The sequence below is a fragment of the Mixophyes fleayi genome, chromosome 2 (assembly GCF_038048845.1).
Source record: "Mixophyes fleayi isolate aMixFle1 chromosome 2, aMixFle1.hap1, whole genome shotgun sequence".
NCBI classification, from domain to species: domain Eukaryota; kingdom Metazoa; phylum Chordata; class Amphibia; order Anura; family Limnodynastidae; genus Mixophyes; species Mixophyes fleayi.
Window position 1 is genome coordinate 366,205,706 of NC_134403.1, and position 72,089 is coordinate 366,277,794.

At 41.1% G+C, this 72,089-nt stretch overlaps 1 protein-coding gene across 1 annotated transcript; it reads right to left on the reverse strand.

Annotated features, from left to right (window-relative positions):
- Nucleotides 1-2,082: 2,082 nt before the first annotated feature.
- On the reverse strand, nucleotides 2,083-35,984 carry LOC142140533 (apovitellenin-1-like). The gene is made up of 4 exons (XM_075198251.1): nucleotides 35,896-35,984; nucleotides 33,837-33,904; nucleotides 5,597-5,765; nucleotides 2,083-2,451 (listed from the first exon to the last, which is right to left on the reverse strand). The coding sequence occupies exons 2-4, from the start codon at nucleotides 33,886-33,888 to the stop codon at nucleotides 2,367-2,369; spliced, it is 306 nt and encodes a 101-aa protein (XP_075054352.1). The 5' UTR covers nucleotides 33,889-33,904; nucleotides 35,896-35,984; the 3' UTR covers nucleotides 2,083-2,366.
- Nucleotides 35,985-72,089: the final 36,105 nt, after the last annotated feature.

The window sequence follows — 72,089 nt, forward strand, 5'->3', positions numbered from 1 at the left end:
AGGGTGTAATGGGTTCTGGCAATATTTTGGTACACAGGGTCATTTTCATACTTGCACTATCTGACTTGGTGCTATGAACAGATCAGCTACTGCCCAGAAGATATGTTATGTCTGTTCATATGTGTCCCTGTATCCGGAACAGTGTCCAGGGCACCTAACTACATGTTCTTCTGTCTATACCAGTACACCAGTATACCTGCATAGTTGTAAATGGACATGGCATCACCGGCACCATAATTTGTCTGTTCCAGAAGATGAAGCAGAGAGCCATAAATCTCAACCTCCTATGGAGAACAGGGTAATCACAATGCTAAATGCCTGTTCTGGCACCCAGTACACTTAATATGTTGTTTTGTCTGTTCCAGCACTTGAAACAGGTCACAAAAAGTAGCAAGAACAGTACAGTTCCATCATTAAGTTGTCAATCTGGCATATAAAATTGTGTATCCAGTGCACTTCTCTTGTTTTCTGTCTACTCCACCAACTGGAACTGGTCACCCATAGAACCAAGTGACTTTTCTGGCACCAGAAAACGGACAACTCTAATGGAAACAATGCAAAACCTTATCCACTTGCGCACTATTCACCCATTAGAGCATCCAGTAATTAGCATGCACAGTTTAATAGTTCTCCTTACTGGTCTTGCTGAGCAATAAACAGGACAGGTAGAAGTCAAAGAACAGACTGTACCTAGCAGTTAAATCATCACACCTGTCATTGTGTGTGACTGACCCTGAACTGTGCACTGGTGGAAACTTTTTTCAATACATTTATGTTTATGTATAATTTTAAAAATTCCCATTCCTGCGGCTATGAGTTCTCTTAATGGAACTAGTACCAGGTGCACTTTGAATGCTTTCGGTCTGTCTAGCAGATGGAACAGATCATCCACAATGCCCAGAGCTCATTCCAGTATCAGAAACAAAACATTCAGTGCACCACGTGTTTTTCAATACTTCCAGCATTGTAGGATTGTGAGTTGACCTGAAGTTGTACATGGTTGAAAGTGTTAAAAATTCACTTCAAAGTCCAGCTACTATCTCCTAATAGATCCTCTATATCACCATATAAAGGCTCCTCTATATCAACACATACTGGCCCCTCTACTATCACCACATACAGGCTCCTCTATATCACCACATATGGACCCCTCTACTATCACCACATACAAGCTCCTCTATATCACCACATATGGACCCCTCTACTGTTACCACATACAGGCTCCTCTATATCACCACATACAGGCTCCTCTATATCACCACATAAGGGCCCCTCTATTGTTACCACATACAGGGTAATCTACTATCACCACATACAGGCTCTTCTATATCACCACATATAGGCTCTTCTATATTACTACATACAGGCTCCTCTACTATCACTACATACAGGCCCCTCTACTATCACTACATACAGGCTCCTCCATATTACCACATACAGGCTCTTCTATATCACCACATAAGGGCTCCTCTATATCAACACATGCGGGCCCCTCTACTATCACTACATAGAGGCTCCTCTATATCACCACATACAGGCTCCTCTATATCACCACTTACGGGCCCCTCTATTGTTACCACATACAGGCTCCTCTACTATCACCACATACAGGCTCCTCTACTATCACTACATATGGGCCCCTCTATTATTACCACATACAGGATTTTCTACTATAGGCTATAGCAGGTGCGTGAAAGGGTGGGGTTATCCTAAAAGGAACAAACACACAGAGATCCCCCCAGCACACTGCTATAGCCAGCAACAGATCTGCTATTTCTACTGTAGATAAAAATGCAAAAGTCTTAGTTACACACATTTGCAAATGTATGTTAAAGCCACCCACCACTCCACGGCGCTTTTGCTAATAGGGTGGTCCTACTCTAAACAATGAGAGTCCCCAATATAGTGCCCAAATGCATAAAAGGCCATTTGTTTTGCAGGGGGTTTTTTCGTAGTGTTTTGGGTGAGAGTGAATACTTCCCATTGTAGAATATGTTTTCCTTTTGGCAAAATTGTGCACAATAAACACAAGGAATAATAATATGATTATAATAATAATAATAATAATAATAATAATAATAATAATAATCATCATCATTTTATTAGTCTGAAAAGATTGTTGCACAAATTCAAAAAGCACATGGTTCCCCATCAACAAAAATAACAGTTGTTTTGTTTCTAAAATAAGCAGCTACTAAATGAGTTTGGTGATTTGTAATGAGGCCTGGGACATATTGGTAATACCTGTGTGCCCCACATTTCCATTTTGACTGATCTGTTTCCATCATTAGTTGTTTAATATTTTGAATTTATTGTAATAATTTATTTTAAACAATCATTTTTGATCAGTGAATTGAACAGGTCCATTATATCTTCAGAAATTCTGTGATTTGCTTGTACGCTTCTTCTGCTTTTAAGGTTAGTGCAGATGTCTTTTCTACAAGGAAACTTCTGTTAAAGACAAATAATTATTGATATCATAAAACAATGGAATTCATCCCATTAAAATATCTAAACATCACGACATCAAAATAGCAAATCACTGACAAATACATTATGAACCTCACTTAAGGTTAGGGGCAAAGATAAAAAGGAGCAAATTTGCAACCCTGTTGCACTGCAGATAGGGAGGGTTGATTGAAAATAAAATTTAGAGATGGGAGGGGTGTGTCCTAATTCAACTCCAGGGGGTAAATGTATCAAGCTGAGAGTTTTCCGGTGGGTTTGAAAAACCAATCAGATTCTAGCTATCATTTATTTAGTACATTCTACTAAATGATAGCTAGAAACTGATTGGTTGCTATAGGCAACATCTCCACTTTTCAAACTAGCCAGAAAACTCTCAGCTTGATACATTTACCCCCAAATGACAGTGTAAAAATAAGGCTTTCAGCAATAGTACCCAGTATTTTACCTGTGTGCAAAAATAAATAAATAATTGTACCCCTTGCTTTGCAACATGGTTTGCCCAGGAGCAAATTTGCACCTTTTTTTGTGGTGTTTGTGCTGTGGGCACAGTGTCTGCATCCCTGATAAAGTCTGGTGTTTTCAGATGAAGCGCGTTGGTACTTACACACAAACAGTTGCACAAAGGTGTCTGACGGGGGAAGCTGTGCACCTGTGAAATCCTGGAGAGAAAGTGAAGCTAGGTATTACAGACACAGTGGCCGCAGTACAAACACCAAAGTACAGGAGGGGAAACAAGGCACCCCTATCGGGGAGCACCAGCTGTGGATAGGCAGCGCAGCAACCATGCTCGGAAAAGAGATTGTGGGTAAGAATATCCTTGTTACTTACTAGTACAATTTATGGTGAAAGGTCATAAAGATAAGGAAAGCATAAACGCAGCCACAGCAGATAAAAGATTATAAGCTGATAAAAGTAAGACATGTTAATGTTAATAAGACTGAAACGCTGTATATTAAAACATTGCAGGAAACCTAAAATGATGGTGAACTTTAGAATAAACTTTCATTGAAATAGGTGGGGTGGGCCATATTCACCAAGAGACGTAAATGGCGATCTTGTGCGTATAATCCGCAAAATCACTCTGCGCATGCACAGAACCTGACCATAAGCCACAGAACGCAACCACGTTCAATTCATCTTCAAACGTAAAAGGTCATTTACTATAGCCTATGATTTCAGGGAGAGAAGGAGGCGGGGAAGGGGCATTTAACTGTAGTAAATGTACAGTAAGGACGTGCCAATCGCAGCATCATCCAATTAAAATTCTGGGCATCTCTCAGTTACTGGTTTTTCGGCTGCACTCCCCTTGGTCACCTGCTGAATCCCGGAGATCTTGTTCAAGGGTTTGATTTGGTAAATTGTAATTTGAATGATGAATTTATTAACAAGGTGAACCCTCATCACATTCCTGACCTGGTTGTAATCAAGAAGAGTGATGACCGTACCAAGCGGCAGCGGAGGAGGAACTAGAAGCTGAAAGAGTTGCGCTCAGTATGCGTCTGTGACTGGATCCCTTATAAATAACTTATTTGTGGCTGGATCATGTAGAAATAATTTCTTGTAGAAATGTATTTCAACCAGAGGTGCAGGCACCAATGTATAATTTGAAAGGCACTTATCGTGTTACATTGGGATATGTTTTGTATGCAAGTGTCATTGTTTGGGTTTGTAACATTTCTAGAGGACGTCTGTTTGCTGATAGCAGGACATGTTAATTAAGTCTTTATGTGAAGTGACAAAAACCTGTTTACCCTGTATTCCCAGCAGGGGGCCGCTGCCTGGCTGTCTGGCGTGACTGTATCTCAGATAATGCAAGCATCAAGTTTTAGCACATAACAGAGAAGTGTAAATATTGTTCGTTTTGCATTGCACGTAAATCCATGTTTTGGTAAACAAATTGCATCCTGATTAAAAAAAAAAACCAGTGAGGCTGTGTTCAAATCGGTATAAAAAGCCCTGTCTTGTATTGAAAATTGTTCTTATTGCTTCATTTGATCTGCTCCTGGTACCTTCAACCACTGTGAGCAAATAAACATCACTTGCTTCAAAGAAAACTTTTCTATCCCTGTGACCTACAGGTTAGACCCAAAATAATCCAGTCTCGGTTGTTTCTGAGGTTTGGACCCAGCTTTTCCAGTACCACCGCTCTGCCCGCTACACAGCAGCTCTGGTCAGTGTGATCGGCCAGCGGGGATCCATCCACAGCAACAATGATCTGTAGGAAGAGGTCAGCCCAGGTACACCAGTAAAGGGCTACATTAGCAGCGTCAGTTATCCAGAACAAACCCGGTTCTGGATGCCGGTAAAGGAATCCAGTGGTAGCAGCATGTGTAAGCCCCTTCTACTGCGGTGAGAGGGTGCATTTGGGATAACGAAAGGGAACGGGGGCGAAGTAAGCCCAGCCGGTTCCCAGCAACAGCAGACAGTGTGGCATAGGCGGTCCATCCTGTCACAGATTTCTACCGTCTGCAATTGCTGGGAACCAGCTAGGCTTAATGACAGCTGTAACGTAAGGATCAACCGCAATACCAGCTACAGACGAGAGTGTACTGCCAATATTCTATGACCACACAGGTGGCAGCGACCTCTAGCCCCCAGACTTGAGGTAGTCCTGCCATCACCGGTCCCGAACTAAAGATACGCCCTGGAGGTCCTTGGTCGTGTAGAAGCATATATTGACCCAATACTAATAGAGAGGGGGGGATTTTTGATTATAAAACAACCACATACCTCTCATCATTTTGGACTGGAGAACTGGGACACACATATCATGCACCCATTTCTGTGGAGGCCACACACTTTTCCCACGAGGCTACACCCTTTTGAGACATCATAAATTGGGACAGGAGTGCAAGCACAGTAACCTAGATATTTTTTTTTATTTAATTCATTAAGTTTATTTAATCATGTATATACTGAATAGATGAAACGTGTTTAACAATGTTAGGTAGTGATTTGTGACATTATTAGATTATATTAGTGACACTAGTAACTTTATATCGTGCACATTGTTGATTATTCGATCTTTGTTCTCAGCAAGGGATAAAATCAGTTATGTACAACATTGTTCAAGTAGGATATATAATTTATCTCTGTAAAATAAGTAAATGAATTCAATTTAAAGTACCGTATTTTCTGCACTAGCGACGATTCAAATATATCCACAAGAACCTTCCCGGATTCTGGAGAAACGTTGTTGACAGCCGTATAGACATAGAAGGTCAATGTGTCGGGTATGATCAGCCAGTCTCGACGTACATGTCGTTTGGTGATTGCTTTTCCTTCAACTTTAACAGCTGTGAGACAGGAGGAAAATATGTAAAGATCTGTTAAATAGTAAACATTGAATGGTTATATTTGTCAAGGTACCGGTCACAGGCAGGCTTACGTTGTAGCTGAGGATACTGGGTACCCCCCTGGGTTCATAAGCACTTAGGAGGACAAATGGCAAAGTATAAGAGTACTTTATTATATATATGAAAATAGATATATTTACAGATCCCACATGAGCACATGCAATTAACAAACAGCCAGGGTGTTCACCGCACATGGAAGCTAACTGGCCAATCCTATCCTAATAGGGCCTCAGAGTTCTCTGGAGTGATGATCCTGATCCTCTGGAGCACTGTCTGAACCACAAGACCACACTATTGACTCCACCACCAGCTGGGCAGAGACCAAGTCTAATGTACTCCTGCTTTTGGCAGATACACAAGGTAACAAGGTCCATGTGGCTTGAAGATCCACACACTGACATGATTCTGGACCAGCCATAACTCCTAGTCAGCCTGCCCTGCAGTAGAACAGGAACATCTCCAGTGAGCTTCCCCTTTAAAGCCTGCCCTGGTTCCTATGGTGGTGTGACCTTGATGAAGCTGGTTCCATATAAGACTTGCTTACTGGATTGGTTAATCTGTTATCGGAGGGTGGCTCAAGAGCCTTTCCGAATGTCCTTTGGTTGTAACAGGTGCCAGGTGACTGGTTGCCCTGGTAAACTCCAGTGGCAACAGCTATCTTAAGGGACATATTGGGGACCACACATGACCTAAGAGACCCCATCTGGTAACATTTAAGACCAAGACCAAGTAAAACAACTTAGAATAACACCATCACCATACAGTAATATGCAATCACAGTTACATTACCGATTGAGATCATCATCATCATTGTCGTCGTCAACATTTATCTATATAGTGCCAGCAAATTCCGTAGCGCTTTACAATTGGGGACAAACACAGTAAACAATACTGGATAATACAGACAAAGAGGTGAGAAGGTCCTGCTCGCAGGCACCCCTACTGTAACTTTTTATGGATGTGCAAGGACTTATAATATATACTGGAAGGATGTTGATGATAAAAGATGATGTAACTAACCCTTCAACCAGACATTATTTACTGGAGTTTATACATATATTAAGCATCACTTGTGTATTATATTACAAATACACCATGTCTGATACAGTCCTAAACGATCTACCAGGAGGTCAAGAATTCACACGGGGGAAGTAGTTTGTTTTTGCCTATTTTTACTGTGTTTCATTTTTTTTTAAACTATTTTATAGGACATGATGAACAAAATAGGGATTTTACTTATTTAAATTTTTAAGTGTTAAATGTAATTAAAAAAAACCCCATTAATTAGGATACTGAAGGATTGCTTCATCTATTAGGAAAGTTATGTGAAATGCAGGAAGTAAAAGGTTACAGACTACATAGGGATTACATTTCTGCAACCACTTTTATACTGCCACCACGGCAATATCCTGGGTACATGAACCCGGGATATTGCCACGGGACAGAGCCTCCCACCCTATCAAATACCCGCGTAGACCTTGTTCACACTGAACACAGGTCCGCCCGGGTCTCCATGGCAACATCACAAGAGGAGCTCTGATTGGCTCCTCTTGTGAAGTGTTTTTTTTTGTTTAACTTTTAAATTGGTGTCGGTTGAAAAACCCGGGTCACACTGTTCACACTTGCATCTATCTGGATCGGACCCAGGAATAAACTTCCAGAAGACCCGGGTTCAATTCCTGGGTCATCCGACCCGGGTAGATACAGAGACCCCCTTTCACACTAAGCCTTGACACGGGTCGTTGGGTTTCTCCACGGCAAAAGCCTCTTTTAGGCAATGTGAAAGGGGTATTATTGATATGATGACGGTGTAAACTAAGACATTTCAGTGGACCTCATTCATGATGTGCCCTGCAAATCACATTGGTTTCAGACCATTTCTCCTAGATGATCCACCCACTGCGCATCAAGGTCCATGGCTGCTCTCAACTTTCAGTAGACACCTCCACAAACTAGAAGTAACTTAGGCTTAACTTTTCAGGTTTTCCTCCTAAAATACTGTCTGGTTTAGCCTCATTAAGGCTAAATCAGACAGTATATATCTGACAGGACAAAACACCCTACATGCACACTCATGCCACGATTTGGAGAGACCGCCCCAGAGAAGTTGGATGTTGACTCTTACCAGCATTGGCCAGTATCGCTGGGAAAGCAGCCTCTGCAAAATGTTTTTCTTACATTGCAATGACAAGGGATTTTTATTGCTTCAAATAAGCTACAATAAAAAAAGCAGAGTTAATTACGCAGTTGGCGACATTTTAAAAAAAATGTGCCCTTTATAGATTAAAAACATTTTCAGAGTGAGGGGACGCTGGATCTGACTTTATTACATGTGATACTCTTGTGTTCAAAACTTTTTTAATTCTATCTTAAATTGCACTGCTGAGGAGGCTATCAGAAATTGGTTCTCATCCTATGTTTTTGATGTGATCCGGTTGGCAGAGAAGCCCATTTTCAGACACAATTTGAGTAATACACATCACACACAAAGTCGACAGCTTGAAACTGGTCACCTGGTCTCCCTCAGTCCTGAGTTAGTATTTTATTATTATTATTATTATTAATTTTTATTTATAAGGCGCCACAAGGCATCCGCAGCACCGTACAGAGACAAACAAATTACAATACAATGGGAGACAGCACAGTACAGTAAACAGTAAGCACAGCAACTCAGTAAGCTCAATGCACAGCTAGAGAGGGCGGGGAAGGGGGAAGGAGGATCTGGAGGAAGGAGGGCCCAAGAAGGAGGGCGCGGAAGACAGGGAGACCCCCAGGGGGGAGGAGGGAGCGAGAGTGGACGTGGGGTGGAGGACCCTCGAGGAGTAGGGCTAAGTAGCTGGAGAGCAGAGTTAGAAGTGGTGGAAACAGGAGAAGAGATGGCCCTGCTCAAAAAAGCGTACAATCTAAGGGTATGTAATAAAGTATGACAATAAAGTGTTTTATCGGGATGAAAATAGCAAGAAAAATCCCTTTACTTCATCTCATTTCAATAATCTCGCTACACATAAATATTGAATGTTTGTTTTTGCACCTCTGCCTTATACTAAGCACATGGTGCAGATACTCCACACTTTTCAGGGAACACACTGCGCCTCAGCCATTTTCACACCAGAATTGACTCCTTGTGTGTTTTCATGGAATGTTTTAAAATATGGAGCTTGAAAGATGGCTAAACAGAACAATTTAGTGAATTCCAGCATAGGTGCCGTACATTAAGGTGCTCACATAGAGTTGGATACATATCTGCCTCTTGTGCGTTCCAGAAATGCGTGACCATACGTCCTTATGCAGAATCTGTCGCATCTCACACTCCTTATGCATGGAGATGCGGAACTGGAGAGTGAAGGAGCAGGTGAGCGGAGTTCGAATACAGTAATGGCAATTTCATGTAAGTGCTACTGATGTAAGTAGAGCTAGACGCAGATGAGAGGCAATGATTGATAATAATGGCGATCAGCAACACTAGCTAGACACTTCTGATAGCGGGTTGACCCCTCCCACTGATACTACTTAATTCATTATTGTGCTTCTATATTATATAAAATCACTGCCATCTACTCGCATTTCTGAATTGATATTTACTTTTGGACTGCAGTAAGGCAGAAGACTCAAATTAGATCTTTAAAGAGGAAAACAATAGATGTTTGTCTTTAATTGAATTTAAGTTAGTTTGATATGTATTTTTAGTTAATTATATTTTATATGGTAGATCAGAATTTCGTATTTACTACTAAGACTATGAATCCACATCTCTACACTGTCCCTACTCTATACTATGCCTTGAAATCAGTATATACACTTGTTACTACTGTTGCACATGTTAGTGATGTACAGCTGGATGCATCTGACCAAACTTATGCAAGTAAATGCGCTTTTTGCATGCATCTTTCCTGCTTATGTTAAATGCACAAATGCCTCTAACTCTGCACAAGTCCCTAAATATTGTGCAGGTAGAAGTGAGAGGGGTAAGTACTGAAGATGTATGAGGAGCCTTGGCGAGCTGCAGAATGGTTAAACTCAATCCATTTAGACAAGTACAAAGAGACTGTTGTAGTTTCACACAACCTCCTAGGAATGTGGATTCTGTAAAATGTTTATTCTACATCATAAAACAGACCACATGGCAGTAATAAGCAGCTATAAGGTTAGTACAAAGCTCTTACACATATTTACCGGTATAGCCACATAAAAATAAAGCACGGTGGCCTTTAGCTTAGATTATTACAGTCCCAACCATAATTGGCAACACTTAAAATTATTTTTACTGGCAATTTTACCACACATTTCTACTGACGTATTTGTATTCAAGTCATATGAACATTTCTCAAATAAAAAAAAAATTTGGATCTTGAGGCTAATGTGACTTAGATACTCGAAATAAGGATTTAACAACCCATCTATGGTGCAATACACTGGTTTGATACACATGAAGATATTTGATTATTTATGATTAACAGTAAATTTATTGATAGTTGAGAACCGTGTTTCTCTGCTCATCTGATTTAGTGCATGTGTAACTTCCATTCCAGACTAGACCTGGTCACCTACTTGGACCTGCAACTTGACTCACTTGCTAAACAACCACAACTCACATTTACCTGCCACCTGCCACCTATGCATTATCTCACTGCATCAGTGAGTAAGTCAATAGGAAAAGTTGACCTGTGGTGAACTAGATCTGTTCCCTCTAACAAAGCACTTTTTTTCCATTGCCACACACTAGAGGCCATTTACTAACTGTAAACCGGCTGATATACAGTGAAACAAACTCTTTGCTGGCACTTTGCATCTCAATTGGTGCAGGTGATCTTAGATGTAAACCAAAGTCCATGGGATTGTTAAGCCAGTTGGTGGCATCTGTGGACAAACCGAAGTTTGAAGGAGGAGTTGGGCAAAGATAGGACGCTCCTTGCCAAGTACGGAGTATGCCAGGGTTTGCGGAACAGTGAAACAGTGAAAATATTAGTTTTAATCTTGTTAGGACCGGTTATTCAAATAAGATAAACAGGTAGACAGGGCACATGAATGGAGAGCAAAGGATGGGCTCCATTCATAGGGCCAATTCCGTGTCTTACAAATTATCTGCATCAGTGTTGGGTAATCAGGAGTTGCACCTGCGTGGTGCTGGTAAAAGGCTGCAAGGCAGCTCAATCAGTCTCTCAGACCTGTGGAGTAGGTTGGATCACTCCTGAGAGACACTGCAACTGGTGACCAATAAGCTCTGTATTTTGTATGTGTGTGGGACACAAGGTCCTTCACATTAGAGAGGGTGTTCCTGAGTGTTAAGATAGAAGCCGGACAGGCTAAGAATTTTGTTGCTGTTTGTCTCTTTTTATGCCAGGAGAATAAAACTAGCTGAGGCAAGCTGAATCAAAACACCGGACTGGTGTGTTTTATCTGGCTGAAGTGTGTGCATATAATATATATATATAATATATATATATATATATATATATATATATATATATATATATATATGTGTGTATGTGTGGGCCTAAGTAATTAAGGCCAGCAAAGCAAAGAAAGGAGTAACTTTGCACCTTGGCAACACTATGTTACATTGGCAGGGGAGGTAAATTTAAAATGTGGGGACAGATTTATATTTGGGGTAGGGCATGTCCTAAATCAATAAACTAATTTGCACCCCTTGCATTGTAACATGATTTGTCCAGGATCAAATTTACTCCTTTTTTGACTTGCTCTCCTTAATTACTCAGGCCCCTATATGTTTAACCCATTTTCTCAGCCTGCCACCGCTAGCTCCTGCTCTGTCCCTCGCTCTTATTTACCCTCCCCCTCTTCTTTCCCCTCACAAAATGTTTTGCTAACACTACCATACTTTCTAAGTTACCAACTTACCTACGTTACCCACCTTAAACACCCTCGTCAGCCAACTATTCTCACCATAATAAACCTCTCACTCACATCCTGCTCCTCACCTCAATTCTTCTCATTGCTGCTCCAAAGAGCTCTCCTAGCCCTGAGCCCTAACTCATCCTCATTCTCTGCCCCCACTTTCTTTCCCAGATCTTGCTCCTCCTTGTGTATCTACAATCCTGCTAGCCTTATATCCTACATTTTCTCTCTTTCTCCTGTGCTCCCTGGAATCCCAGATCTGTTTGCAATAACCTGGCATTTATGATTTCTTCAGCTCCAACTGGCTTAACCTCCTTGCCATCCACTAAACCTGGCTCTCCTCCTCTGACACCTCTTCTCCTGTAGTTCTCTCTTATGGGGTCTCTCCTCCTCCCACACCCCCAGACCCGGAGGCTGACAAGCAGTGGGTATCCTACTCTCTGCACACTGCATCTTCCACTCCATTTGTCTCTTCTATCCAAAACATCTTCATCTTATGATAAACTACCTTTCCTCCCTTAACCTAGTTGACATCAATATCCCTATTGATAAACCCACAAACTCTGCCTCCATCAATCTTCTCTCTCTCTCTTCTTCCGTTTGCATCTTCCAGTCTATGTACTCTTCCACCCACTGTAATGGTCCCTCCGTTGATCTTGTCTTCACCTACCTCAGTTTTATTGCCAACTTTTACTATTCACCCTTCCAGTTCTCTGACCACATTTTTTGTTCTTCACTCTCTCCCCTCCTCCTGCGCCATTCTCATTACTCTAAGCCACATACACCCAGTGTCATCTTAAATCTTTTGACCTTGTCATCCTTTCCTCCACACTTAAACCACTCCTCCCTCCTATCAACACTGTCATGCCTCAATCTAGCTGTCTTCCTTTATAACCACAATCTCACCTCAGACTCCGACCCAGACACGCTTGCTACCACTCACACTCTTTGACGGTCTAAACTCCAGTGGTGGCACTCAAAGCAAACTTGTTACTTGTGAAAATGCTCCAGAACTGCTGGAAGAAATTTAGCTCTTATGCTGACTTCCTCCACTTCAAAATATTTTTTTTGTCTTACAGCTCCACCTACTCTCTCTACTTTAAAGCTCTTATTTCCACCCAGTCTTCCAACCCCAATTGCTATTTTGCCAACTTCAGCTTCCTCCTCTGCCCACAATTTCTATTTCCCCACCACACCCTCTACCTTCCAGACCACCATCAGTTATTTTGCCACTGTATCTGGGGACAATATCCATTCTCTTCTGTCATATTCTCTACCCTGCCCCTGGATCCTATCCCCTCTCACTTCTCCACTACCTCTCTCTCAAAGCCTGTTAGCACCTTGCCCACCTCTTCAAATTATATCACCTTAACCTTATAAACATTTTATCACCTTAACCTTTAAAAACACTTTGGTCTCACTCATCCTCAAAACAATCTTTCTTGACCCTGCCTCTCTTTCTAACTACGATCCAATTCCTTTCCTTCTATTTGCTTCCAAATTACTAGAGAGTGCCTATAACTGCCTCACACACTTCATCTCCTCTCACTCTCTATTCAATCCACTCCAATCTGGCTTCCATTCCTTTCATTGGACAGAGATTGCACACACCAAAGTTACCAATGATATTCTCTCTGCCACGTATAAGGGTTAATTCATCTACATCAACACAGTGGACCAACTCTCTTCTTCAACCTTTCTCTCCTGGTTCATGGCATAGAAAGGCTGGTGCAGCCTTTTTATGCCCACATTCTCATCATGTCTCAGCCTAGCCCCTCCCCATTAGGTTCTAAGCCCTCATGAGTAGGGCCTTCCCTCTTCCTGTCTTGTTATCTGCTCCCACCTTGTTCGCCTCTGTGTCTTGGTATTTTGCATCCTGCACAATCTTCACACCACTTTGTGTATATCTTGCCTATTATGGACCTGATGCATAGTTGAATGAAATTTGAGTGTAATTTATGGCCCACAAGCAAAAATAACGTATTTCATCCCATATAATGAGCGGAACGCAATTGCTATTAGGCTTCATATGATAAAGAGTAACAAAAAAAAAAAAGAGTTGTAAATACACACACAAAATCCTATAATATATGCACAATCAATGAAGAAAGTGCCCAGGAGCTGCAGAGGTGAAACTGCAATGCAACCAATCACAAGTGGTCTGCTAGCGCTGGCGATCAGCATCATCATTACGTGTTAGCGTGTATTTGTACCAGTCCCTAGGCTATAAAAGACGTATCTTCATCTGCGTTCAGGTCTGCATCAGCTTGCAATTCCACAAACTGTACTCAGCCTACTTTAGAACGGTCCTTGTGTGACGATTATATAGTATATCTAATGACTGACTGTTTTATTCTGTTGAATTCATGTATGACAATGTATATTGTATGTAACCTTGTAATGTAATCTTACTGTGTGCTTTGCTAGTTAACATGAGACTGAACCTATGCAAGTGTCAATAATCTTTTGAAACTAGCCAGGCCCGGAATAGATAAGGAGCTTGGAGGAGTTTGAAGCCCCAAAGTTGTAAACCACCAAGCCACTCAAGCAGAGCAGAGGTGAGAGATTTCTGAGGTGCTCAAACATATATCTTAGTGATAGATAATTTACTTTGGAAAGCTCTGTGTCATTTTGGGAATCAATCTGACTTAATTAAAAATGTAATTCCTAAGGCAGGGGTGAAGAACCTGTAAGAGGGGTTTAAAATCTTCTGCTTTAGACATTACATTGTGCATTATCACGAGGGGGGTCTATCAAGACTGAAATGTCCCATATTTCTCAATTGTGTTCCCTCACACACCAGGGGGTAAATGTATCAAGCTGAGAGTTTTCCGGCGGGTTTGAAAAGTGGAGATGTTGCCTATAGCAACTAATCAGATTATAGCTATCATTTTGTAGAATGTACTAAATAAATGATAGCTAGAATCTGATTAGCTTTTCAAACCAGCCGGAAAACTCTCAGCTTGATACATTTACCCCCAGGTCTTAACTAGTAAGTAGTGACTCTTATTTTATTTCCTATTTTATTTTCTGAAACTTATTTGTGCAACATATTGCATGCCCTGTTATTAATTTTTGTAACTAAGCCTTGGAAGCATTTTCAGATTAAATAAATTTATTCTAGTGTGTTCTCCGTGATTCTTTGTGAACTTAAGAAGTCCAGAAAGACTCATGCTACATGTGTATATGATTTAAGTTTGAAACATTAATAAGTGGTTCTGCTGAACGTAAGGACACCATAATAAATCCTTTGGGGTGGCAGAAAAGGTGTATTCATTGCTAAGTGACTAAGGTAATGCCAGTCACGGCCAGCTGCTCAGATTGCTGTATCTGGGACAGACCTGGAGTTCATGACACCTCGCCATACTTCTTCAGATCCAGGCCCACGTGATCATGTGTGCTACTCTGCATAAGTGTAGGAACTTGCAGTTTTTTTTGTGGGCGTACGCAAAGTGAAAGCATGCAATTTACGCTACGCAAACAGGTGTACATTCAACTCTGCATCAGGCCCTATATCTCATCTACTGTATTATGCTTCTTGAATGTCCAAAACTCCGCCGGGTGTCCTCTGTCTTACCTAGATGGTATCTGTCATAATATGCTCCGGTTGCCCACTGTGCTGACTTTTGTGATGCCTTATAAATAAATAATAATAATAACAACAGCTTGTAGTGGGAGGCATTTTACATCTTCCATATGCATATATTTAGAGGGGCTTCTACCAGTGTAATAAAAATCTTTGAATGCATTAGAGACAAATGTGATAAAGGCAATCCCTAAGTCCCCTCGTGAATAATTGAAGCTACAAATAAAGTAACACAGAGCAGTATTTTAGTAGAGAAACTGAATATTTTCATTTCATAAATGACTAAAATAGAACGGCTTAGGTACGGATGACCGATGAGGAAAAATCCGACATCAACAAGTCCTACAAATAAAATACGAATTTCTGCAAAACCGATTGGAAAATAAACAGACTTACCTTGAAGCCGACTCTGGAGAGCTCCGATTCGATCACCATGCTGACAGCAAGTTATTCCGATTGGAGAAGTGTTCGGCACTGCAGCTTGACGTCATTGCGACATCTGTCAATAAAAAATTTGGGGGGATCCCTAAGATTAATTGTTTAAACACTTAACCCGACATTGCCGCTTTAAAATTCTATTGACAGATGTCGCTATGACGTCAAACTGCAGTGCCAAACACTTCTCCAATCGGAATAACTTGATGTCAGCATGGTGATCCAATCGGAGATCTCCAGCGTCGGGTTCAAGGTAAGTCTGTTTATTTTCCAATCGGTTTTCAGAAGTTCGGATTTTCTTTGTAGGGCTCGTCGATTTAGGATTAGTGGTAATCGTGACACGATTACCACCGGATAGAACTAAATAAAATCACACAGAAAGTCTTATTTCAGCCAGGTGGTGTGAGTGGCTCGTTTAACCAGAAATATAGCTAAACCAAACTATAAACTAAGCTGTTACTTTATTATCTGAGACTGCTAGAGGTAAACTACAATCTGAAATATATTTTCCTGTTTCCTCTCTACACACTTAACACAAAGTAGAATATATTGGTTCTCATTTAGAGTTGTACAAAGGTCCAAATCTGTGTCACGCTCATGTGACACTCATGTTTTAAAACATTTGGTCAAAAATTGAAAATCAGGTTCACTTTTATGTATTAATGCAATATTTTATTTGGGCCTTGACATTCAATATTCTATCATCATATCAGATTTATGCTCTCATCCTGACAGATTCTGTCATCTAATAGAACATTTTTCTCAGCAACAATTGATCTTGTACTGACAGACATCAATTTAGTCAATTACAAAGTGCAAGACTGCAGCACAAATGCAGATTTGGCGGCTGATGGGATCCTCTGTTTCAGCAAGAAAACCTAGATTTCTGCTGGGGCACATAGGTTTGGAGGGGAAAATGGGACACTAGAGAAATTTCACCTGGATTCCAAATTTGTAACTCCAAAAAAAATAACCACATACACAGCTGCTTCACCCCCTGCTACCATGGTAGTTCAGCCCTGGGACATGGGCAAATAGAGTGAGGAATTTCATAACAGGTGTGACTGACACACAATTATACTTCATTCAAAGACAAGCCAGGGATTAGAGTATATATATATATAAATAAAGGAGCAATCCAGGAGGAACGAGCCATTCATTACTTGAAAGTCTGCAATGTTCTCAAGTTATTAGTCCCGATAGGCTTTTCTCAATTTAAATTCAAATTTGCCACATTTGTACAAATTATTAGGGCAATAGATTTACCACCCTTCAGGTATGTAGAGGTACCAAGTGGTGCAGAGGCTACACTTAGATGCTCCATCCCAGAGATGACTCTTGGTCGGGGGGACCTTAGGAATATATTTTGCTCGGTGGTAGTGCAGCTTTAAGTCTTACTACAGAAGCTGAGTTCATAATAATCCAATTACCATTAAGGCTCATCAAAGGAGTTCTGTGTTTGATATTGCTTAGGGATTGTTCAAATATAATTGCTACAGAGACTGAGCTAATTAGTGGGATACTTACATCTTTGACTCCAAATAAACAGGCTCAAGGATTGACTGAAACAAGAGACAGATTGTTAACATTCTAACCTGGCAAACCCGGGCTATAGACTAAACCAACATATGCCGCTGTTGTCATGCTGCTGGTTGCTCCCAAGAGAGAACCAAAGAACAGAGACACACCTCAGCCAGCCAAGCGGCTTAGTCCTGAGAGGATAGACTGTGAGCTGCAAAGCTGACATTAATGGGTTGTAGAATTGTTATTATTATTATCCTTTATTTGTTGGGCGCCACAAGGTTTCCGCAGCGCCGTACACAGTACAAACAGTAGTACAAAACAGGGTGACAAAGTACAGAACAATAAACACAAAGTACCAATGCTTCAAGAACTCCAGGGAAGACATATGGAGTAAAGACAGAGCACAAGAACCGGTATGGAGACAGGAGGGGAGGGGGGCCCTGCTCATAAGAGCTTACATCCTAAGGGAGGGTGAAACAAAAACAGGCACGAAAGGGAACCAAAAGCAGGGGAGAGAAGAAAGGTACCAGGGGAGAAAGGGAGAATGAAAAGAGTGGATGAGGGTTAGGTGGCTGGTTGGTAGGCTTTAAGGAACAGGTGGGTTTTAAGTGCCCGTTTGAAGTAGCACAGGATGGGAGAGAGACGGATGGAACGAGGGAGATCATTCCAGTGTAAGGGTGCGGCTCGGGAGAAGTCCTGGATTCTAGAGTGGGAAGAGGTGATCAGAGTGGAGGAGAGGCGACGGTCATTGGCCGAGTGCAGGGAGCGGACCGGAGTGTAGGTGGTGAGGAGGTTAGAGATATAGGGGGCAGTAGACTGGGAGAGAGCTTTGTTAGTGGTGGTGAGGAGTTTGAACAAGATCCTATAGGGGAAGGGTAGCCAGTGAAGGGCGTGGTAGAGAGGGGAGGTCGAGGAGGAGCGGCGTGAGAGAAAGATGAGTCGAGCAGCCGCATTGAGAACGGAGCAGATGGGGGCAAGTTGGGAGAGGGGGAGGCCAGTGAGGAGAAGGTTGCAGTAATCGAGGCGGGAGATGATGAGAGAGTGGATGATTGTTTTGGTGGCATCTTGAGAGAGGAAGGGCCGGATGCGGGCGATGTTGCGCAGTTGGAAGCGACAGGCTTGGGCAAGGGATTGGATGTGGGGGGCGAAGGAGAGAGAGGAGTCAAGAGTGACACCTAGGCATCGGAGTTGGGTGACAGAGGAGATGGTAGTGTTATTGACAACGATAGAGAGGTTGTGCTGGGAGGGGAGTCTGGCGGGAGGGAAGACAATAAGTTCAGTTTTAGAGATATTGATGTTAAGAAAGCGCGAGGACATCCAGGAGGAGATTGCGGAGAGGCAGTCAGATACACGAGAGAGGAGAGTGGAAGAGAGATCAGGAGAAGAAATGTAGAGTTGGATGTCGTCAGCATAAAGGTGATACTGAAGACCAAAGGAGGTGATAAGAGCACCGAGGGAGGAAGTGTAGAGAGAAAAGAGAAGGGGGCCGAGAACAGAGCCCTGGGGGACGCCAACCGGGAGAGGGGAGGGGGTAGAAGAGGAGCCAGACATGGAGACAGAGAAGGTGCGGTTAGCGAGGTAAGAGCAGAACCAGGCATGGACTGAGCCAGAGAGGCCGAGAGATAGAAGAGTTTGCAGAAGGAGAGGGTGATCAACGGCCGCGGAGAGGTCAAGGAGGATGAGTATGGAGAAGTGACCCTTGGATTTGGCTAATAGGAGGTCATTGGTAACTTTGGCCAGGGCAGTTTCAGTGGAGTGGAGGGGGCGGTAACCAGATTGGAGAGGGTCAAGGAGGGAATGGTCAGAGAGGTATTTGGTGAGACGACAGCAGACTAAGCGCTCAAGTAATTTGGAGGCGTAGGGGAGAAGTGAGATGGGGCGATAATTGGCAAGGGAGGTGGGGTCAAGATTGGGTTTTTTGAGGATAGGAGAGATAAGAGCGTGTTTAAAGGTGGAGGGTACTACACCAGAGGAGAGTGATAGGTTGAAAAGGTGAGCAAGGTAGGAGCACGCAGTGGGAGAGAGAGAGCGAAGGAGGTTAGAGGTGATAGGATCGAGAGGACAGGTAGAGGGTGGGGAGGAGAGAATGAGGCTTCGAACTTCTTTGCCAGAAGTAGGACAGAAGGAGCACCAGAGTTGTTTGTTGGAGGTGGGAGGAGGGATGGGGGCAGTTGGAGAAGGGGTGGAGGTGGAGATGTTGAGTCTGATGGCCCCAATTTTGGAAGAGAAAATAGTGGCGAAGTCTGCAGCGGAGAGGGAAAGTGAGACTGGAGGGGGGGGACAAAGGAGGGAGTTGAAGGTGGCAAAAAGGCGATGGGGATTAGAGGACTGAGAAGAAATAAGGGACTTGAAGAAGGTTTGTTTAGCAAGGGATAGAGCAGAGCAGAATGAGGAGAGGATAAATTTAAAGTGAAGGAAGTCAGCCAGGGAGCGAGATTTCCTCCAGAGGCGTTCCGCCGTGCGAGAGCACTTTTGGAGGAAGCGGGTCAGTTTGGATTGCCAAGGTTGGGGAATGAGGCGACGTTGGCGGATATTAGAGGCAGGGGCGACAGCATCCAAGGCAGTAGTGAGGGAGTGGTTGTAGAGAGAGGCCGCTAGGTTAGGGCAGGCCAGGGAGAGAAAGGGGGAAAGGAGAGAATCAAGAGAGGAGGAGAAAGAGATGGGGTCGATCGCTTCAAGGTCACGTCTGGTGAGGGTAGATTTTGGTGGGGGGGAGCAGGGGAGTAGGACAGAGTGAAGGAGAGGAGATGGTGGTCAGAGAGTGGGAAGGGGGCGATGGAGAAATCAGAGAGATCACAGTGATGGGAGAAGACAAGGTCAAGGGAGTGGCCAAGACGGTGGGTGGGGGAGGAGGTCCACTGGGTGAGGCCTAGGGAGGTGGAGAGGGTGAGAAGTTTGATGGTGGCAGAGTCAGAGCAGTTGTCAACAGGGATGTTGAAGTCGCCAAGTATGATGGAGGGGAGATCAGAGGAGAGATAGTGGGGGAGCCAGGTGGCAAAGTTGTCTAGGAAAAGGGAGATAGGGCCAGGGGGACGGTAAATGACAGAGACACGGAGGTGGATGGGGGAGAAGAGACGGATGGAGTGAACTTCGAAGGAGGAGAAAGAGAGGGAAGGTAAAGTGGGAATGACCCGAAAAGTACAGCAGGGGGATAAGAGGAGGCCCACACCCCCACCAGTCTAGAATGTAGAATCATCAGGGATAAAGCCAAAGTCAATAGACAAACAAACCCAATAAGACTCTTTGAAGCACAAGCAGAACACAATTCCAAGCTTTGTACATGCCAACCTTGATAGGAGTGAGGGCCTTATAACTGACTTAATTTATAACAAAGAGCTGATTGCAGTAAGTGAAAAAGAATGTGCAGTTGTCAGTGATGTTGTACTGCTACCTGTAGCTTGTAGCTGTTATTGCAGCATATTCTCACATACTGAAGTTGTCACTGTTGATTGTAAGAACCAGGAAAAACCAAATGCTTCCATGTGTGATACATTTCCCAGTGACAGCCACAGCAATCTCTCCCATCTATCGATTTTGCAAAAGGTATAGGAGGACTTCCTGGAAAAATTACTTTAAAAAAACGTATATGTTGGGCTGCTTCTTTAACACTTTCTAGGTCTGATTCATTAAGAAATGGAAAGCAAGAAAAATGAGTAACTTTGCACCTTGGCAAAACCATGTTGCATTGGAGAGGGGGAAGGGGGGTAAATTTAAAATGTGATGGAAGATTTATAGTTGGGGTAGGGCATGTCCTAGATCAACTTTAAATTTCAGTGTACAAATAAGCTATCAAGTATTTGTGTGCTACATGAAAAAGCAGCCAGTATTTAACTTATGTGCAAAATAAAAAAAACTAATATGCGCCACTTGCATTGTAATATGGTTTTGTCCAGTAGAACATTTACTCTTTTTTTTTGCTTTACTTTCCTTAATGAATCAGGCCCTCTGTGTCTTGGTGTGTAGCACCGCTTATTATGTTTAAGAGCAGGTGTGTACATTATGTCTGTGGGGAGTATGTTCTCTCAGGTATATAAATAAACATTATTCTGACACTCCATAAAAGAGAACAATGTTGTTAGAAAATAGAGATGGGCGGGTCCGGTTCTCCGAGAACCGAACCCACCCGAACTTTGGGTATCCGAGTACCGAGCTGAGCAGCTCGGTACTCTCCCGCCCATTCCGAATCCAAATCGAGGCCGAACGTCATTGTGACGTCGTCGGATCTCGGGACTCGGTTCTCGCGATACTTCAACTTTATAAATACACGCCTCCACAGCAATCCATCGCCATTTGACAGAGGGAGAGAGCAGGGTGTAGTCATAGGCTAATTAGAGCAGGGACAGAGAATACAATATTGTTCTTGCAATTGCTCTAACCAAAATCGCTAGTGCAGAGAGGAGGATAGAGGTTTATTATTTTTTCTTCATATTTGGCACTCCCCAGCGCTTTTGGGGTGTCCCCCATAATTGTGCATTAATATTTCTGGCTGTCAAAAGTCATATCTGTCAGCAGTATCTACTAAATAATTTGTAGCACACCTCAGTGTTTTTGGGGTGTCCTCCCTAATTGTGCATTAATATTTCTGGCTGTCAAAAGTCATATCTGTCAGCAGTATCTACTCAATAATTTTTAGCACTCCTCAGTGTTTTTGGGGTGTCCTCCCTAATTGTGCATTAATATTTCTGGCTGTCAAAAGTCATATCTGTCAGCAGTATCTACTAAATAATTTTTAGCACTCCTCAGTGTTTTTGGGGTGTCCTCCCTAATTGTGCATTAATATTTCTGGCTGTCAAAAGTCATATCTGTCAGCAGTATCTACTAAATAATTTTTAGCACTCCTCAGTGTTTTTGGGGTGTCCTCCCTAATTGTGCATTAATATTTCTGGCTGTCAAAAGTCATATCTGTCAGCAGTATCTACTCAATAATTTTTAGCACTCCTCAGTGTTTTTGGGGTGTCCTCCCTAATTGTGCATTAATATTTCTGGCTGTCAAAAGTCATATCTGTCAGCAGTATCTACTCAATAATTTTTAGCACTCCTCAGTGTTTTTGGGGTGTCCTCCCTAATTGTGCATTAATATTTCTGGCTGTCAAAAGTCATATCTGTCAGCAGTATCTACTAAATAATTTTTAGCACTCCTCAGTGTTTTTGGGGTGTCCTCCCTAATTGTGCATTAATATTTCTGGCTGTCAAAAGTCATATCTGTCAGCAGTATCTACTCAATAATTTTTAGCACTCCTCAGTGTTTTTGGGATGTCCTCCCTAATTGTGCATTAATATTTCTGGCTGTCAAAAGTCATATCTGTCAGCAGTATCTACTCAATAATTTTTAGCACTCCTCAGTGTTTTTGGGGTGTCCTCCCTAATTGTGCATTAATATTTCTGGCTGTCAAAAGTCATATCTGTCAGCAGTATCTACTCAATAATTTTTAGCACTCCTCAGTGTTTTTGGGGTGTCCTCCCTAATTGTGCATTAATATTTCTGGCTGTCAAAAGTCATATCTGTCAGCAGTATCTACTCAATAATTTTTAGCACTCCTCAGTGCTTTTGGGGTGTCCTCCCTAATTGTGCATTAATATTTCTGGCTGTCAAAAGTCATATCTGTCAGCAGTATCTACTAAATAATTTTTAGCACTCCTCAGTGCTTTTGGAGTGTGCCTCCCTAATTGTGCATTAATATTTCTGGCTGTCAAAAGTCATATCTGTCAGCAGTATCTACTAAATAATTTTTAGCACTCCTCAGTGTTTTTGGGGTGTCCTCCTTAATTGTGCATTAATATTTCTGGCTGTCAAAAGTCATATCTGTCAGCAGTATCTACCAAATAATTTTTAGCACTCCCCAGTGGTTTGCGCTCAGAATGGATTCAAAGCAGTCCACATATGATCTGAATGAGCAACCAGGTTCTGTCACCAGTCCTGATGTTAGTATTCCCAGTACGTCATCTGGCCAAGGCGATGTCAAACAACAGAGTGTTTCCAAATTAGTGCAAAAAACAAAAACCCAAAAAAAATTTACTGTATTGAAGCGAAAAAGAAGTGTAACTGAGCAAAAGTTAAGTGACGATAAAAAAAAAATTGCAAGCATGCCATTCTACACACGCAGTGGCAAAGAGAGAATGAGGCCTTCACCTTTGGCTATTAGTGGCAGATCCCAAAAAGTTACCCAGCCTACAATTGGTGCACAACTACTGTTACGCGTCAAAGCCGAGCTGCAAGATAACAGTGAGGCATTACAGAAGAATATTTGCTCTGATTCACAAATGACAACAATCCCTGTGGAGAGTCCATCCAACAGTGGGATGTCTAATCGTGAGCATTCTGCTAATGTGTGCCTTAATAGCCCGAATGTAGCCGGTGATACCCAAATTGAGGATGCCACTTTGGAATTAGAAGAGGATGAGGGGGAGATTTGTGTAGGCGACGAGGGCGCTATTGATGATGTTGATGATTATGATGCAGACAGATACCAAATTGCCTTTCTCAATTTCTATTTATATTCTAGATTATATAACGGCTGAATAGTTTTCTATTTTACTCCTAGTGGAGAGAGGATCTGATGCAGACAGATACCAAACTGGCTTTCTCCATGTCAATTAATATTGTACAGTCTATAACTGCTGGATTGTTTAGTATTTTATACAAGTGGAGGGGGGCCTAGAGAGACAGAAACCAAACTGGCTTTCTCCATGTCAATTAATATTGTACAGTCTATAACGGCTGGATTTTTTGGTATTTTATACAAGTGGAGGGGGGCCTAGAGAGACAGAAACCAAACTGGCTTTCTCCATGTCAATTAATATTGTACAGTCTATAATGGCTGAATTTTATTTTTTTTTAAAAAAAGTGGAGGGGGGCCTATAGAGACAGAAAGCAAACTGTCTTTTTCCATTTCTTTACATATTTAACTATAAGTGTAGGGTGTAATATACATCCAAAGACGATGGCTGCATTGCCAATATGCATAGATGGAGAGGAAGACAATCTGTTTTGTGTGTAGAATAAATGAAGGCCTACCAACGAAGAATTAAACTGTTTTTTTGGATGATTTATTACCTCAACAATTAGATTACTTATCTCTAAAACAGTTGGAGCACTAAATTGGGTTATTTTAGGCACAAAAACATGTATTTTCCAACAAAATAGCAAAACAAAACCAAACAAAACCAAAACCAAAACCAAAACACGCAATGGCGGTTTTGCAAAACCAAAACCAAAACCAAAACACGACGGTAATCCAGATCCAAAACCGAATCCAAAACCAAAACACGGGGGTCAGTGACCATCTCTATTAGAAAATTGCAGCTGTCACAGTCTAGTGAAGGGAAGCAACATCAGTGTTATTAAACAAGAATAATAATTCACCTTTCAACAGACAATGATAGTTATATATGTGAAAATGCATTACTGTATATATCTAATATATATAAGCCTAGCGGCGTGTGTTAGTGTGTGTGTGTGTGTGTGTGTGTGTGTGTGTGTGTGTGTGGAAAAAACTGTTTTCTCAGAAAGGGCTCATCCAATTGACCTGAAATTTGGTATACTGACATTATTTGACAAAAAAATTATAATAGTGAAGTCAGTTAACTTCCATCATCCCCCTTTCCCCCCGTGGGAGGGGTAGTAAAGGCTAAATTTATGAGCGGAGGGCTCAAACTCTTGACTCCTTCCGGAATGCCAAGGCACAGATTAATATTGAAAGTTGGAAGCATTATTATGCTATTGAGAAATCTGAATGTTAAGAGAGGACTGTGCAATGGCACTCGATTAGTAGTGACAGCACAGAAAACGAATGTGATACAAGCAGAAGTTTTGACTGGCTCTGCTGAAGGAGAGAAGGTGATGATACCTCGGACTGATTTATGTCCATCCGAAACAGGACTGCCGTTTAAGCTAAGACGGCGGCAGTTCCCTTTGAAGGCGCATTTGCTATGACCATTAACAAGTCACAGGGTCAAAAACTTGACCGTGTGGGTATTTATTTACCAGAGCCTGTCTTTGGTCATGGACAATTGTATGTCGCATTTTCACGAGTACGGAGAAGCAGTGATGTGAAAGTGCAGGTTATGAATACTGCCCTTCAAGGAAGACTGATTGAGCACAGCGATAAGGTGTTTAGCAGAAACGTTGTGTATCGAGAGGTTTTAGAACAGTAAGACGATGGAGATTAAGGATGTGGCGATGAAGATGAGGTGATGGAGAAGAATGATGAGGTGGTGACATGTGGACAAAACCACGTTAAAAAAGGGCGCTTACGTCGGGAAGTAACGCTCTTCCCCTGAGGAGGCCTGGCCTAGCCCCAAATGCATGACAAGAACCTTTTTAACACCTTAAGTAGCTTGATTTGACTAGAATGCATGAGTATCATGCACGGGTTAACTTGTATATATATATATATACATATATATATATATATATATATATATATATATATATATATATATTTAGTTTGGCTACATGACACCCCTCGCAGTCAGGAACACAAAGGCTCTAAAAAATTCTCTAGAAACCGCATACACTTAAAGAGACTAAAGGTTATTTTGAATACTGTCTTTCAGTTAGAGCCAAAGTCTGTGGTTCTGTGGTGTGAGCAACTTTCTATTTCGAGATCTATAAAAGATCTCTGTGGGTCTCTGCTCCTACATTGTGCTGTGATGACCTCTGGGTGGGAGGCAGTTCTATACAACAGTAGAAAAAGGTTCATGAATCACCCATTTACCTTTGTCTGTTATTTCTGGGAATTACAGAAATCAAGAGAGAGGCTTTTATTACATTCAGTAATGCAGCAACTCCTATCACAGTGAGCAGTGAATGTTTTCTGACGTGTACATTTTAGATCACGGATTCTCTACCCTGTCTTCATACCTCACAAACCCAGGGGACTTTTTATTAAAATAGGGGTTTTCATGAGCGTTACTCAGTTATCCTGGCGATACTGGGCCAGTCTCCATCATTGTGCATGAGTGAGAGCTTAAAGCATAGACATGGCCTTTCAGTTCAGTTATAGAAAATAATTAAAGTATTAAAAATAAATAAACATACACACATAAACATTACATATAATGTAATGCATTTAATAAACTTTTTTTAAATAAATAAATAAAAATAATTAGAAATTTTTGTATTAAAGGAAAACAGGGTTTGGTGGGAAGCCGCCACCCTGGAAAGATATCAGGTAGGACACCTTATCCCTAAGGGACTAACCATCACCAATTCACCTTCTTTTACCTCTTCATCTGAGGAGTTTAAAAATAGATGGAATACAATTCTCAGAGAATGTTCCCTGTCTTTGATGGGATTAATTATTGGAGAAAGAAAAAAGAATTAGAATATATGGATAAAGAAATCCAAGAATTACAAACTCTAATTAAACCATTTGGAGATTTAGAGGATGTAATAGTAAACATACACAGAATAGAAAGTAAAGTGGAAAAAAATACAAAAGAACTTATATATAAAAAACAAAAGAAGCATAAAAGAGATAAAGAACTATTTGAAAAACATTCTAAAATTTGAAAGAAAGGAAGAAAATAATAGAGCAAAAAGTATTCCTTTAAAAAAGAAAGATACATTTGATGAGGAAATGGATAGTGAGGAAAGTGGAAGTTACAATTTTGAAGTGTGCAATAGACACAAAAACAGAAGAAATAAAGAAAGTAGACAAGATTATAAAGAAAGTTGTATTGATTTTAGATATAACAGAGATAGATATTACAAAGGAGAGAAATGGAATAAGTATAGAGAAAGAGACAATGATCATTCCCCTCCACCAATGAGAGATAGATTCAACAAATATAGAGAAAGAGAAAACGATTATTCCCCTCTACCAGCTAGAGATAGATTTAACAAATGGAACACATATAAAGAACGGGGAAATTTTCAGATTCCAATAAGAAACAGATATCAAGGACTAAGAGAGAAGAGGAAGAAAATCCATCATCTTTTTTAGAAAGAAGACCCCTTCCTACAAGAAGGTGGAAAAAACCATGGACACAGTTCAAACAATATTAATTGGAAAAAAGGAGGAAATAAAGAGGTTAAAAGATTAAAAATTAAAAAATATAAAATCAACTACAAATCTCGAATTAATAAAGTAAGCAATGTTTCAGAGGATAGTGGTAATAAGATTTACAATTTAAGTTCAAGTATATTAACAGAGTGTGAAACATCTCTCTTATCAAAGGGTTTGAAATTTTCCCCTACATATACATCAGATTCTTTTAATATGTATATTGACATACAAAAATACATTTGTAAACTTACTTTAAAATCAAAAAAATCAGAAAGACATCCTAAAGAGGATAATAATATATCTGATGAAGAAGATGGATTTGAAAAATCTAAATTAAAGAAGAAATCAACTTTTTACCCCACATATATAAAGGGTCCATATATTGAGATTTTTAATAAATTGGTCACAGATGATTTGACCAATTTACCATCTTTAATGAAAAAGAATAAATATAATAAAAAATGTAACTTAACTAAGAATGAAAAAGGAGCACTAAAAAATTTACAAAAAGATAAAACCATTTCCATCAGACCCGCAGATAGAGGAGGGGGCATTGTTATTCAAAATAGAGTAGATTATAACAATGAAATAGAGAGGCAACTGTCCGATCAAGGTACATATTTCAAAATAAAACAAGACCCCACTAATTCTATTAAAGAAAAATGTAAGAATTTTGTAAGTAGACATAAAGAAATCCTTACTCAAGAAGAAATCGATTATCTAATAATAGAAGAACCCACTACTCCTCATATTTACATTTTACCCAAAATACACTAAGACATTAATAAACCACCCGGAAGACCCATTATTTCGGGGATAAATAGTATAACTTCTAATGTATCATTTATGATAGACAGACATTTACAACCTATAGTTACTCAGACCTCTACTTACCTTAAAGATACAGGTGATTTTTTTAGAGAAATTATCACAAATTGTATGGGAAGAAAATTATATACTAGCTACAGCAGATGTTACTGCATTATATACAAGCATACAGCATAATGCAGGTATAAAAGCAATAGAATTCTTTCTGAAGAAAGCTCTTTTTCCATGTCCATTGATGAATTTTATTTTAGAAAGCATAAGTTTTATATTAGAAAGCAATTATTTTTATTTTAATGGCGATTGTTATCTCCAGAAAATTGGGACTGCAATGGGCACCAGATGACGACTCGCTGTGTTGCCGGCTCCTGAAAATGACGTCATCCTCAAGCGCGACTTGCCTTTAAGGCGGCGATGGACGGAGCCGCCTGTCATTTATGACATGTAAGTACTATTTTCGGGGTTAGGGTGTTAGGGATATTAGGGTTAGGATTAGGGTTAACCCTAATGATTAACCCTAATATCCCTAACACCCCTAACCCCGAAAATAGTACTTACATGTCATAAAAGACAGGCGGCTCTGTCCATCGCCGCCTTAAAGGCAAGTCGCGCTTGAGGATGACGTCATTTTCGGGAGACGAAAACACAGTGAGTCGTCATCTGAGCACATCTGCATTCCAGTAAGTACTTCTTTTTCCAGGTCGGCCTACTCTTCAGTCGGATTCCTTGTGTCGAGCTGTCAACTGTCGGGGTAGTCAGTACCGTGAAACTGACTACCACCGTCCTCACAGGGTGTATGCAGGCTTCAACCACAGAAGCCTTGGACTGAGGTGGAACATTGCAGAGACAGCAGAGATCTCAGCTTATATTTAATTCCTGTAGAGGTGAGTAAAACGTCTAGGGATAAGATACAATTATTATCTTGCAACATAGAGGTTATAAACTCATGCAGCAAAAGGTCACTGATCATAAGTTATCTGAAGACTTAAACACTGACATACTACTCCTCCAGATGACACATGTTATGGAATCTGAACTGGCTATCACAATATGTAGCATCAAATTCTAATTTCTCTGGAAGTATTAGGGTTTTGATTTGCAAGACAAATATATGCCAGTTTTGTACACAATCTCATGGTTCAAATCAACCCCTCTACAAAGAGATTTTGTTAACTCTCATGCAAAATATATCTAAATTAAATCCTGCTAAAATTATCTTTTTATCTTGATGGGCCTCAGCATTTGATTTCACAGTGACTTGAAGGTTGAAACATTTTGGTGAAAACATCTTGGTGAGAGAACTTGCTCATGTGTTTCAAGAAATGATTTTGCTCTATGTTCTGCAGAGATCCATCCTGCAATTAGCTCTGCCACCTATACCAGGTGGCAGAGCTAATCTGTAGGGGCATTCGTACGTGATCTTGATCATTTAGGCTAGTTACCCACTGGCATTGCATCAAACTTCAGTGACACAGTATGGTTGTCATAATGAGAAGTCACTAGAGAACATTGACCATTTAGATCATTCAGCATACAAAAAAATGATGCTGACACACAAACCTTCCCAATCACAAACACAAACCACTAGGGCCACCATCAGGGGGGTATGGCCGGTACTGTTGTGAGGGGCCCTGACAGACTAGGGGGCCCGGACAGACCTCTCTGTCTGTCTGGGCTCCCTGGACTGTCGGAGACCCTCAGTCTGACAGACCATGCTGCCCCTTCTTTTTACCTTCTCTGCGATGCTGCAGCTCCACCTCCCAGGCTCTGATAGGCTGGGAGCGTGGCGATGTCATCACTGCGCACCGCGCTCCCAGTGTATTAGTGACCATGAGCTGCAGCATCACGGAGGAGAAGGTAAGTTAATTAGCTATTCATTTTTGGGGGGGGAGAGAGGGGGACCTTAACTGTGATGGGGGACATTAACTGTGAGGGGGACCTTAACTGTGATTGGGGGGGAGGGGCGACCTAAACTGTGATTGGGGGGGAGAGGGGAACCTTACCTGTGAAGGGAGGGACTTTAACTGTGGGGGGGGACCTTAAATGTGATTGGGGGGAACATTTACTTTGGGGTTGAGGGGAAGATTTACTGTGATGAGTGAGGATTGGGGGGGGGAATGTACTGTGATGAGGGATAGGGGATGCATGTATGGCGAAGAGGGAGGGGGGCACATGTATGGGAAAGGGTGGGGCCCTGCCAGATTAATTAGTACTGGGCCGCACAGTTTCTGATGGCAGCTCTGCAAACCACAGTGGGTATGGGGTCATTGGAGCCAATCTCTTCCCTTCTAATACCCATTTACAGTTTTTTTCTGGTGTTATAAAGCGATGACAATTAAGTATTTTCATGGGCGTGTGAGATGGCCATCAGAGATCATTAGCAATGCTTGATGTGTTCTGGACAGCGAGGTTTGGGAACTATCAATTATGCAGATTAAGGCCCTGGAAGTCATATCTCAGCAGGCTTTGTTTGTCTTTGAGACATCAACCCTAGTTCCTTGAAATCTGGAGCTGGTACGCATCAAGTCAATACCTACAGATGATTGCATGTATTTTAGTTAGTCATATAGAAAACAATTGAATAGTGATCTATTAAGTTCTGAATCTGGAGCTAAACAGAACTTGATGGCCTTGATAAATAACAAGATCCCAAAATACTGTGTTTTCTCTATTCGGATGTTTTCTTCCATTTTCAGTGTTTATTATCCCTAAGTCTAGCACTGACATGGAGAGATGTGCGTCATTTAGGCTAATATTCCTACTAAATATAATTGCCAAGATTCTGGACAAAGTACTCATTTTGCAATTAAACTCTGTAATCACATCTATTTTTAATCCCTACAATGACAGCTTTATGCGCAGAAAGGCGATCGTATGCAAATCTATTCATTTTGCATTCCAGTTCAGGCTCTAGGTTCATTATATCATTGGATGAAAACAAAGGCATTTGACTTTGTAGCTTGTCCCTGCCTACAATTATGCTTTGCCAGTTTGGGATGCCTGTAATATTCATTACATGGATACAGATATTGTTTGCTGTTCTAATTTATGCATTTATGCTAGCTGTATGTTGTACTGTCTCATCTCCCTTTTACGTTTAGATGTGCACTTGTACTACTCTATATGTCCTAATATCTGTACTTGAAAAATGGAAAGCGAATGTGCTAACATCAACTCCGAACTGAGGGATTATGACCTTCAAACTCTTCCTACATTGATTATTTTTGCCCAGTATCCAACTTAGTTTACTACGTTGTAGATTACTCACCTGTTAGACTACACACAATGTATCTCAGAATTTCAGATCAATGTCCAAAGTGACAAATTTGTGCTGGATCTTTTTTTACATGCTTTGGAAGAAAATAGCTGATGCTGCTCCCATTCCACTTATTTCAGGTTGCATTCATTTTGTGGATTTCGCTCTCTCGCACAATAAGACTTTACTCTAGTCTTCATACACTGAAGCGTTCTCTGAAAACCCACCTCTTCAGGCTAGCTTATTAAATTCCTCAACCATCCTTAATCTCTCTAGATTAACCTATTACCACCATCTACATAGTTCACACAAGACTATTACCCTCAGACGCCCTGACCAATATTGCTGTGTGACTGGATCATATAGCCCAATAAGTACTCCTTACATTTGCAATTTGGCTGGATCAATATGCAATATGTAGCACTTATCCTCATGTTTCATACTCACATTGTCCTATAGGTTGTAAGCTTCCGAGCAGGGCCCTCTTACCTCTTTGTTTGTCTGTATTACCCAGTATTGTTTTATTACTATATGCTCCTAATTATAAAACGCTATAGAATATTGTGGCATTATAGAAATAAATGGTGATGCTGATGATGCTTCATATACATATTATTTTAAACCCAACAGCTGTTGCCCTCAACCATTTGGATGATATTGCATCCACCAGGGCTGATTATGAACTATAGCAGTTTTAATTTTTTTTGCCTAAAGGGGGTAGCACTCCAGAGAGTAGTCATGTGACTATGCTTATAGCAGCGCACAGAGCATCGTTGTGTGACCAAGAGTACAGCATGGCACAGAGTACAGTCATGTGACCATGCTTACAGCAGTGCAATTAGCATGGTTTTAATGGGTGGGGTATGACATATGTATGCTGAGAACCCTGACAAGACTTATCAAGACCTGAGGATTCCGAAGAGCTGCTTCCCGACCTACAATGATGACGACTCCTCTTCACACTGACTTCAGCCAATGACGGTGAAGTAAGAAGGCAGCAGCACTTGATGATGTCATTGACCGCGCCAACGCGATTATCACTGTTGTTAAAGGGGTAATGTAAGTATGCACCCATGTACAATGTAGAAGCCTTGGTAAACAACATTGTACATGGCTGCATACTTACATGACCCCCTTAACAACAGCGATAATCACGTTGGCACAGTCAAAGACGTCATCAAGTGCAGCTGCCTACTTACTTCATCGTCATTGGCTGAAGTCGGTGTAAAGAGAGGAGTCGTCATCAGTGAAGGTCGGGAAGCAGCCCTTCGGAATCCTGAAGTTGGGGTAAGTCTTGTCGGGGTAGTCAGCATTGATATGCTGACTACCACCGGTTTTAATTTTGGTTTAATTTGGAAAATAATCTGGTCACAGGAAGGAAATTTATTATGAAGAATGTTGGGCCCTGGGTGACATTTGTTTGTTCATATCAGCTTTCTCCGAGTGCTCCAGTTTCCTCCCACAGTCCAAAGACATCCTGATAACTTAATTGGCTCCTGACTAAAACTGACCCTGGATTGCGTGTGCCTGTGAGTATGTGGCAGGCAAATTTAATTGTAAGCCCCAAAGGGGCAGGGATTGATGTGTCTGAATAAATGTATCCGATTGTAAAAAGCTTCAAAACTATTGGCTCTATAGAAATTATATTTATGAATACAATATGGAGTAGAAATTATCAAGGTTGCTAAGATCTGATTAATGAAACAGTTATAAAACAAAGCATGTTAGAAAAGGTAACCCCCAAAATATTTAAGATTATTTCATTAAAGATCTTTATGGAAATGATAATTGCAGTAGGCAATTTGTACCGGTGGTAGTCAGCATATCGATGTTGACTACTCCGACAACACTTACCCTGACATGATGGCAAAGAAGGGCTCCTTGCCGGTGAGGATCGATGACGACTGTTGTGGGAAGTGACAGGAACCAATCCAGATGAAGCAGCAATCCAGCGTTGTACATTCTACATGGGCGCATACTTACATTGCACCCTTAACAGCAGCGATAACAGCGTCGCAGATGTAAGTGACGTCATCAAGTCGCGTCCGGATTGTTGGCTGATCGGGATTGGTTCCAGTTGCTTCCCACAACAGTCGTCATCCATCCTCGCTGGCAAGGAACTGTTCAGTGTCATCATGTCGAGGCAAGTGTTGTCGAATTAATCAGCGTCATTATACCGTACCCCACCCATTTGTACACATGCATAATTATCTGAAAATGTGCATAAAAGCGATTGCTTAATTACGATCATTCAATCTGCCCACACACATAATGATACAATTGTTTTAAAATACTCGGAGATCAACATTTTAAAAATTAGACAATTATATTTCTGAAAGATCTTTTTGGTTAAGATCTTTCCTATCCCATTACCTGGTGCCATTGTGTGTACGCTACAGGTTTGCCTTATCGTTTTGAGAACTTTTTGTGGGAAAGTTTACAATGTGATATTTATGCTTAATGATCACTATATATTGTAGATGTAGAGATCATTAAACTATTAATTAATAAATACATACCGCAGAAGAGACTGAGCAGGAGAAGTGTAGCGGCAATAACTGCCAGACGCATGACTGTATCCAGGTACCTGAATTATTAAAGACAGTGTTTATAAGAGGAACTTATACAATAAAGCTTCATGGAAAACTCAGAATTTAAAGCAAATTCAAAAGCAATTGTAAACAATAGCAAAAAAACCTTTAGGATATTCATCAATACCACAGAAGTAGGGGAGAGAGGTAGGCTGCTGTCTTTTCATACAAGGGGTTTATGTATCAAGACAAGTATGGAGGAAAGGTTGTCGCATTAGGGTGTTGTCGAAGGATGAGACGGGTGTAACGAGGTCACTAAAGCATGGTAGTGATATTAATCATTGTCATGTAGCCAATTGTTCTGCTCTCCCCCGTCCACCGTGTACTGAAATCTTCTGTCACCTCTGCTGTATATGCAGTTCTTATATTATTACATATTACATATATTACATATAGCACTGATCCCAAAACAAAGCACTGAGGCCCTGTTGACATTAGTACATTGAGCAGATAACTATTAACTATATATTTGTTAAATATATAATTTACGTATCGTGCCAAATAAAAACGTTTAAAGGTGAAATTTTACTTTAAAACTATTTCATGATTGGATTTTTTTTAATACATTTGTGATCACATTTCTCAATTTTGTCACATGTCTGGAAATAATTGATTATCTAATACTCTGACGAATGGCACATTGTATCCTTGTAGCAGGTGAGCTACACTTTCAAGTATATAAATATATTTGGTCATTGGTTCATTTATTTAATTATTATTCTATTACATTATAAACGTTGAGGCTGCCTCAAAGTTAGTGCACTCCATCTGCTGATTGCAAAACTGGGCTGTACTCTGTCTCTCCAGCTCAGGGTCCATTTCTGGATGTTACTGCTCCACACAATCAAGGCCATTACATAGTGTGCAGAGCGATGATGTGTCCAGAAGGAGGCGCTAGAGAAACACAGCTCTGCCTGTAGCTACTCACACGCTAACCACTTCCCAGTCACTGCTGGGTAGAGCTGTGTCTCTCAAGAGTCGCCTCCTTCCTGCCTGTGCCCGCCCTCTGCATTCTTAGTTGGTGTGGAGTGACACAGCGGTGGTGTGGGGAAGGCACAAAGCGCATCAATGACATAGGCAAACCGAGACGGGGTTTCCTAGTGCCTGGAATTCCCCCCTCCAAGCCTGGGGCACTGTATAATTGAGGTGGCTGGACCCTGCCCTCGCTTCACACAGCTCTGCTTGAAGAAGGGAGAGCTGTGTGCACCAAACAGTAGTGCACGCAGCATTGCCCATGTATATTATAGGGAAAGGAAGAGTTGGAGAGCAGACAACCACTGTCTAATAGTATAGCCACGCCCCCATGCATGCTGGTCACGCCCACTGGTGGTGCGGTGTGGAAACCCCTCTCTACAAATCCTGCATTTGCCCTGAATGACTCTTAAATAACTCTAAAATTAAATAAATGTATTATTTTTTGCACTTCCATTCCCCATTTAGACCCAGTGGCACCCTAGGCATGCGTTTATCGCACCAATGCTTGGCCATCTCTCAAAAAGAGTGCCTTCGTTACTAATTATCAGGGACACAAGAAGAGTTTCTGACAACTGAATTCATCTACATTTAATCAAGTTCCACCCAGAGCTCTGGTTACTTGCGTTCTTTTGGTGTAAATAGTGTGCAGATTATTTGTTTTCTAACCTCTATAGAAATCTGCAAAGTTTGCTAAAATCCAGCTACCCACAGACATAAACAGTACTTTACATAGTACATATTAAAAACATCAGGAATAGCCTCTAAACATCCTGAACACAATTAGCTTCCTACATTCACATTTCTTCCTCTTCCCACTTCCGATATACATATTATTATTTGCTTTACGTTCTGTCTATTTTGTATTATTTTTTTCCAAAATATATCCTATTTGTCCTGTGTATTTAAGTTTGTCTTGAAAATTTAAATTTGAAAACAATTGTTTTCACTTTTATCTTCATGTTTAAATTCCTAAATTAATTAATTGTTTTAATTTAATGATCTGAACACTTACCAACTGCGTTGGGGAGTCCTAAAAACTGTTCCTCAGATCAGTTTAATATAAAAGTTAATAGTTTGGACTTTTAGATGAAGATCAAATTCCATTTTGCGTAAGAATGTTCACCGGAAACCTGGCAGGAAGGTGGAATAAATCAATATTTTCATTTAGTCTTTAAAGGGAAAAAGACTCAGACCTAAATGTATAAACTCTTCTACATTCAAATAATCAATGTCATGCTAACTGCAAAGTTATTTGCGGTCTGACTGCATCAAATATATTCCAAAGGGAATGCCCTTAAAATAATACTTCTCCGCATTTCAATAATGTATGCTTTATGTACATGTAGGTACATATGGGTGGTATATTTTACAGTTTGGTTTTTATATACCAGCTGAGACTATAATAATATACTATTGCCCTGTCTAAGCATCTCTCACATATCAGTTAGAATGTCTGACACTATGTTTGTAGACATTAGCATTTAGTATGAATATGTGGGGGCTCCTAATTTCTCATATGGAATTTCTTTAATGCCTCTTATGCAGTATAAGATCTGTCTCATATCTCAGTTCATTAACAGTGAATTTCTTTTATCATAGTGATCTCTAAACAGGAAGTATTAGTAGTCAGTCCAATCGGTATGGTCCTCTATAAGTTGAGTGTTCTTTAAGTAGGGTATACAATAGAATTGTGGCTACAATATCAGGTAGTCACGTTTACCCCAAGTGCTTTCAGTTTTATAATATATATATAAATATATATATATATGTATATATAGTGAATACAACTGGCTTAGGCCAGTTGCACGAAACCTTTGGGCGTGTGTGTAATGTGTTATATATATATATATATATATATATATATATATATATATATATATATATATATATATATATATATATATATATATGTGATTCCTGCACTACTTGAACTCTATCAAAATGAGTGTCCCGAACTGGACTGTGGATCCCAACATTATCTAGATAGGCCACTGCTTATTGTCTAAGCATATTGTCTAGTTGTGACTGTGTGAGGGGATCAGATACCATCTCTTGGGGTAGATAGAGGTATACAGCATCAATGATGTCCCATAAGTCCCTTGATTTTAGTACAATTAGCCTCAGCCAGTTTTATTAAGCAACAAAAATAAAAGATAACTTCAAAATAAAGACCTTGTCGTCCAGCTCTAACTAAACATATGTCAAGTCTGACTTCCAAACTAAAGTAAAACATGAAGAGTGCAGAATGGTTCAGTCACAGGCAAAGTAGCAAGGTTCACTCTCACCGAGACTCACCAGCCTCAGTCCCCAGAGAGAGAGCGACTGTTCTGAGAAGCAGCTTTTTACCTGCACTGCTCAGGTGAACATCCTAATTAGCAGCAGGTTAGCAGATCACCTGAAAGACCCGGCTACAGGCCTAATGGATGGGACCCAGCCTACTCTTTCCACCCATAAACCCCAGCACCCTTTCTGGCTTTTCCACAAGCGTTTAGTCTTGCAGCAGCTCATAACTACTACAAACACACATTCTCCTGGGGTTTTAAAAGCAGTATGTTAGAAACCCAGACCGAACACACCTGTTACAATACACTTCCCCCCTGATTCTGTCACAATATGTATATATATATATACACTGTGGCAAATAACCCTCTTCGTCACAGTATATATATAAAACACATATATGTTTGATGCAAAAATATTAGCAGACATGCCGTAAAGGGGCGGGTGGCTTATAAGCCATTTGCAAATGTGTGTAACTGAGAATTCTGCATTTTTATGTACAAGTAGCAAAGCAGCTCTTTAACTAGATCATAAAATGCTGAGGGGGGGGTCTCTATTGGTTTCCTTACTGGATAACCATACCCTTTCCATCTGCTGTGAACCTATAAATTGATTTAGCAACCTATGCTTCTATAATACATATATATATACATATATATCTATGTATATATATATATATATATATATATATATATATATATATATATATATATATATATACATATATATATATATTATAGAAGCATAGGTTGCTCAATCAATTTAAATATATATATATATATATATATATATATATATATATATATATATATATGTATTTGTATTACTAGTGTTAGTTTATGTATATAAATGAGGTATAAGGTAGTTTTACAGTTACGGTTGTCAGCTCTATATATATTTCTTGGTATATATTATAGAAGCGTAAGTTGCTCAATCAATTTATATATATACATATATATAATCACCTTAACTAATTGCCCATTCGTACTGCAGAGCAAGCTTGATAGCTAATGCTACACAGAATATGACCTTTCCAATAATTTTCCGACAGTCTGTTGTTTCTGCTAAGCGAACTTTCTATTTATACAGAAAAAATTACTTTTAGGTGGGACTAATACATCTCCTAATTTGAGTGTTAAGTATTTTGCATATTGAAAAACAGCTATTGTTGTTCTCGTTATGCTTTAGACTAAATAGTGGGGTAGCGTATAAACTGTTTTTTTCTACTGTTTTTAAATATATTATTATGTTATATTATTTTTTATACCTTTGTTTCCTTATACCAATTTCAAGAGTGCGTGAGTTCCACCCTCCAATTATAATAATTGTATTAATTTATTGACAGGAGGCCTAAGGTGAAATTCTCAACACAGTGCTGTTTGTTATAGTTTTGTCTTAGGAGTTTGAATAATGTTTTCTTTTTTAACGTAAACGTACTAATTAAATTGGCATAACCTGGAGACTTTTAATTGTGTGCTTTAAAGAATTTTAAATCCTATGTTCAAGATTCCTCTAGGATTTTGTCCTATGTTTCATAATCTAAAACACGAGGAAAAAAACTATTTGAAACAAGTAAAGTACATGCACATATAGAATTGTGGCCAAAAATATTGGAGCCCTTGCAGTTTTATCTAATACTGCATCATTTCCCCAGAGAATTCATTTGTTTGCAGTGTAACCATAAGCAGAAACATGTAATAAGTCCTAGCTTATTCCACGCTGAATTCCTTAAATGGGTTGGACAAAATCATTAGCACTTTTTAGAAGTAGTTAGAAAGAATTCGATTTCAAAGCAGGCAATTCCCTTCCAGTGTGAAACTGAACTCACCTGAGGTGAGCAGCAGGTGCCTGCAATATAAAAAAAAACCCTCATTGAATGGGCTTGAATAGAGAAAGGGACACATCCCCTTGTTTTGTGTCATTGTGTGTGCTGCAATGAGTATGGAGAAAAGAAAGACAGCCAGAGAAATATCTAAGGAGGTCAGACAGGAGATTGTGGCAAAGCATGGACAATCTCAAGACTGCAAATCAATTTTCAGAGACCTTGATGTTCCCACTTCCAATATAAACCCCATGGCATTGCAGCCAGCCTCCCTGGATATGGCCAAAAGAGCAAATGTGTTCAAAGTTGGCAGCGCAGCATTGTTTGAACTCAACTGGCACCACCTGTCACCATTTCATGAAAAGGGGTTTATATGGTAGGAGTCCCAGGAAGTCCCCCCTACTGAGAGACAAGTGGAGTTTGTCATAACACACCTGAACAAGCCAAATTCCATCTAAGAGAATGTCCTTGTTATGAACTTGCCCTTAGAATAGCCCCCATCCAAGATGGCTGGGACTGTCCTATGAAGGTTCCATCTTGGATGTCATTTCCTGTTTGGGCCTATAAAAGACACTTCCTGTTTTGAAGACTTTACTTGTATATTGTGTTTGATTCTGAACCAGATTCTTCCACTGACCTTGCTCCCTCTTGTGATCTGGATTGGTATTGTGTGATACTTCCCCCGGACCTTTATCTGCCTTGGGACTATTGACTTCACTTGTTGGATACTTAGATTTTTATATTAAAATAAATCCAGTTTACTTCCGAACTACCTGGCTATTGGATTCCATCTTTTGATACCAAAAGTGTGAAATCCCTGTTGACAGATGAGACCAAATTTGAGATTTTTCGCAAAGCACATCTTCCCCATCTTTACAGTAAACAAAATTAAGTTTTCAAAGAAAGGAGGTTCAGTGATATTTTGGGGTTGCTGTGCTGAATCTGGCACTGGGTGCCTTGAACGTATGCTTGGCATCATGCAATCTGAAGATTACCAGAGCGTTTTGGTGTGTAATGTTCAACCCAGTGTCAGAAAGCTGGGTCTCCATTGAAAGTCAAAGGTCTTCCAGCAACTTATGTTTTGAAGCTTGAAAATATTTTTACCCACAACTTTATATTTATCGCTAATATGGAGATCTATTTATCTATTTCCTTCCTCTCCCACTTTCACTACTTCACTCTTGTCCACATTTCCTAAATTTAAATAAAACATTTATTTTCACAAGTGGAAAAACTTCAAGTAGCACCTTAAGGCCAAACTCCTGGAACACCCCTGTCACACCAGGGAGATTGGTGGTGGGCCCATGGCTTCTATTGCCCTGATTTTGCATCCAGAAAGTCCAGGGGGTAAATGTATCAATCTGCGGGTTCTTCAACACCCGCGTGTTCAGCCTCTTCCGCGATTAAATTTCAAGCGGCGCTGCATTGTAAAGGGAAGTTAACCCTTTACAATGCAGCGCCGCTTGAAATTTAATCGCGGAAGAGGCTGAACACGCGGGTGTTGAAGAACCCGCAGATTGATACATTTACCCGCAGGAGTGGAACAAACTGATACTGATGCAGGTCCTCCTGCAGAGCGACACCAAGCACCCTCAGGTGATTATCAATATGATATAACATATAGACTATAAGAAGCCAAGCGGACTGTGAAAAATCCTATACTATTGTGCAATGTCCCCTTACTCCCCCTTTTGTATCAGTAGAATTATAACTGAGGGATGAATTAAGCCTGAAGGAAATTAAAAGCTGAGGTGTGTGTTCGTAACTTTATTTGTCCCTTTCTAAGGGGTTAAAGTGAGCAGGCTATGTGAGCCTTGTGTACGCCCATTGCTGTGTCATGGTGTGAGATCACTTAGGCCAAAATTTTCCTGGCTGATGGTGTTCTGTCTCTGATCTAAAAGAAGATTTGCTCGCCCTCTCTCCTTACTTTTGGAGCTCCTCTGCCAGTGCTCTGCCAATGTCTGCTTGGGCATGGTGCTTTGGGCGCCAACACCTGCTCGAGGCATGTATTTATTCTCCCCTTGGTTTTGTAGCTTCCTCCCCAGTGCTTGGGGTGCCCACACCAGCTCGAGGCATGTTTTTACTGTAACACAATTATTTATTTTTTTGTATTTTCATGTTATTGTTACTATTATTAGTATTTTATTTGTTTTATTATTATTATTTACACTTCTATTTATATTATTAATATTGTTATTGTTACTGCTATTGTTATTTATATTACTATTTTTATTGTTATCTTCATTGTTATTTTCATTTTGATTCTTATTTTTATTTTTACTTTTATTACTTTTATTTTTATTTCCGTTTTATTTGTTTTATTACTATTACTTCTATTTTCACTCATTTCTAGAGTTGGACAGGGATGTGTGGGGAGAAAAGACAGAAGATGAATAGGAGGTGGAGCTGCCAGGAACACCGAAATCCTTGCTTCCTTCTGGTTTGGAACAATCGCTACCTGTTCAACTTCTGGAGACTTTAGAAAATCTACTAATGAGATGAAAGACATTCTTGCCAGCCTCCAGAACATAGCGGATCAGCAGGAGTGCATTATTTCAGGCCAATCCCTGGCTGCAAGCCTTGTACAACTGTTTCCTGCGGCCCCAGGACCTGACCTCGTCTCTGTCCCAGGGGAGCTGAAGCCTCAACTCCTGCCTCTCCTCCTACAGCCCCCAGTGCTCGGTCCACTCGGAGTCAGCCGTGTAGAGCCAATAATAACATAATAACATCAGATTTTAAGATTTTTATAAAAAAACATAAAATATAATAAATTAAAATAAAATAATGTATTTCAAACATGGAGTTGGTTATACTTAATTTGTTTAGATAACTTGGAGCACTATGCAATCTTTCATATTTAGAATACATATGATAAATTTGCCCTTACAACTAAAATATTGCGAAAGTACCAACTCCCTGGATGTCCCCTATCTCCAGGCCTACGTCACCTATCTCCTGCACTCCTAATTGCTATATTATTTAAAATGGCACACAGAACAATAGTGTCACACACAACATCCGACTGTCACAAACTACTGCTTCTGCAATAGTGCCGGTCACTTTGCTAGAGCAGTTGGCTTCATTTAGTGTCAAGGCTGGTCATTTCAAGTGGTTAGCACACAAATATATGACACTTACATTTGCTAAATTGGCAGGTAAACCATACCCAAATACAAAAGTGGAAGCTGCTCAAATCAATTTATAGGCCATAACAGGTGCTTGAAAGGGTGGGGTTATCCTGCAAGGAACATACACACAACATTTTTTTCCCCCAGCACACTGCTATAGCCAGCAACAGATCTGCCATTGAGAGCTCTCAATTTAAAAACACATATGTATGGCCCAAATATATGGGACTCTCATTGTTTAGAGTAGGACCATCCTATTAGCAAAAGCGCCTTGGCGTGGCAGGATGGCTTAAACATACATTTGCAAATGTGTGCAACAAAGACTTTTGCATTTTTATCTACAGTAGAAATGGCAGATCTGTTGCTGGCTATAGCAGTGTGCTGGGGGAAAAAAATGTTGTGTGTATGTTCCTTGCAGGATAACCCCACCCTTTCAAGCACCTGTTATGGCCTATAAATTGATTTGAGCAGCTTCCACTTTTGTATTTGTCTGAGAGGCATGTTGGTGTCAGTAGCTGAGAGGGGGTACTGGCACTGAATTGCTGTTTGGAGGCTTCTGGGGTACCTCTTTGGTAAGTTGGCTCTCAATTTAAAAACACATATGTATGGCCCAAATATATGGGACTCTCATTGTTTAGAGTAGGACCATCCTATTAGCAAAAGCGCCTTGGCGTGGCGGATGGCTTAAACATACATTTGCAAATGTGTGCAACAAAGACTTTTGCATTTTTATCTACAGTAGAAATGGCAGATCTGTTGCTGGCTATAGCAGTGTGCTGGGGGAAAAAAATGTTGTGTGTATGTTCCTTGCAGGATAACCCCACCCTTTCAAGCACCTGTTATGGCCTATAAATTGATTTGAGCAGCTTCCACTTTTGTATTTGTCTGAGAGGCATGTTGGTGTCAGTAGCTGAGAGGGGGTACTGGCACTGAATTGCTGTTTGGAGGCTTCTGGGGTACCTCTTTGGTAAGTTGGCTCTCAATTTAAAAACACATATGTATGGCCCAAATATATGGGACTCTCATTGTTTAGAGTAGGACCATCCTATTAGCAAAAGCGCCTTGGCGTGGCAGGATGGCTTAAACATACATTTGCAAATGTGTGCAACAAAGACTTTTGCATTTTTATCTACAGTAGAAATGGCAGATCTGTTGCTGGCTATAGCAGTGTGCTGGGGGAAAAAAATGTTGTAGGTAAACCATACCCCCCAAACATTTAGAATCCCAAAAGTGGGATGAAATAAGCCCCATCACTGTTCTGCCCAAACTTCGCCCACAAATTGGTAAATATAAATGGAACTCAACCCACTTTCCTGTTAAACCCCACCCCTTTTCAGTCTTCAAATTGGGATGTCCCTCCAAAATCAGGACCATCAGGAGATACGGGTGAACTCAGGTGCAGGAAGGACGGGGGTGACTGAATCCATCTCCCGACATCAGTCTGAGATCCTTTTCACTTACATACACATATCAAATAGACATCAGATCAGATTAGGGAGACTGTTATTGTATCAGCTATTGTACGTACCATCATCAGCGCCTCAGCCACTATATATATTGACTATATTGATTATTGTGTTTTCCTTTGCTCCAATGCCTCCATGTTCAGTGCACCAAGCCCTCAGCTATACAGACTTTGCTTTTTCATCATGTTTTTCTGCTCCGAGAATTAACCCCTGTGCCAGGTTGTGCATTTGATAAATATCAGTGCACCCTGTCTTTGATTTTGACTACTATTTCTGACTCCCAGTGTACCAAATCTTTGTCTTTGATCCTGACTGTGGTTTCTGTTTCCAGTGCACCAGGCCCTTGCCTGTTACTTAGGCCACGATCGAGTACCAGACCTCTGGCTTTGAATCTAATCACTACATATATTGCTCATTTCTATATTATACTGGTGATTGCAAGTTTCAGAATATTATTAATATTGGAATGTGATCCCAAATTTATTCTGTAGTATGCTATCAGAACACCAGGTGATGTTTACTCTCTATATCGATACTCAGGATGCTGTACACTGTTCACTCTTGTTACAGTGTAGTACTGAGCCAGCCTTGTTCCTAAAGAAGACCCATGTTTATTGTTCTGTAGGTGCCAGCCACTGCGGTCCCCCACCACAGTTACAATCAGCTCACAATCGTTGCACCAGAGCACATAAAATTGCTCCTCCAGACCGTTCAAGGCAACAGAATTGGGATTTAAGAACCCTAAAATCCATCGCATGACTGACCTGGTGGTCAGTGCGCAGCACTGTATGCAAATTCTTGCTTTGAGTCTGGATCTAATACAGAAGTGAGGAGCCAAGGGTGGACAGGATAAACACTGTCTTCCAAAAGAAAAACACTTTAGAATCTAAAACCAAAAGATGTGTGTGTCAATCTGTTCACATAGTACAGAAACTTGATGTTATAAAATATGTAACTACACTGATGGTTCTAAAACATGTCTCTTTGTAAAAAAAACAAAAGATTCATCAAATGTTGGATGCACAGCTACATTATGTAAACAGATATGGAGCATTGTGGCAAATACCGTACTGTTTAGCGGATACAAATAACATGACCAAATCTATATTTAGCATTTTTATAATACACAACATTATTACCTAAGACTCATGCATCTCGACCATGGCTCTGTGATCATCGATGCCATTTGCCTCATCGCAATGGAGTCATGGGCACTCCCAAGGAACTTGGCAACCAGACTCTAGGTTCGAGAAAGTTTAATACATTACAAAGGAACACGTCAGTCAGGAACAGTGTCAACACATTAGGTCAGTCGGCTGTGTTTCAACAGGGGAAACAGACGGACTGAGAAATCTACCAATTACATGAGAAATTCTCTGCTAAAGCTCAAGACGATGGAATGAGTTCTGTAAAAAGTGGACTGATTTATTGGGATCAGATGATGGTGACCATCAGGGTTTATTGGACTTTTCTACCTAATTATACCTGATCAGTGGAACTTCCCATGAATCACATAAGATGAATAAAACTATGTACATTTCTAATGCTTGTGTAGCCAATTCCTATAGAAAGTGAACTTCTTTTGATTAATTAAAACCATCTTGGTTATTTTAACTGTGGCACCCCTGGACGCTGTTTATCATGTTGTTCCATATGCCTTAACAAAAAGGAGTCATGGATACTCCCAAGAAATTTGGCAACCAGGCTCTGGATATTGGAGAGATGCGTAAAACATGCCTGAACATTGACTTAAATGGAAATGTTTCTGAATCTGAAAACTGGATTAAATTCTTCCTGATGGTATCAGAGCACCATTAGTTATATCTACTGCCCCTATGATGTGTGGGAAACCAACAATTTGGTGAAATGGCTGTTGTATGGTTACAAGGGATTACTCATCCAATGGCATATTAATAAAGAGCAATGTCCTCAGCACCCGCATGTGTACACAACTGAAAGCAGTCTGGGACATTCCGGAGGCGACAACCAACAGACCCAGACATACAGAAAGGTATTGCCTCAAACAATGTAGTCCAAATCGATACTGCTATGCGGATAATGATCACAGGCTCTAGATCAGTGTATCCATGATGACGTGTGTTGCCTGCTGATAGCGACACTTCACCTCTTTATCTGGCATCTCAAATAGGCTTATATGTGACCTGTGGACACGCTCCCTGGGCTGAAGATGTTGTTGCAGTTGCTGGTGTCAGAGGTGACTTCGTCTTGCGGCCATATACATAGCCCTTTCGAACACTATGTGCTATGTCAGAAAGATGAGACAGTAGAAATATTACAAACAGTTCAACTAATTGTGCGAGGGAGGGAATTCCACAAAGTGGGTGCAGCTCGAAAAGATTCATGTAACCGGGAATGGGAGGATGTGATGAGAGTGGTAGAGAGACGCAGATCTTGTGCAGAACGGAGGTGTCGAGTTGGGAGATACTTTGAGACAAGTGAGGAGATGTATGTCAGTGAAATTTTGCTGATGGCCTTGTAGGTTAGTAGAAGGATTTTATATTGGATTCGTTGAAAAACAGGCAACCAGTGTAGAGACTGGCAGAGTGGCTCAGTAGAGGAAAAACAATTTGCAAGGAAAATCAATCTAGATGCTTGTCAGGATGAGAGCATACATCTGATATGATAAAATAGAATATTAAAGGGCAGGGCCCAAATAAAATATTGCATTGATACATAGAAGTGAAGATGATTTTCCCCTCAGATAAATGTTGGTTTCCTTTTTAAAACATTTGGTCAATTAGCCCAGTAGGAGGTAATTAGGTTGAGCAGACCCTTTGTGAGGAGACCAGCTTAAGATATGCAGATGCAAGACCTCCATTGTTTTGATCATGTATTCCACTTCCTAATTGACTTCCTTTCAATAGGTAGTGTAAACACAAAATAACCACTAGGTGTGAATCAGGGAGAGCATATGCCTAGGTGAGAATCTTGGAGACAGAAGGCAAAACCTGAAGGCTCTCTAGGCAGGTATTTAGAAATAGTAACTTCAAAGAAAATGCCTTTATATTTCATATTTTGGGAAATCCATGTGCCACTCTGCACTAAGGGGCAAAAACCACACAAGGTTTTTAAAACATAGATACCATATACAGGGAACAGCCATAGTCACATGAATTTTGGGATGAGATCTGATATTGTTGTAATCCCATCATTAAATGTGCAAGAATAATTTTGAATAAACACTAGGTGACACCCAGGGGACATTTCTGCCCCCCACATTAGCATCCACACGGCCCTGTGAATGCCATCCCATTTCATTTTGCTTAAAAACCTGTGATGTGAAGGGACAAATTGTCAGCCTCTTGGGGATCAATCTAATTGAAGGACTGTCCATCTCTTCTGCCTACTCCCAGGAATACAGATTATTAAACGTAAGCTATGCTCTGTACTTTCATCCCATTTGTTTCTATAACTGTTTGCAATTTTTTATTTGTATGTCAAATCTTTATCTAATTGTTTTTTTTATTCTCTGTAAGCATTGTACATTTTGTATATTAAATCTAACAATTTAATAGTTCTGTCCTTATTGCTCTAAACAAATCCATTGCCTGTTTAGAAGAGAGAGATTGCTTGGCTGGGGTTAACTCTTTAGAAACCAGAGTGTGAAGGGTTAACAGTTTAGCTACCAGAGCACCGAGTGTGCGCAATTGGATAATTGAGTCATAGGTTTGCTACGAGCCTTATACGTAGGTAGTGGCAGTTGGCAAAGAGGTTTGGAAGCGGGTGTCTGTGTTGGGAAAGGGACCAGTAAATTTGTAGCCTTCAAGAAAGAGGTGAGTGTGAGATTTGGGCTGGAATCTTGTGTGTTTCCTTACAGTAAGCTTCAAAGTGACAAGTGCACAGAGGGCGGTCTGTGATAGATAAAGGGGTTCAGGAGCGGTTTTCTGACAAAACAGAGGTGATATATTGTATGACTGTTGTCATACAATATAAAGGAGCTTATTATCTTTCCAAGAGAAGTGGTGTAGATATAGAGTAGCAGAGGACCTAGGACTGAGCCTTGTGGTACTCCAACTAATAAAGGAAGCAGAGCAGAGGTGGATCCAGAGAAATTAACACTGAAAGAATGATTAGGTAGGTAGGATGACAACCAGGATAGGACAGTGCCTTCAAGACCTAGGGATTGTAGCATTTGTATGAGGAGAGAGTGGTCAACAGTGTTGAATACAGCAGAGAGATCCAGGAGAATTAGAAGAGAGTAATGGTTTTCAGTTTTTGCTGTGATCAAATCATTGACAACCTTGGTCAGCGCAGTCTCTGTGGAGTGTTGAGAGCTAAAGCCTGACTGAAGAGGATCCAATAGGTTGTTTGCTGTAAGAAAGTGTGTGAGGCGAGTGTAGGCAATTCTCTCGAGAAGCTTGGAGGGGCATGGGAGCTGAGAGATGGGGCGGTAATTTGAGGGAGAGTTTGGGTCAGAATTTTATTTTTCCAGAATAGGAATAATCACTGCGTGCTTGTATAGTGATGGAAAGATACCAGTAGAGTAAGATACTAGTAGAGCCCCATAAAAATTATTATTACTGAAATGTAACACATTAAAACAAAATTCCTTATTGCATGTAAAAAGATCTGAAGTGAGGGGGAGTAACTTTAACAAACTTTTCAAAAGCCATTTTTTAAGTGTCAATGGCTGCAGCGTGAGCATATACAATGGTATAAGCCTAACATGACATAGTTGGAATTTCATTTGCTAAGCAAACACAATTTAAGACACTAATTTTGCTAACGAGAGACATGCATGCGTGAAACTGTGTAAACAAAATGAAGCATACGTAGAATGAAGCAAGCTTTATAATATGAATGAATTGTAGATAGAACTATTATCTGGCAAAACGAAATAACCAGAAGGCAGTTTTGAATGAATACTTGTAATTAAACAGTCTGGAGATGTAAGTTACTGATAGAATGAGCAGAAACTTGGACTTTTAACATATACATAAACTGACGGTCTACATAGATACCTTTGCTATCTGTATGGATACATTTGCTTTCTCCATAAAATACAAAAGTGTGTGGACTCCCTGCCCTAGTGGCATCCGGCCCTAGGCCAGGCAGCACTGGGCTGGATTCCCGGCTAATCTCACACACCCTGGATGGTGGGTGTTGGTTTAATATAGCAGAAACTAAAGGTCTCAGCATGCCCAGGCTGCCATTAAGTGGTTGGGAATGCTGGTGCTTGTAGTACTACAAGTACCAGTATAACCATGGCTGGCAGAGCATGCTGATCCACAAGTGCCAGCAATGATGGTGCACCCGGGGCCTCCTGGGAGCTGTAGTGCACCATACACAAAATTGTAATAATATACAGACGCTGGTTTTAAAAAATATATTTTTTTTAATAAAAACTCTCCTGTATATCTCTCTTTCACCCACTGTGTTGCTTACTAGATCCTGAATGGCACCATTGGCCTTGAAGTATAGATCCAGGTCTGGGGAAGATAAAAATCCATAAGACTGTCACAGTACTCGCTCGTAGCTCCTGCCGTGAATGAGCTCTTAGTGGTTGTGCAGCTGCATTTATAACCAGGGGATTTCCTACCACCTGATCTCAGCACACCGCACTGTTTGGGGCTTTCACTGATGCAAACTGCTGCCACAAAGCAGTCACCCTTGTCTCCTATCTATTTACCTGACTGACGCTGATCAAACACTGCTCCGCAACACCGTCAACGCCCTTCGCCCACTAAAGTGCCAGCTGTTACAGGGCCGGACTGGCCATCTGGCACTTCTGGCAAATGCCAGAAGGGCCGATGGTCAGATGGGCCGGTTACTAGCTGGCCGGCCCCATCGCTCAGCACACAGACTGTCATGCCAGAATTCGGCATGACAGTCTGTGTGCTGAGCGGTGGGGTCGGCACTACACTTACTTCCTGGTGTGGCTGCGCCTCCCCTCCTCCCCTCTCTTCTATGAATGGCTCTGGAGATGTCACATGGGACGAGCACCATGTATTAGGAGAGACTACACATCGCGCCACGGAGGGCACAAGGTAAGAGGGGGGCGGTTAGTTTGTGTGACAGGGGATCTATATGTGTGACAGAGGAGCTATATGTGGACAGGGGAGCTATATGTGTGACAGGGGAGCTATATGTGTGACAGGGGAGCTATATGTGTGACAGGGGAGCTATATGTGTGACAGGGGAGCTATTTGTGTGACAGGAGCTATATGTGTGACAGGGGAGCTATATGTGTGACAGGGGATCTATATGTGTGACAGCGGATCTATATGTGTGACAGCAGATCTATATAAGTGACAGGGGAGCTATATGTGTGACAGGGGATCTATATGTGTGACAGGGGAGCTATATGTGTGACAGGGGATCTATATGTGTGACAGGGGAGCTATTTGTGTGACAGGGGAGCTATATGTGTGACAGGGGAGCTATATGTGTTAAGGGGATCTATATAAGTGACAGGGGATCTATATGTGGACAGGGGAGCTATATGTGTGACAGGGGAGCTATATGTGTGACAGAGGAGCTATATGTGTGACAGGGGATCTATATGTGTGACAGAGGAGCTATATGTGTGACAGGGGTGCTATTTGTGTGACAGGGGATCTATATAAGTGACAGGGGATCTATATGTGTGACAGGGGAGCTATATGTGTGACAGGGGAGCTATATGTGTGACAGGGGATCTATATGTGTGACAGGGGATCTATATGTGTGACAGGGGGGCTATTTGTGTGACAGGGGAGCTATATGTGTGACAGGGGAGCTATATGTGTGACAGGGGAGCTATATGTGTGACAGGGGATCTATATGTGTGACAGGGGGGCTATTTGTGTGACAGGGGAGCTATATGTGTGACAGGGGAGCTATATGTGGACAGGGGAGCTATATGTGTGACAGGGGAGCTATATGTGTGACAGGGGTTCTATATGTGTGACAGGGGAGCTATATGTGTGACAGGGGATCTATATGTGGACAGGGGAGCTATATGTGTGACAGGGGAGCTATATGTGTGACAGGGGAGCTATATGTGGACAGGGGAGCTATATGTGTGACAGGGGAGCTATATGTGTGACAGGGGATCTATATAAGTGACAGGGGATCTATATGTGTGACAGGGGATCTATATGTGTGACAGGGGAGCTATATGTGTGACAGGGGAGCTATTTGTGTGACAGGAGCTATATGTGTGACACCCACTTAGTGAGGATTTGGTCTGACTACAAGGACAATTGGGAGATATGTCCTGCTTCACACTGTACTGCTTGTTAAGGCAGAACTGCATGCACCTAACAGTAGTGCACACAGTATTGCCTTTGTATTTGTCAAAAATTTGTCTAATAGCCAAATTACATCATAGGAGCCCCCCTGACTTAAGTGCCCGGGCCCCCCGAGCCTTAATCCAGTTGGTCAGCAGGAGGATATGTGCTCCGTCCCGGACAGGGCACAGCCTGCAGAGCAAGCCGAGGAGCTCTAAGTCTCACGGGATTTATTAATCTCATGAGACTAAGAGCTTCCCTGCTCACTCTACAGGAATGTCAGCAGCATCAGAAGCATAGATAAGTACAGTGGGCTGGGGGTGTCATAATGTATCTGGGGGGGTGGCGTAATGTGGATGGGGAGGGTCTGATAAATGTAATGTTTTATTATAATGTATGTATCAACGCACCAGTTTGACCACGCCCCCAACATAATGTAGCTACGCCCTTGGCGGCACCGCCACTGCACTGCGGCACACATTTTTTTTTCCTGCTAATCAACAGAGGTGGGCCTGTGTGCTTTAAATGCCAGGGCTGATTTTTAGTCCCAGTCCGGCCCTGTCTGCAGGTTTTGTAACCTTGAGAAAGATAAGATGTCTTTGAAGTTAGTTATTGGAGTTAATAAGTCACAGCATATAGATTCTACTAAAAGTTAAAATAAAAACCAAAGATTTGTTTAGTTACAGCTGCAAACGTTTCCTGTCCCACTGGGAACTTCTGAGTGTGTAAACTGCACATTGTACAGGATCTACCTTTGTACAGGATTCGTAAAATACTCTAAAAGAACAAACTGAATTAAAAGAAGCACATGCTGCACAGTATATTTACTTTAGTGAACGTTGAGGAATAATATAGTTATCTTCATAATCATTATAATTTATATCACCGTCAGCAAACAAATCACAAAAATGCAAATTAAACATAATAACAAATCGCGTAAATATAAATTACAAGTATGAATCATACAAGTCCATTTTAAGTAGCAAATATACAAGTACAAACTCCAGACGTATAAACGAAAACATAAAAAACAGAAACATCACACAAATACAAGTTAAACATAACATAACAAGTACTCAGGGGCGGAACGGCCATAGAACCTACAGAGCGTCTCCCGGTCGGTCGGCGGCCTCAGGGGGCCACCTAATGTCTTTTTTGACGTTGGAAAAAAATATATATTTATGTGTAGTGCGCCCCCCACCCCACAGTCTAGGTGCCAGGAGGTGCAGTGTGGTAGTGGGTGGCTGGCATCATCCCCCTAGTGTGGCTTCCTCCAGTTTCTGTACAGTCAGAGGTCACATGGGACGAGTACCATGTGACAGGTGCCGTCCTATATGTGCAGAGAGAGGACTCTCCAACAGCTGCAACAGTAACAAGGTGTGAGGTGAAGGAGGGGGGCTGCTATAATGTGTATGGAAAGGGGGGTGTATGCTTATTACTTAAATGGGAATACTAATACTTTAATGTTGCGGTTGGCTGGAGGGAAATAGGTCTATTTATTAAATGTGTATACTATTAATTTAATGTCAGGGCTGGTTGGACGGAAATAGATCTATTTATTAAGTGTGAGTACTAATATTTTAATGATGGGGCTGGAGTGAGATCTAATTATTAAAAATGGGTGCTATTGATTTAATTCCGGGGATGGTTGGAGTTTTCTAAATTTGATGTACCCATTTTTTTCCAAAAAGGGCCCCCAGCATTCCAGGATCAAAACAAGCAGCACCTGATCTAAAGACACCAGCAGCCACAGCTGGTGAAAGTGAAAAGAACAGGTAGGAGAGAGCAGGACAGTCTGCCAACTGTCTTGAATCTGGGGTGGCAGTCCCGAATTTGGGTGATTGTCTTGCTTAGTCAGGATTTGGTCCTACTGAAAGGACAGTTGGGAGGTATGTCATGCTTCACACTGTACTGCTTGTGAAGGCAGAGCTGCGTGTACCTAATAGTAATGCACTCAGTTTTGCCTGTGTATTTGTCTAAAATGATAACCCCCCTGTCTTAACTGCTCCGAGGCCCCCAGAGCCTTATTCCAGCTCTGGTGATACTTCAGTGGTTCTTACATTGATTCCATTGCCTGCCTTCTACCTTGCACTGGTCCCATCCTCAGCACACTTTGCTGAACATGTGGCCAGCCCCAATTGCACTGACAATATCATTAATCCTTCCTCCTTTGCACTTACTATATCACCAGCAAACCCTTGTATTAGCTCTCCCCTTAACTTATACCATTGTCTGCCAACCCTCCCTGTACTGTTATTAAATCAAACCATAACTAATCACTGAGCACATATAAGGCTCATACACAACTGTTACAAAATAAGTGTTTTCTTGCAGATGCTCGAAGCATTTCACCTTTCTGGTGATTGCACTAGATAGTCATTTATTATAAGGGTTATTTTTAATGCATTTTTTAAAACACACAGTACACATATTATATGTTAAAGAGAGAGATTTGACAGGTAGTTTGCATCTCATGAGATCAGGGGAAGATGCAACAGTGCGGTGAGGTGCTCATATGCTGCTCTGACAGACTGATCAAATACGATTCTGCCAACATGTTTTGTAATAGTTAAACTTGCTAAGCAAAGTCAGATATGTTTCTATGAAGGGAATACTTGAAGGATGTGTTAGTAGGGAACTAAACAAGTTGGAGCACAGAGGCAAAAACTAGTTATATTAGAAAAAGGATTCATGTATTTTACAGGACTGGCAGCTTTTTCCCTGCATTGCTTTAGTAATGACCCACTGTGTATAAAGTTATCACATCTAGGGTTTCCTAAATGGTGCTACAACCAAATTCCAGTAGTTCTAAATCCCGCCTACTTTTGTGTTGGCCCCACCTACAATTGATTTGGTCCCGCCCACATGAGGCCACTTCAATAATTTTTTCCAGGGCCACTTTAAGTTCCCAATCCGCCCCTGCAAGTATATTTCAGGCAGACAATGGTCTCAGAGTTCTCTGTACAGCGCTGCGAAATCAGTGGCGCTATATAAATAAATGGTGATGATGATGATTCACTGATATGATTACTGAGCTCCCTCATACAGACACTGTGAGAAACTCTGCTACATAGGATAATGAGGAGGATAATGTCATACACACAGATATAATCACAGTATCTGTGTTTAAAGTCTACAAGCAAAAGGCTTCCAATAAAGCAGTTTACAGTTGAGCAAACTGATTTACTGTTTGTTATATCTTGTAAAATGTCTGTAGGTTTTCTTATATAACACCATCTACTCTGTAAAATAAAACATAAACATGAAAGAAGGGCTTTGTATCCTTTTCTTTGATATCTGAGCAAACACACCTAGCCAGCTGTTTATATATATATAGTAATAGGATATCCTCCTGTGACAACCAACAAAAAACTATTGTACAATAAGAAATACAGTATTACATTTTGAGGTGTGAAATTCCTGGGACAGGGTGTGTAACATCAGGGAAATGCTAAGTGAAATGTGTGAGGCGATAAGTGGAGAGTGAAATAAAGATGTAAATTTGGACTGTCCAAATATGATTCAAATCGGAACGCAACTTGCACTTAAGTTGCGTTTTGAAATAGAGTGCGTAATTTGTGCGTAAGTATCCAAGTCCAGGCGTTTCCAAAGATATGTTTTATTGTGAACATGGTGGTAAAAATCGTATGACACGTAAATCATCCGTAAACATAATTGTGTATGGTTTTTGTCTTTTTGTTTTTGTAGCCATTGCACTTTTTCCCCTACAGGCACACTTACTACTAATTCACAGCTGAATGCACCTATGTGCGTTTATTTAATTGCACTTATTATTTTTAAAACACGGCTGTCTCCAGACAATTAACTATATTGACCCTATCACTGCATTCAAAACTTTAAGTGAATAAATGTTCAAGCGCTGATAGTGTTAAATACATAATAATAAGTGAAAAAATACTTATATGATAAGTGAAGGTCTGATTCCCTCTTCAATAAGGCGTGTTGAACTACAGCATATTATTTTCATTTCAGGTGCAATAAATCATGTAAAAAAAGAAATGCAAACACAAACATAGCGTGACACTGTTTACATGTAATCACAATATGTGATATTATGTAAACATTTGTATTTTGACAGTAGATAGTTTTAGGAAGATCAGTTTGTGTGGTGATGTCCCCTTAGGGAAAACAGTTTCTAGACAAAAAATCAACGTGCACCTTATGTATAAATCTTCCAATACTGTGATATCTTCTGCCTTCATCACACCCTTTTGTGATTATACTCACAAACTTTCTGTGTCAATGAGAGCATTGGAAACACATTCTTTAGTGATCCTTGTTATAATGAGCTGGTACAGCCATAGCGGTATGTGTATGTAAAACATAAAAAATAAAACACCATCTATAGAGGGTAAATGTATCAAGCTGAGAGTTTTCAGGCGGGTTTGAAAAACCAATCAGATTCTAGCTATCATTTATTTAGTACATTCTACAAAATGACAGCTAGAATCTGATTGGTTGCTATAGGCAACATCTCCACTTTTCAAACCCGCCAGAAAACTCAGTTTGATACATTTACCGTCTAGTGTGATACCATTTGGAAAGTTTATATCTTTGATTAAAAAATATTTTAAAAACCATGATAATACAAAAATATAGAAGGTCTTCTTGGGCAAAATGAGAATAGATGGATTCCTACCAGATAACACAGATGTTAGACATGATACCTATCATTATAAGTCCTAGGAAGATCACAATGTTGCATCCTTCAAATGGTTAGATCTTGGTAGTGAGGTTCTCATATGCACACCACAAGTCTTCCCATCTAGTTCATCCTTGAAAAAGACCAACAAAGGTTTAAACGCATTGGAGCAAGGCTTGTAGACTCTGGTGTGCATATCAATTAAATGCACTATTAAGTTCAGTAACTGACACCTCTATTAGCTCAGGCCTGTGAACACTGTATTCAGATTGTACTTGTTATTAATGATTCTATGTCCAGACAGATTCTTTGTGACGTATTGTTCCTGCATAATAAATCTGATGTCCCTGCATTCGTTTGGTGTCCTACTTGTATTGGGGACTCGGGGTTCTCTGTCCCACTGCCGTGCCGTGACCGAAAGAAGAGCACCCAGGGACCGGGTGCGATCCTCTCAACACCCGCCTCTAGGGGTGTCACACTAACTATTACCCATTTATCACACAGTTTATGATCCGATATATCTTATTATCACATATTTGCTTTTCAAGAATAAAACACACACAATTTTTTTTTTGTAACATATAAATTTTATATAAACAATAATCAAAAAATAAATATTCAACAAATTTAAACCAAAAATAAAAATGATAAATAATGCTTTCTGATTACCTGAATATATTTTGAATTTGTTTTTTTTTTCACAGTAAAATGGGCAGAGGGGTGTTCATTTTGTCTGTTACTACCAAGATGCATGTGTGAAAAGTTTCACCTAGCTCTTTAAGAAGGACTGTAAGTGTAACAAATTGTCGCGATAGGCGCCCTCCTGGAATGTCTAAAATAGTGGTGTTTAAAGAGATGAGAGGTGTCAGGTGTGTCGGTGAATTGGCAATTATCCCATTAGATTGTGAGAGGCGATGCTGTGTTTGGTCATCACTATCGGTTACACCTACCATTGAGCTTGTGAAAACAAGTGTACTTGCTACAAAGCAAGGAATGATTCTGGGGTATCTGCGTTGTAACTCCCTTACTATAGATAGTCCGCCCTTTTCTTCCTCTGTTCCGCCTCTCAAGTCATAGGGAGGAGTAAGTATCATTTGATATTTGGACATGAATCGCAAGCAATTGCGTTCATTGCCATAACCTCCGTTGCTGGGCATGTGCAGTGTGGAATCATGCAAGATACTCTTTGAAAACAAACTGTTATGCACGTCTAGTTGATATCCAATAACAATTGTAGATTGCCGTAATGTGGTTCCAAAGCACAATGTGATTTAATAGCCAAAAGTAGCAGAATAACAAATCAAAATAAAACAAGTACAGCCGTTACTTATCGCAGGAGCACTGAATCCAGTGTACAGTCAGTCAGGTCTGAAGGCTGTGGTCAAGTAGACTGACCACTACGTTCAGAGCCCCTGCTTATATATAGTCAGTGAATACAGTAAAACAATGAAGATGGTGTGGCTTAGTTCTATTGGTCCAGGCTTCAGGAGGGTCCAGTGTACTTCAGGTCATAGGCCAGTTAAAACAAAAATATCCAAAGGTGGGGGTCAGCTCTCCAGGGGATGCACTCCGATTTTCCCGCCAAGAATCCAGTTTAAACTAGTCTATTTACATTACACAGACAGTATCATTTTAAACATTTATTCCCTATTATTTCTAACTAGAGTATGCAATGTGCGATCTCTTCGGTGAATGAACTGGATAACTGCGGAAAAATAGTGGATTAAAATGATACTAAACATGACATATTTCCTGTAACCTGAACCTTTGCTTTCACTAACATGTATATAACTTATAATATTAAACTTAAACCTTGGTACATTTTGACATAAATAACTATGTGTTGCAACTACAATTAGTGTGTACTAATTACAAATGTGAATGTTCGTGTGAATGCGTGTAAATGTATAAAACCTGTTATTGCCACGTGTTGCGGCTGAATACGCTTCTCCACACCGTAGCGTGTTACACGCATATTTTTCAGACAAAGACGATCAAGTTGTTAGATATTAATCGAAATGAATTTATCCAGTTAGCTGACTTCGACAGAACGGATGTCCGAACATGTATCAGGACCCTTGTGAGCACTGGAGCATCATGGGACTGTGGCTGCTGGATGAGTTTCCCATGGGGGTACTGGGCACAGAAATTCAGTGGTTTGGCTGGTTGGGAAGACGTACTATGAATGTAAATGGAGTCGAAAACACACACACAGACAGAGACAGACAGAGACAGACACAGCAGACTAGGGTTAACTTTGTTAGCAGCCAATTAACCTACCAGTATGCTTTTGGAGCGTGGGAGGAAACCGGAGCACTCGGAGGAAACCCACACAAACACGGGGAGAACACACAAACTCCTCACAGATAAGGCCATGGTCGGGAATTGAACTCATAAACCCAGTGCTGTAAGGCAGAAGTGCTAACCACTTAGCCACTGTGCTGCACACTTAGACCCTCTGAATTTATTCCCATTGTTTGGGTGTGTAAACGTCTATACTTTTTTTAAAAGTACTTAACGTTTTTAATTCTTGGTAATCAGTGCTTAATGTTTAATATTTAATGTTTTAAGATCATTTGCATATGTCATAAGTTGTGTAAGCTCCGCTTCTATTTATATCATGAGTTCCACTTCCTTTTTATTTACAAATACAGAGCTTTTATTAAACATGTTACAGTCTCTCTCAGTCTTATCACAAGTTTATAAAGTGAGCTGTGTGAAAGTCAAATATTTGGATGAAGTAAACTATATTGATTGATATTGTTTTACTGTGCGATTGCGATTAGTATGCCACGTGTAATGACGCAATCACACGGATTAATAACACACACATTTACATTCACACTTACACTTGTAAATAGTACACATTTATTAAGGCTCCAATCCAAATTTATTTATCAGGTAATGCATTAGAGATTATTTATACATAGATAATATTATAGTAAAGGTATTTATGGTTCAGGTCCTCTAAAAGGTAAAGAGTTTGGTCTCATATTAAAGCTTATTTTACCAGCATTAACCCAGATTCAACAGAGTAGCGATCGCATCTAGCGGTCGCAAGTTATGGTTATGAGCAATATGAGATTAATACACAAAAGAACTTTGTTTAAAGGTCAGTTTAAACTGGTTATTCGACGGGAAGACACGTAGGCAACAGTTGGAGTAAAATGCCCCCCACCCTTGGAGAAGATCAAATGAGCTGACCTATGACCAGCAGTCTACGGAAACATCGTTAACCCTGGACCAATGAAGACCTCTCTTATGGCTAGATTTACTAAGCTGCGGGTTTGAAAAAGTGGGGATGTTGCCTATAGCAACCAATCAGATTCTAGCTATCATTTTGTAGAAGGTACTAAATAAATGAAAGCTAGAATCTGATTGGTTGCTATAGGCAACATCCCCACTTTTTCAAACCCGCAGATTAGTAAATCTAGCCCCTAGTGTTATCTGTGTATATTCGTGACATCATCAGTGATTATGTTAATTCAAACGTCATATAAGCCAACTCCTGGGCCAGTGTAAATCTCTCTTCCTGACTACAAAGATTAACATGGATCTGGGCCCAAGTAGCGCTGATGAAATGTAATGTATTTGGTTTATACTTTCCTGTTTATTTTTATAACTTTTAGGCGTCATAATGGCTTACTGTAAATCCTGGTATCTTTTGCTATTAAATCTCTTTGTGCGTTGGAACCACAATAATCGCATTGGACAATGTTTATTGGTAAGCGACAAAACGAACATTACCGTTTGGGGGCTCATGAGCGAAAATCACACTACAGGAGCATTCGCAAAACCGACGGATTGCGGTTTACCAACAAAGGGTTTTGAGACGTGTCATATACAGGTGAGAACGGAAATAGTTCTATGCCTTTATATCCGAATATCCGCTTTGTACAATCCAAGGAGTGCTGGTTAGAACCAAGGGACAAGAAAGAAAAAGCTGTTTCTTTTTCATGTCATTTTGCGATTTAAACATGGCTTGTTTGCTTAGTGTACACAAATGTTTCCCTGTGTTGCCACGTGTTTAAACAGTTGTATTGATAGATAGTCCTGTTGTATTTTATAGTGAAATCCATTGTTAAAAACTCTGAGAAGTTAATACCGCCATTTGGGAAAGTATTTTTTTCTCTATAGAAAACAAAGGTATATGTGTATGTGAATTGTGTGATTGTGAAAGTGCTGTTTGAGGATCCAGTTTACTGTTGAAAGAAACAGGAGAAAAAGATAACCTGAGGGACGAAGATTCTTTTGAGGAAACAGGATATAAAGAGACCTTTGTGACATTCCAAGAATTTCAGGGCCGACGATCTTTTGATTCCTCAGATTCCAAAACCTCTATTTCAACCAAACCCATCATCAATACCGTTAAGATTCTGGCCTTGAATCAGCCATCTGTTAAGTCTCCTCTTGTTGGACGTTCCTTTGTTGATTCCCATTTGCACAGCAAATTGTTGAAGTGGGCCCATTGTTCCAAATTCGCAGGGCATGCTGGTGTTAAAAAGACAGTGGCACTCCTTTCTCATTCTTACTGGTGGCCCTCTTTGATCTCCGATGAATGGAAATATATCCTTACCTGTGAAATATGTGCTCGACACAAAACTCCTAGACACTCTCCTGCCGGACTTCTTCCTCCATTTCCCATTCCGGAATTTCCATGGTCCAGCATGAGTATGGATTTTATTACGGATCTTCCTAGCAGTCATGGTCACACTTGCATATGGGTAGTGGTCGACCGATTCTCCAAATATGCTCATTTTGTTCCCCTCAAGAGTCCTACCCTCTGCCTACGAATTGGCCTCCTTGTTTATTTTTCAAATTTTTCGTCTGCATAGTTGCCCCCGGGAAATCATCTCTGATCGTGGAGTGCAGTTTGTTTCCAGCTTTTAGAGAGCTTTTTGCAAACTTTTAGGAATCAAACTAAAGTTTTCCTTAGGATACCATCCACAGACGAATGGCCAAACTGAGCGGGTCAACCAGGATTTGAAATCTTATATTCAATGTTTCTGTTCCGCACTACAATCCTCCTGAAGTAAATTCCTTCCTTGGGCAGAATATTCTTATAATAATCATTTGTACGAATCTACGAATCTACGTGGATGCCACCCTTTTTTGCATTATTTGTAAGACACTCGGTATTGCCCACTTTTTTAGATCTATGGTACGGGCGGCTCAAGATTTGGTCCATAATTTTTCTGAGATGTGGTCTCAGGTGGGAATCAAGTTACAACAGACACTGGACCGTTATAGCACTTTGCGGACCGCTACCAGAAAAACATTCCCATACTCCACATTGGGGACAAGGTGTGGCTTCCACCCAGAATCTTAAACTTGAAGTGCCGTCCATGAAATTTGCATATTGTTGTATTGGACCCTTTCCTATTACTCAAGTCTTGAATGCTGTCACCTATAAACTTTGAAAACTGTTGAAAATCTGAGTTCATAATGTAGAGACTGATGAAAATTTTGCAAAGAAAAGCAAATAGTGAGACAGTAACAAAGGACGTTCAAAACACTGTCTCCTAATATGATGTACATTAACTGTCACGATGTTGGACTGGGAGAGTATGTTATGGACTGTAATTTCCTAAGCTCAAGTTGTTTGACAGACAAGATATCAATAATCCACCAAAACATGAATTAGTTGTGCCCTTGCAAAGCTTGATCAATCCTCAAGCCAAAAATTAAATTGAGGTATAACTGAAGAAGAATTTAAAGTTCTCTAAAAAAAACAACTCTAAAGCGCTTGGGTGAAATTGCTTTTCTACGTTCTATTACAAAACATTTGACAAAATATCAATCGCGCAATTGGTCCAGGTCTTTTTGGAATTGATCACATCCTGAACATGCTCTAATACAGGGGTCAGGGAACTTTTTTACCCCCAAATATATTTAGATACGCCGACGTTACCCTCTTGATTTGAAAGGAAGTTAATCATATATTATTAATTATTGGAATTCAAAATTTTATTGAATCTATTCCAAAATTCTTTGAAAGCTTCAGCTTCAAAACTTTAGAGTGGAAAATCCTTGTTCGCAAAGGTAGGTTGTTGCAAAAGGCAGCAACTTTTTGACTGCCTCCTCATGTGCAATTTTGAATGCCTTTGCAGCTGTTGACATCCAAAAATATGACAGATCTGCTTTGTTTTCAAATCCAATACGTGCTTCATTATTGCATCAATGGTCAAGAAGTGCCTCTGCCAACCCTTGAGGCTCTTCTGGTACAACAGCAATTTCACATTTAAAGCGGTCTACAATCCAACTAACAGCATGCGAATCGGCAGCATTACCCCCAGGAATTTCATTTTTACCCCATTTGGGGTAATTTACCTCTGTTCCCTGACCACTGCTCTAATATAATAGTTATTTTCAAACCAAATAACGATCCAACAAGGTGCACCAATTACAGGCCAAGCTCATTACTGAACATAGATAATAAGCTTTTTGCAAGGATTTTGGCTAACAGATAGAACTATCTAATAAATCCAAACCAGGGGGTAAACCAATCAGATTCCAGCTATCATTTATTTAGTACATTCTACAAAATGACAGCTAGAATCTGATTGGTTGTTATAGGCAACATCTCCACTTTTCAAACTTGCCAGAAAACTCTCAGCTTAATACATTTACCTCCAGGTAGGTTTTGTCCTTACAAGAAAGGCCGTAGACAAAACCAGAAGAACTTTAAATCTTATCTCACCATGTTTAGCGCAATTCACCTCAACAGGGGGACTGGATGAGAGAAACAATCTCCCTTCTGTACCACAATATTCTTTCCCCTGATGATTAATCCTTAAAATCATTTGAATCTGATTGGGGTAAAACTATAGTCAAACTCCTGGACTAGGAGGGAAGAATGCTCATAAATTAACGCATAGCTAAATCATTTATCGATGTAACCATACTAGAAAATCCCTTCACAGTTTACATAAGAAGATGTCTAGAGACCTATAGATTACATTATATATTCCTCATCCCATCTGTTGTAGAAACTGCGGAGGTATTGGAACTTTTATATTATATTAACTATATATATATTATATTAATTATATTAATATTATAATATATATTATTATATTATATTATATATATTTTATATTAACTTTTATATTATTACTTGTACATTTACAAGTTTCTACTTTTTACCTGTTATTATTCTACTATTTATATGCCTTTATCTTGTTTTTCCTGATTTTATATTTACCAGCAACTAGTTTTACCTGTTATTATTCTTGCCTATTTCCATTGTCCTTATTACCTCTCCTTCTATTATTCTTTGCCTTCCATGCCCTAATTGGTTATTTTTCTCCATCTTGCTATTGTCTCCCTGCTTATTCTTACCTGTTATCCGCTGTCCTTACTATCTTACTGTTCTGCTATCATTCTTACCTGTCTTCATTGTCCTTATTATCTCACTGTACTGTTGTTCCATGCCCTCCACGCCCTAATTCGTTATTATCTTCCACCTTTTCATTTTCTTCCTGCCTTTGTTCTTACCTGTTTTTCACTGTCCCCACTATCTCACTGTTCTGTTACTCTCTCTCCCTACTATGCCTCCCCGCTCTCACTCCATACCCATACTCTCCCCCCGCCCTACCTCTCCCGTTCCTCCCCGCAATCCCCCGCGCGCTGCTCATCTTGCTAACCTCATCCCCATTTCCCCCCTCTCCTCTCCCCCTTTCTTCTGTGCCCTCTGGAATGCCAGATCCGTCCGCAACAAGCTGACTGCTATCCACGACCTCTTTCTATCCAACTCCTTTAACCTTCTTGCCGTTACTGAAACCTGGCTCTCCGATTCTGATACTACTTCCCCCGCTGCCCTCTCCTATGGTGGCCTCTCCTTCACCCACTCCGCCAGGCCTGGTGCCCGCCCTGGCGGTGGAGTTGGCCTCCTCCTCTCCTCCACCTGTACTTTTCGTGTCATTCCCCCTGAACCCTCCCTCTCCTTCTCCTCTTTTGAAGCTCACTCCATCCGCCTCTTCTACCCCATCCATCTCCGCGTCACTGTCATCTACCGCCCCCCTGGCCCCACCTCCCTCTTCCTTGACAACTTTGCTAGCTGGCTTCCTCACTACCTCTCCTCCGATCTCCCCTCGATCATTCTCGGTGACTTTAATATCCCCATCGACAACCCCACCTACCCTGCTTCCAGCAAACTGCTCACCCTCTCTTCCTCCCTTGGTCTCACCCAATGGACCTCCTCCTCTACCCACTGCCTTGGTCACTCCCTTGATCTTGTCTTCTCCTACCTATGTAATCTCTCCGACTTCTCCATCTCTCCCTTTCCTCTATCCGACCACCATCTTCTCTCCTTCTCTCTCTGCTCTTCTCCTGCTCCCCTCCCCCTGCCCAAACCTACTCTGTCCATACGCAACCTCGATGCTCTTGACCCTGTCTCTCTGTCCTCCTCTCTCGATACCCTCCTTTCTCCCCCTTCCTCCCAGGCCTGCCCCAACCAGGCGGTTTCCCTCTACAATCACACCCTCACCTCCGCTCTGGACGCGGTCGCCCCTGCCCACTCCGTCCACCCCCACTGCTCCAAACCCCAACCCTGGCACTCCAAATTTACCCGCTTCCTCCAAAAATGCTCCTGTTCCGCCGAACGTCACGGGAGAAAATCCCGCTCCCTGGCTGACTTCCTCCACTTTAAATTCATCCTTTCATCCTACAGCTCTGCCCTCTCACTCGCTAAACAATCTTTCTTTAAATCCCTCATCTCTTCCCAGTCCTCTAACCCCCGCCGCCTCTTTGCCACCTTCAGCACTCACTTGGCCCCCTCCCCTCCCCCCACCCCCTCCTCCCTGACTGCCTCTGATTTCGCCTCCTTCTTCTCCTCTAAAATCGAGGCCATCCGACTTGAAATCACCTCCTCCACTCTCTCTTCCACCCCTCCCACTCTTCTGTCCTCCCCCCCCAACCACCTTCCCCTCCACTCCTTCCATCCCACCACCGGCGAGGAAGTCCACTCTCTCATTTTATCCTCCCCCCCACTACCTGCCCCCTGGATCCCATCCCCTCCCACCTTCTTCGCTCCCTTTCCCCCACCACCTGCTCCCACCTCGCTCACCTCTTTAATCTCTCCCTCTCCACTGGCATCTTCCCCTCCTCCTTCAAACATGCTCTCGTATCCCCCATTCTTAAGAAACCTAATCTCGACCCCACTTCTCTCTCGAACTATCGCCCCATATCTCTTCTCCCTTTTGCCTCCAAAATTCTCGAGAGGCTCGTCTGCAGCCGTCTCACCTCCTACCTTTCTGAATACTCCCTCCTTGATCCTCTCCAGTCTGGTTTCCGCCCCCTCCACTCCACTGAAACTGCCCTGGCTAAAGTCACCAATGACCTCCTCTCTGCAAAAGCCAGGGGCCACTTCTCCCTTCTCATCCTCCTTGACCTCTCTGCAGCCTTTGACACCGTTGACCACCCCCTCCTCCTTCACACCCTCCAGTCTTTCGGCCTCTCCGGCCCAGTCCTGTCCTGGTTCACCTCTTACCTTACTCACCGTTCCTTCTCTGTCACCACCTCTGGGTCACTCTCCCCCCCATCCACCCTTCCAGTCGGGGTCCCTCAGGGCTCTGTTCTGGGACCCTTACTCTTCTCTCTATACACCTCCTCCCTGGGTGAACTCATCAGCTCCTTCGGCTTCAGCTACCACCTTTACGCTGACGACACTCAACTATACCTCTCCTCTCCTGATCTCCCTCCCTCCCTCCTCTCTAGGGTGTCCGCCTGCCTCTCTGCCATCTCCTCCTGGATGTCCTCTCGATTCCTCAAACTTAACCTTGCCAAAACTGAGCTCATAGTTTTTCCTCCCTCTCATACCCCATCCCCTTCTGACCTCTCCATCACTGTCGACAACACCTCTATCTCCCCTGTCCCCCAACTTCGCTGCCTTGGTGTCATCCTCGACTCCTCTCTCTCCTTTGGCCCCCACATCCTCTCTCTTGCTAAATCCTGCCGCTTCCAGCTGTGCAACATCGCTCGCATCCGGCCCTTCCTCTCCCAAGATGCCACCAAATGCCTTATCCACTCTCTGATCATCTCCCGCCTGGACTACTGCAACCTCCTCCTCACTGGCCTCCCCCACTCTCATCTCGATCCCCTTCGATCCGTCCTTAACGCTGCAGCTAGGCTTATTTTCCTCTCTCGCCGCTCCTCTTTTGTCTCCCCCCTCTAACTAGCCCTTTACTGGCTCCCATTCCCCTTCAGAATCCTCTTTAAGCTCCTCACACTCACCTACAAGGCCCTCGCCAACTCCACTGCGCCCTACATCTCCACCCTCCTCTCTATTCATGCTCCATCCCGCCCTCTCCGTTCTGCCTCTGACCATCGCCTCTCTTCCCCCCTTATAACCTCCTCCCACGCGCGTATCCAAAACTTCGCCCGCGCTGCCCCCCTCCACTGGAACAAGCTCCCTCCCTCCATCAGAACTTCCCCTAATCTGTCCAGCTTCAAACGGGCCCACCTTTTTCTTAAAGCCTTTCTGTCTCCCACTTAACTTCCTACCTTATCTTCTGCCTCTGTCCCCTATTCTCCCTCTCTCCCCTGCGTCTCTCTGTCTGTCCACCCCTCCCCTTAGATTGTACGCTCCTCTGAGCAGGGCCATCTCTCCTCCTGTTTCCACCACTTCTAACTCTGCTCTCCAGCTACTTAGCCCTCCTCCTCGAGGGTCCTCCACCCCACGTCCACTCTCGCTCCCTTCTCCCCCCTGGGGGTCTCCCTGTCTTCCACGCCCTCCTTCTTGGGCCCCGTCGTTTGTGGATCCTCCCTCCCCCTTCCCCGCCCTCTCTAGCTGTGCATTGAGCGTACTGAGTTGCTGTGTTTACTGTACTGTGCTGTCTCCCATTGTATTGTGATTTTGTTTGTCTCTGTACGGCGCTGCGGATGCCTTGTGGCGCCTTATAAATAAATATTAATAATAATAATAATTTTATATATACATGGCGAGAATGTTCACATATTTCCCAATCCTGGATTAATATAGGTGACTTAATAAAGGCAGTTATCAGTGTACTCATTAACTTTGCCCTTATGTTGATATGTAACCATGTAAAATCAATTAGCAAGCCAAGTGACAAATTAATTCTTCACCTATGCAAAGCTAATAAATTCCATATTGCTAAAGACTGCAATAAAACAAACCAGCCAAGCTTACACGTGGTTATTTCCAAAATATGTACAAAGCCACCAAGGAATTTATGTTAAGTCTGAACAACAACAGTATGAATATGGAACCTTGGCGCAGCTATAATTATCGCTAAATCCCAGGAAATGCCTACACTATTATTTTCAGAGCTTTGGATGTTTGGAATAGCAATTATTTTATATTAGACTTTTTTCTTTTTTTAGCAATCAGCTGGTTGCCCGGCATGGAGTCATAACCCACACTCCCACATGCCCTTCTCCCCCTAACTAACCTCCCTGTTGTCACTAGTAATTTTTTCAAGAACACAGACAGCTGAGCAGTGTGTATCTCTCTTATCTTGAGTTTAGGTGATTTTTTTAGGCAATTGTTTGTCCTTATCGTAGGACAGCTCCTGTGGTAATTACTGTATATAACATTGTAACTCTTGTCTCTGTTATTACTACTGTGTACGGTTCCACTTGATATATGTTCTTTCCTTTGTACTCTGAAAATTTGTAATATATTTTGTTAAAAAAAAAATACCAGCAAAGGAAGAATTTATAGAAGAGTTGCCAGGAGCCTTTTTTTCTTATTATTGGACATTCCCTAATCTCTTGAAAATAGACTCCTTTCTGATCCAATGTTGTAGATTTGGGGGTTTCACTAACAAAAAAAAAAAAAAAGAGGATGAATCTTAACTCATTAACCCGTTTAAGTACTGGTGATGACTGAATGCAGCAAGACCTTCTGGGTGATGGAGCATTATCATCATCATCATCATTTATTTATATAGCGTCAAAATATTCCGTAGCGCTTTACAATTGAGGACAAACATAGTAAACTAATAAACAAACTGGGTAAAACAGACAAAGAGGTGAGAAGGCCCTGCTCGCAGGCTTACAATCTATGGGACAATGGGAGTTTAACACATGAGGCTGTCTACATTTTGCATTTTGGCCCAGCCAGACTGCAAAGGTAAAAGTGACTCATAGGCTAAATGATCCCGTCACACAATAATGTTGGTCAGGGGGTAGTTGTCTTGTGTGAAATTGTGTAACGGGTGGTAATAGGGTAAGGTAGTGAGGTTAAGAGGGTGGTTGAGGAATATTATAAGCTTGTCTGAAGAGGTAGGTTTTCAGAGAATTACAGACTACAGGGATGCTTGAGAATAAAATGACTGACGCAGAATAGCATGGACCTATGTATCAGGAGGTGAGAGGGCTCTTGAGGTTGACACTAGACACTCAGGTGACTAGAGAGAGCCAGAGTCCCTGGGCAGTGCTTATGTGTCTGTAATGAAAAATAGATGTCCAGACGCCGTGGATTGTGAACTGTCACAAATTGAGTGTCTGCACCCATGAGAAGCCTAACCTTACCTAGATGGAACCCAAAACCATTTGTTGTTGTAAGACAATTAAACGGAGGCTTGCCCGTATTTGAGGTGGACCCGAGACTGTTTTCAGGAACCACAGCATTTTAATATCACAATTTGGTCTTGCCCTGTGCCACTCACGTGGAGCAGAATGGATCTAACGAGGGCCAAGATCCTTTTGTGCCCATGCCAGCTAACCAGTGGTCTACTGCACCCAATGAAAAGACCACCAACTCTTGGCCAGCAAGCGAACAGTAAATTGTGTTCTTTGACCAAATGCAACAGGGTTTGGACAAAGTTCTGAAGTAACTGGACGGGAAACATAAAACTGAATTGAACCTTACAGAAGTTGACAACTATATTGTTGCTTCTGAGGAAACAACTGCTTGCAGAGAAACGCGTCAAGTTGTATTTCCGAACTGTGCTCATCGTACAATGGACAGTATACACCAATGCTTTTTTTTTAAACTGGACACACATCTAAAGAATTATTCACAAATTAAAACAAAAAAGAAGCAATAATTCTATGAGCGAAGGAGAGATGAACCTGATTTAATTGCTCTGGAGTGGTGGTTTGACTTCATTGAGTATATTTTATATACATCTTATTAAATTAGAAATTATATATAAACAATATGCATATATATTGGATGTATTTATGTATATTGTGATTAAGTTGCACAATGCTTCATATATCTTATATTTAAACTCGAATAATAATATAATCTCTACTGTTTAGCCTCCTCCTCCTCCTCCTCCATCCCTGCTACCCACCAGGACTGCTAATCTAGTGTCTTTAGCTCCTATTGTCTCACTCCCCCCTCCCTCTAGAATGTAAGCTCTTACAGGCAGATTCCTCTACCCTATGTCTCATGTCTGTCCAGTCTCTGTCTTTCTTGTTTGTCCGTCTTGTCTTATGCTGAATTGTTTCTGTATGTCATGCGCTTTGTTCTGCTAGTTGCAGCCATGCATTTATTATTCCATTCTCTACCTATGTCCATGTTGTTATGTTTACTGTTTTCATGTAAGTCTTATCTGTCCTAATATAAGCACTACGGAATCTGTAGTCCCATACAAATAAACAATGACAATCATAATAATTATACTGCTGCTCCTTTTTATTTTTTCCTGTGGGAGAATCAAAACTAAATTTCAGATGTTGCCCTTAGCAAAGCAAACATCCCTAGCCGCAGCTGGCTATTTTAAAGCTGCGGTCATTGCTGAAATTCAGTGCTGCTGCTTTGCCACAAAAACCTGTTATAAAAAAAAAAAACTTTTGTTTGCTGAACTATTGACAGTAAAGACACCATTTCAGTTTAGCCTGGACCGATATCGCCCTCTGCTGCTCAGAGTTGGAAACTAAAACTCCAAAAGACTTTTTTTTTTTACCCTAACTATAACATTGATCATCGCATAACACAATTGTATAACTTGCCAGCTAAGTATGACAATACACAGGCATTTCATACCAATCTTGTTTATTGCTACACATACTCGTCATTCATACAACAAGAAATATGTCAGGAAAAATAAATCAGTTCGTTCACAAAAATCCTCATTCAGAGGTAATGAGCGGAGTCATCAAAACTATGGCAACAATCCAAAAAGCTGTACCATAATGGAAATGATGCAAATGTTTTTGGAAAAAGAGGACAAAGAGCTGCCCAATTCTAAAAATTATGGAATAGCAAGTGGAGGAAACACATGAACTCTCTTATGGTTCTTACATCTTAGTATGATCCACTGGAATATCAGCAGAAGAAGCTTTACCGGTGGCTGGAATTACTAAAATTTGACACTTGAATGCTTTCCTGCCCATGTACTAGTGTATTGCTGGCCTGGCCAATCTGTTACTCCCCAAATGTCGTGGAACTACAAGTCCCAGTTATGGGCTGGCAATCTATTGGCTGGGACTTGCAGTTTCACAGTTTCCTAGAGAGCAACAGCTTGGCCAGGCCTGGTGTATTGTATGATCACGTGTTTAGTGCTGCTGGTGGTAGTGTAGCAGAAAAGCGAAGACTGATTTCCCCTAATAAACATAGAAATGTTTACATTTATAATAGTAAAGTAACAATGAACATACAGACAGAGAGGTATAGGACAATGGGAGTTTGAAACACAAGGGCATGTGCTACATCATGTTGCACAATGGACCAGCTAGAATGCAAAGGTAAAAGTATTGAGTGGGCTGTGTGTGTGGCAATGTTGGTCAGAGGGTTGTTGTCTTGTGTCAGCTGTGTAGAGGCTGTAAAATGACGCAGATGCGTAATTTTACAATGGTGGCAGGGCCCAAAGCCGCGATTTCCGGAGAATTGCGGCATTTTGGCCATAATTCTGCCCACTTCACTAGGAAGTGGGCAGATGCGGGAGATTGCCATACTCTCCCAGGAGTCTGTGAGACTCACCCGAAATGCGGGAGTCTCCTGGACATTCTGGGAGAGTTGGCAAGTATGAAGTACACAGCATATCACATACATCCTAAAATTAATCACAGGGGAGCAGATTTCTTCAAAGTGCTTCAGTTTAAGACTTTTTGTTTTTGTGAGTCTACGTCTCTCTTCCACTCTCATCCCATCCTTCCCGGTTACAGGACTTTTTTCAGGCTGCACCCACTTTGTGGAATTCCCTCCCTTGCACAATAAGACTGTCCTCTAGTCTACAAACTTTCAAGCGTTCTCTGAAAACTCACCTCTTCAGGCAAGCTTATAATATTCCTCTACCACCCACTTAATCTCACTAGGTTACCCTATTACCACCCATTGCACAATTCCACACAAGAAAACAACCCTCTGATTGCTGTGTGACTGAATCACATAGCATACTAATCACTTCTTTTTTTTTACCTGTGCAATCTGGCTGGACCGATATGCAATATGTAGACTTAACCCCATGTTTCCAACGCCCATTGTCCCATAGATTGTATGCTTGCGTGCAGGGTCCACTCACCTCTTTGTCTGTTTTACCCAGTTTGTTTATTACTGTGTTTGTCCCCAATTGTAAAGTGCTACGAATATGTTGGCACTATATAAATAAATTATGATGATGATGATGATGATGATGATGATGATGATGAAAGGTTGCATTATACTTCTTGAATGAATTCATCTTTTTATTTTTCTGTATCTGAAACAAAATTGTGAAAATATCTACTACAAGAGACAAATATCTGTCAACCAATTACTTTTATCTATTTCCCCATAAGTCTAAAGAAAGCTACAGTAGGTGATGAATACAATTTTAACGCTCTGGATCTCGAAGATAGCGAAATAACAAAATAACAAAACAAGTTATTATTCTTATGACTCTTCTTTTTTATTGTAGTTTAAAAAAAATGGATCAATTCATATTCTATAACATCATTAGACTATTATCAATATTTTCTTCAAAAGATTCCAATTTAATACGGTTTCTTCTATCTCTCGTTAGCTGAGAATATTAAAGCTTCCAGCATCTTAGATGACAGCCGGAATAATCTAAAGAGTTGTTGCTATCCACATCTGTAATATAGAGGTATCATTATGTCCAGTTGAAACACAATCCTTAGCACCGAGGACCAATTCAAGAAATAGTATCTTTTACTTAATCCACTTTGGAGGTGAATTTCAGATTAAATTTATTAATATTAATCTCAGAAATAAAATTCCCTACATTGCCTCTCCAGATAATGATAATAATGTCTACATATATTTTATACAGCACTATATTTTGCATAAACACATTATTAGTGTATATGATTGATCTTTCGTACCTGTCCTTATATATATTTGCATATTTAGGTGCAAACCAGCTGCCCATAGCAGTGCCACAAATCTATTGATAAAAGAGACTAATTACAATAAAAGTGGTGGTGTTTACAGTAGAATGCCATATCGCCACTTCTCATTTTGCATTCATTGTAAAACTATAAAATTCCACGTACTTACATTCCCATTACATATTTCCTACCTCCACGTCTAAAATTCCACTTTGACCACTGGCAGCTGGATGCTAGGGATTATTGTAGATTGCCACAAATTGAACTCTTGCACCCATAAGAAGCCTACCCCTACCCAGGTGGGAACCAGAACCATATGTTATTGTGTAACAGAGAGATGGAGGGTTGCCTGCGTGGTAGCCCCTGA

Coding starts and splice junctions, on each gene's coding strand:
- LOC142140533 (XM_075198251.1), bottom strand. CDS start 33,888: ATGCGTCTGGCAGTTATTGCCGCTACACTTCTCCTGCTCAGTCTCTTC. Junction 5,766..33,836: donor CCTGCTCAGTCTCTTCTGCG/GTATGTATTTAT, acceptor CCTGTCTCACAG/CTGTTAAAGTTGAAGGAAAA. Junction 2,452..5,596: donor TCGCTAGTGCAGAAAATACG/GTACTTTAAATT, acceptor TGTCTTTAACAG/AAGTTTCCTTGTAGAAAAGA.